General features: G+C 36.9%; 1 protein-coding gene and 1 pseudogene across 1 annotated transcript; both read right to left on the reverse strand.

The window, feature by feature from the left end:
- Positions 1–4,846: 4,846 nt before the first annotated feature.
- On the reverse strand, positions 4,847–34,139 carry LOC124372441 (annotated as a pseudogene).
- Positions 34,140–34,456: 317 nt separating this feature from the next.
- Positions 34,457–34,864, reverse strand: LOC124372442. The gene is made up of 2 exons (XM_046830843.1): positions 34,775–34,864; positions 34,457–34,684 (listed from the first exon to the last, which is right to left on the reverse strand). Exons 1-2 carry the CDS (start codon positions 34,862–34,864, stop codon positions 34,457–34,459), a joined length of 318 nt encoding a protein of 105 aa, XP_046686799.1.
- Positions 34,865–70,073: the final 35,209 nt, after the last annotated feature.

The raw sequence follows: 70,073 nt of genomic DNA on the forward strand, positions 1-70,073 counted from the left end.
CTGACTTGGGCGTGCCACAACGCTTTTGGTATTTGGAATTTGTTTATTTTAAACCCTAGTTTGTAATTATGTTATTAGGTTTAGTTATTTACCTGAAGAAAGAGAATACATATTCCAGATTCTCGAAACGTTAGATTAGTGTGTTCCTGAATTTCTTGTTTTCACGGAACAGATGGGTCAAATGTATCTGGAAAAAATCCTGTGTTTCCCTTCACAATCCTTCCAATCGTCAAAAAATAAAACTTCAAACAAAGAAAGGTATTTTAGTGTTTAAAGAAGTAGTTTTGCCAATTAGTTGTATTGTAATTGTGTAAGAGTTATTACTTAAGCTTGTTGATTTTTAAAGTTTTCGTTTTAGTTTCCTTTGGCCATCTATGACTTTGTTTAATAAATTTCGAGGAAATTAATTGCTTTTTGTAATACATTCTTAGCCGTAATTTCCGTGGTTGTGCTATAAGTACGGGTGGCGTGGCACTCAAGGAAACAATCAACTCGACGGCGCCTGCGAATGTGTAAATGCACACTTTAGTACACAAACTACTGTATTAGTTTTGCCGCTCAGGTTTTGGTTAGGGGGAAATCGTACACCACTGAGGAGCAGTTATTATACAAATTATTCTAGGATTGTAACATCGTTTGTTGCTATAATTTTTCCTTCTAATAATTTTCGACTGTTCCTCACATTGTTTAAAAAGAACGCATAAATAATTAATAGTGAACTTTTAAAATTTTATTATATGTAATTTTAAACTTCTAAAAATACGGGATGCACTTTAAGAAGTTTTCTGTACACCAAGTCAAACTTATATTCTATAGTCTCGTTTGTTAAAACAAGGTACACCACCAACATAGGTTATTAAATGATTATTGTTCATAAAATAAAAAATGTTCGTAAATTTCATTACTTTATATGCTGAAAAACGTTTTAAAAGTCCGATTTGATATACTCTTGGTTTACATTTCAATGATATTGATTGGTCGTTGTGGCTACATCATAAAATAATCATAATTCCTGTTTTGAAATCTTTGATTATGAAGAAAAATACGTTAATTAGCAAAAATTATACAAACCATCTAAGATGTTATATCCAAAATGTACTAGTTTATTATAAAATTAGCATTGTGGTTTTAAAATTTTGTCCTTACAGTAATATTCATAATTCCTCATTTAATTTAGAGGAGAACTAATAATATGGGACCTAATGAGTATTTGTTTTATAACAAAATGTCAAATTATATTAACTGGGAAAACGTTTTTTAAAATAATTTATTTATTCTAGCTTAATTTCAAAATGTTCTGGAGTGGGTGGCTTCAATCATAAATAATCATGATTTTCTGTTTTGGTTTTGACATTTTTGTGTGTTGTGTGAAAATATATGTAAAACATTAAGAGGCATGATCAAAATGTTTATTAGTCTATAAAAAATAAACATTGTTTGTTTACAAATTGTCCCACAAGTAAATCATGTTTATATGTCTAATAAGATAAATATAATATTTTATATGTCCCCTGTGGAAACACTTCTGAAAACAACTATTTAAAAACCTTTTATAGAAACACATGTGCCTGTGTTATGAGCGAAGCCTCTTATGGACTAGGCCCATATTTTTCCCCATCACAATTTTCGTTAGAATACTGAATAAAGTAGGAGGTTTCAACCCCCGTGCAACGAGTCACAGAAACAGGACAACAAATGGAGATTTACTTAAAAACCCAAACTTTCAGTTTGAATTCCTTCAAAGAATACGGCAAGATTCCGACATTCTTACCCAGATTGGGCCAGGATGACAAAGTTTGAGCATGGGAGTTGATACAGTTTGTTGCTAATGCCTGTTGAACCGGCAAAACGAAATACTCAAGGAGTTTTACATTTTACCCAATAACAGTTAGCCAAAACATTTGAGAACTAAGTAAAGCAGTTGCCATTGAAACCCTGCCCAGGATCCAGGGAAGTGAAAAAGTCTGATTTTACTCCGACAAACAAAGAAAATCACTTAAAAACCTCTCTGAGCTTCCAGTATCTATTAAATGCCTCAGCATATTTGCATATTTGGATGACATTACAGTGTGTGGCAAGGATCAGTATGAAACATGATATTGACCTAAATAAGTTCCTTGCTGCTGTCAATAAATTTGGACTTACTATAAATGATAAGTAAAGCAGTTATCTCTCCAGTCAATAAAACTATTAGGCTATGAGATAAATAACAGAAATATTAGACCTGATCAATACAGACTGAAACCACTAGAAAATATGCCATTGCCAACAAACACAGTTTCGTTAAGAAAACCATTGGCTATGCTATCACATTATTCTAAGTGGATACCGCACTATTCAGACAAAGTTCGAAGTTTAATACAAACAAAAACATTTCCAGTTTCATCTCAGGCTGCCTCAGACTTCGAAAACGTGAAACAAGAAACAATGAAATGAGCCATTTCTGCTCTAGATTTTTTGAATTTGAAAAGGATGCGTATGAAAATTCCATTGCTGCTAGCCTCTCACAGAATAGACGTCCAGTAGAATTGTTCTCATGAACCTTGACGTCAAGTGAGCAAAGACACTCTGCAGAAGAAAAAGAAGTTACGCTACCGTTTTAAAGCTTTGAAAAAGTGGCGACACTTCCTGATTGGTCGTCACTTCAGACTCATCAATGAACAGAAATCGGTCTCTTTCGTGTTTCAAAATAGTTTAGTCAAATTAAAAACGAGAAGATACTTAGATGGCGCTTGAACTTTCATGTTATAAATACGACATTGTTTACAGACCTGGTAAACAAAATGAGATAGCCGAGTTCAGAGTTTTGCGGTTCAACAGGTGCTGCAACAAAATATATCAACTCCATGCTCAACTTTGTCATCCTGGCCCACTGGGTAAGAAGTCGGAATCTGCGTATTCTTTGGAGGAAATAAAGATGACTGCTACATGCCGCATCTGAGCAAAGTCTCGATTTCATAAACCCCAAGAAACAGTGCTTTTAAAATCAAATGTCTATTTTGATAGGTTTTGAACATGGATTTTAAGTGTCCATTGCCAACAAACTCCAAAATAAATATTTACTGACAATTTTTGATGAATTCTCGCGTTATCCTTTTGCTTATCCATGCCATGACACAACTATGAGCACAGTAATGGGAAAAGTTAAGTGACCTGTTTTGTTTATTTGGATTACCTTTTATATTCACACTGACAGAGGCTAATTCTTTCATGTCAAAATATTTTAGACTTTCTTTATCCAAAGGCCAAAGCGGCAAGTAGAACTATACCATATAATCCTCAATGAAATGGTCATATTTTTATATCACGTGTTTTGTCAAAAACTTATTATATTATTTTGTATTGTTCAACTGCATTAAATTTGTATGGTTTGTTTTGAGATTATTAAAACCATTTATTCTTTTACTTTACTAACTGGGTTTTATTCTCCATTACACCCAATAACCTTAAACACGTAAGAACTGGTAAAATATGTTTAAACTGGGGAAAGTTTTACAAAAATTCAAATTAAATTTGCATTTTTAATTAAATATTGATTCAACAGTTATTAATTGTTCTAAATATTCCTCTCCTTTAACGCTAGACTTAAATGTAATCCACATTAACTGATTTAAAGTTTTTCCTACACATATACTTTTGTAGCTTCTTTAGATATATCATCTCAAAAATACTACTATTTTTACATGCAAACTCGTAGTCTTTTTATATTGAAACTGTAGCCTACATATTCCACATATTCCTACATGACGGGCGCAATGGAATATCGAAGTATCCAACATAACGTAGTGAAAGTCTTTATCGACATGACAACCTTTTAAGGATTAGTAAAAATTGATGATCGATTGCTAAAACTGTTCTTTTAATCATTCTTATTAATTGTGGAAAGTTTCAGATTGACCCATGAAATAGACACAAGTTATGAGGCAGTGATGGTTGCCTGTCACGGTCTAGGAACCTCTTGAAAAAATTATTCTAACTTTGATTATCTTTAACATTTTGATTCCAAAACCAATAGAGGTTTTTTCCCTGAACCAAGAGTAATCCAAATACCAAAAGCTAAGCCTCTAAAAACATTTCTAACTAGAATTACTGCAAAGCCAAACAGACAAAGACGCGAAGTTAAGGATCAGTGAATCAAATCCGCAAGATATGAGCACAAATCAAAAAAGGGACCGCAAGTTATGAGGCTGGCTGGCAGTGGTGGTTGCATAACGCCATTAAAATAACTTCTGACAAAACTGGTTCTAACTTTTCATGGTCTTTGACCTGTAAATCGAAAAAGTTTCTTCCTTGAAAAAATAATAACTCCAGTGCCAAGTCTTAAATCTGCAGGATCGTTCCTTTAAGAGTTGCCACACAGACGGAGAAACAGACAGACAGACAGACTACGACATGGTTTTAAGAAGGATATGTATTAGCGAGATGTTGACATCATATTTATAGGACCAAAATCAAGATAGTCACATGTTATCGTGGACAATATACTGAGGTATTTTTTTAAATAATTCAATTATATTACGAAAATAACAAACACATTTTATTGTTATAAAAAATATATCACATATCACACAGCATGAACATAGGATGACAACAGATTAATTAGGTAATCTCAGTCACAATTAAACTTATTGTAACGTACTAAACTATTTATCTCATAGAAATAAACAAGTATACTGATAGGCTAGACCAAGCCAAGTTAACTTCAATGCAAGAGGGACTATATTCTGTACAGCCTTACTCGATTTGATTCTATATTTTCATACACTGGAAAGTCAGTAGTTTTTTGTTGACTTCATACTCTCAATTTCACGTTTAATTGAAGCCAATTCATTCATAATCATTCCAAACTTTTTCTCATCTGATCGTCACAGGGAGGAAGCTCATGCGATGACTCATTCTGCTGCTTCGGCACATTCACTGAAGGAGGGACCAGAGGCAAGTCAGACGCAGAAGAGCTGTCGTCTGAGCTATCATCGCAGCTGTCGTCGTCTCCGTTCTTCTTCCTGTTGATGATGTTGTTGATGACCGCTTGCCGCAACTGCTGAGGGAGGATTTGGCGAGTCTTCCTGAGCGGCTTCCGGGCTCGAGGAACGAGGCTGGGCTCCGCAGCTCGGCAACGCTTTCACGGCCTCGGTCACCTTCCGCGGACAGCAGGAGAACAGCGAGCGGTTATAGACGAACATCTCCAGCATGCTGAGGAAGTCTATCTGCTTGGCGAGTCTCTGGGCGCGGCCTTGCTTCTCCAGCGTAGTGATGTCACTGACCGCCAACCCCACCAGCAGGTTCACCAGCACGATCGCCACCAACACCATGAACGACAGGAAGATGGAGCGGGCCCACGATGGAGGTGGCGTTTCACCCCGCTTATGCCCTCGTACAGCGACCCGTAGTCGAACTCCAGCGTCATCACCATCACACCTTCACCAGCGCCTCCCACCAGTTCTCGAACGGTACCTTGGCCTCGAAGTGGATCATGAAGGCGAAGGTGAACCCCAGGATGACGAACGTGAACGTGGCCAAAACCTTGGGAAACAATATTTAACATAAAAATGTTTCAGCATATCAAACGTTACTATTCTATGTAAAATCTTCTCTAGGAATTACTCCGATAAGATCATTATTTGGAATCGAGCCTGAAGTGAATATGTTGATTCCACGAGGGTACTGCAACGATATGGCGAACATTGTTGGTATGTGGAAATGATTTCAAAAGATAAACAACTGTAGTTGTTATATCTTGATATAAGTGTAAAAACAAGTTCATATGATAAGTAAAATTATACCACTTTTACCAATCAATGGTTATAAGCATTATGTTCCACAGTTACAATTGCTTTTATTCTTGCCCTAAAGGTTGGTTAAATTATAATTCACAAATTGGGATTTCTCGTTCATATTTTAGGTTCAATAACAAATGTGTCTTGTCCCAAAACCACTAACCCGAACAAACATTCTTGCGGGCGACGGCGTAAGAACATGAGGAGCTGTAGAAGTCCAATAGTTGAAGGCCACCGATGGACAGCAGGAACAACAACTCGAGGCCAGGACATCAGGACAGCGACCGCCAGACACGTGGACGAGCCAAGGAGCCGAGGGATGACGCCCGATTCACACTCCACCGTGCCCAAGATGGAACGTCACCCACTTGGACCCAGGACTCTAGGTCCTTGATGTAATACCTATGCATTTCTGGCAGCTTGAAGCAAGTCCTGAAATTAATTTCTTACTTGTACAATGTTTTTATTATAGGTTCACTAAATAAATTGTGGAAATTATTTTAATAACTGGTATCTATCCTATTAGGAAACCAATGTGTGTTGTAAATATCTGCTATTTGCTTAATAAATACATTTTAGAACAAGGATGGAAATATTAGTATTCTTCACATTCCTTTTCCGGGCATTCTACAATTTAAAAATTCTTAAGGAGCTGTAAATAAATAGGTCCTAAGATATTAAGGCAAAAAGATTGAAAAATGAAAAAAAATGTATATTAAGTATTAAATTTATGGCTCTTAAAAAGGGTAGGTTATACTTCTACAACCACAGAAACACACTTTAATGAAGACACTTGATGGTAATATGTAACTTCCACACATAACTTTGAGTAACAGATCAACCGAAGAACCCTTCATTCCAATCCTAACGGATATGAAAAAAACGTAGCATAAAGTGAAAGTCCGATAGGAATGATGAGATTGCTTTAGTTATTTGGTGTAGAACCCATAGAGCAAGCCTGATATGTGATATTGGTTATTGTTGAATAGCTTCCATTAGAACCTTCATTAGAAACTCCCACCAAAATATCTTTTTTACACCTAGAATTTGGAAGGTCCCCTATCACTTTCAATAGACTCCAAGTCTTTAAATTATGATTCTGCTTACTGGAAGTACCCATGTTAGGACCTTTCCTGTGGAAGCTTCAAATTTTTGTGGGGCCCATTGGGGCCCCTCTAGGTTCTAGACTTTTCAATAACGAGATCGATAGCTTACTCAAAAAAAGAAAAACATTAGCTAATCCTGAACATAAACTCCACCACAGTATTAAAACTTATTGCTACTATTCTTTGTATTTCGTTCAAACATTACTGCAGAGTGTTAGAGTGAGGAGATATGCTAAATGTATGAAGCGGCCATGCCGTTAGCAGGTGTCATGCCAGAGAAATTTTGTGCTTTGAACGTAGAGAAATGGACTGGTGGTGAGTGAATAGTTAAAAACCGATGACAGAAGCATCATCAGGAACGTAGAAGGATTTCCCCCGAGTTCTTTCTCCTTTGAGGTACAGGAAAGGGTCTCACCAGCGGGTGCAGCAAGAGCTTCTTGGAAGTGACTTCCCAGTTGAGCAGGAGTCGAGATTTGGAGTTTGTTTCCCCGGTGAGGGCCCGAGAGGCTGGAGAATGTCATAGTACTTCCGTGGGGATACATTAGGGTTGATAGGAGGTACTCGTTAAATTTCGATACAAGCGTCAAATATTTCTCCAGAAAGAAGAGGATGAAGGATATGTACACGATGATGTCTAATGCGGATTTCTCTGTATCCACCGGGAGTCGATTGGTTTGCGGCCGCAAGTTGGGCCCCCCTTTCAGGAGCTTAACCGCACGCATCCTTTTTCCCGAACCCTGGCGTACACGTGAGACGGTACCAGGTCGGTTTCTTGAACAAGCGTGTATTTGTGTGCTCCAGGATACTCTTCCCCATACCCAATGTTGCAGACGAGCCAATGTGCAGCCCGCGTGGACCGAAGTAGGGAGTGCATGTTGTACAGAGTAAAATTATGCAGCCGAGCCAGAGCAGGTACAAGTTTCGTGGCCCCGTTGCGGGCGACAGGTGCGCGGTCGTCCGCCTTGCTTTGACTCCGGACTTCGCCTTGCCGCAAAACCTTCCCGCAGATCGGAGATTTTCCCCGCGGACCCCAGCAGCATTCCCAGGATTGTCACATAAACTAGCTGCGGAGGTGCCCGCAGCGTCACGTCCCCAGGAGATTGTTGAGATATCCGTTCCGCGACGAACTGCAGTTCATCAAAGGGTACTGTACGCCAGTACGCACACCCAAAGCGGGGTCTCGTGATGTTGTTGGGGGAATCAATGATTGTAAAGAGGACTTCAAAACAAAATTTTTAACGCTATTTTGCACCCAACAATTTTGGACTCGGTTACCATAACCCTAATTCTGTTACTGAATAATCTTAGAATCGAGGACTAGGATATGTGATTTAATTAATACGAAACGCGATAAAGAAGATAAAGGGAATGATACAATTAAACTCTCTTTCATTGTAAATTAGGTCATTTTACTTATTATGCTATTTTCATTTAAAGTAGTTTTAAAATTATTATGGAAAAATGTATTAAACGGAGTAATACAAGATTAACGTATTTGAATAGAAAGCAACGTGTCTCATATAACCTCAATTCATATAGTTTAGATATTCGTAAAAGGGTTTACCTTTTACAGTTCGGGGTATTGTTGGGAGTTTCCCCCGAGATGGTTGTTGACTCAGATTTTTAGCTGCAAGTGAGAACGGTTGGGATTGTCGTTGGAGGTACTTGACATCTGCCCTCGCTCCAGCAAACAGTGACTCAGCAACACATTTCGTCCGCCAGATAGGTGGTAGGGAGTTTTCGACCGAACCTGTCCCGAGGCGTCCGACTTGTACGGACGTGTTTATTCCAGCGAAAAGCCTGAGATGACTCCAGGAGCCCCGGGTTAAATCGGGTTGTAAAGGAGTGAGGCCTGTGATTGTTCACGTAGTGACAGGTCGTTCTCCAGGGAGAATACTCCGATCAGCTGGGAAGATTGACTTTCATCCGCAGTGTGGCAAGCAAGTCATAGGCTATCGTCATTGATTTCGGATAACCCTTGTTCACCGAACATTCTGGACTTGAATTTGGCCCCATCTTGTGATTAGTTGTTCACCATCTTTTGAGCTAGGTGGGATTCCCTATGGAGCGATGGGGTAAATCAAATAGTTGGGGTTATCGGTACGGACGTATTAGGGAGAGAGATGGAACGAGGAGAAGGATCCGGGAAAGTACAAATCATGTTCATCGGATCAGAGGGGTTTGGTCAAAGACAGGCGTGGGCCGTCCCGGGAACTCCATTATGGCGCATCGGGTTTAAATTGAAGGTTATACGGAATTCTTGATTATGTTTTTATCTTGTAGAGAGGTCGTGGATCAGGGGAAAGGGTTACGGCTATTGGCGTGACTCCAAAATTTCCCCCGGGAATGCATTGCGTGGCAGTTCCACACCAGTCAGAGGAGTGATCTGTGTCTGGCAGCTACCTTGGCACCCGCGAAGCAAATGACATACTCCAAGTGAAGGGTTTTGGGGAGCGCTGTGCGAGCGGAGTGGCTCCTTGTGAGCTTTCTGGTATCTGGGAGAAACAGTTGTTGAAGTTTTAGTATAAAATGCTTTTGTTACCAAAAATGGTTAACGTCGAAAAGATTTATCTACCTATTGAGTAAGGTCATGGTTGTGGCCTCAGGAGTCAAGGATGAGTTTCCCTGTCGAGAATCTTGCGGTATCAGTGTCGTCAGCACGTGGCTATCGACGGGTAGAGTCGAGTCAGGATTAGCTGACGCGAAGCCAGTTGCCTGGGCGGCCAGAAGGTGCACGGCTTGGCGGCCCAGTGCAGTCCGCGTGGACGCGCCCCACGGACACCTGAAGTAGATGCACGATTCCCCGGGAAGGACAAAGGCGACCGCGAGTGACAGTTGCTGTGTGCGATGTTCCGCGAATGTGCGTATCCCTCCGATGATGCTCCAAAACTCGAGTTTCTGAAGATGTAAAAAAGAGGTATCGCTAAAAGTACTCTGTAGAGTCCAGAAAATCCAAGGATAAAGAAGTTCAGTATCAGTCATTCCAATCGTTACTAAGGTTTCAGGGGCGTTTCAATGATCATCCTTATAAATGATGAACCCCTATGGAGGTAACCCAAAGGATCTTGGCGTTTAGGAGATTATGATGCAATTGTACAACTAAATCCATACCCCATTATTCTCAGTATTACAATGCATTACAGGCTTCTTTAATTTTAAATCTAATTCTTTATTACCCTCCGTGATAATAGTTGTATATCCCTCAATAAATAAGACTCCTAGTCATGGCCAAAAATTTAATCATCAAAAACCCTTTGTTATCTATATACTCTTCCCAAGTAACTACATTTCACAGATGTGAAAAGGGTTTTTTTGAACAATTCGATCATGTTGACAGTGTTACTGAATTTTATTTAAATTAACGATTTCTGCGCTATGACTTTTTGGGAAACATTTTACTCGGTAAAAACTGTTTTGTTTTATTTTTCAGAGAAGCAGGTAGTCGATCCTGCACGTAACTAACCCCTTTAAGGGACTTCTCATGACTAGAATAAGTACAAGGGGTTCCATGGTATTGATAAACTGGATACGGTCAAAGACAGTTTGACATTGGGTTTTGTGTCCGTCATAAGTCGACGCCAGAATGTTCGCTCTATATATATTTTAACTCGAAAACTACAGAGTACACCGAGTATGTGAGTTATACAGAGTAGTGTACGTGTTTAGTTCGTACGTGTACGTTGTAGTTGTACGTGTACGTAGTAGTGTACGTGTAGTGTATAGTCGTACGTGAGTCATAGTTTTTTGACTCCAATGCTGGTCAGGGTTTCCCCTTACCGCAAAGTAGGACTGAAGATGTTTGATCTTGTCTTTCAGTGGCCGTAATGAAAGGAGGATCTGTGGAAAGGCTGCAGCACCCCTACTACACAACACTACTACAAAAAAAGCAGGTTTAGTGGGAAAAGGGCCCCGTTTTCCGATAGATTGTGAGTTTTGGGTATCAGTTTACCCCTTTTTCGTCCCTTGAGTTGAGATAATTTTGCTTTGTCATGATGATGGAAAGTCACACAGATTTACTAAAAAGATTTTTATTATTCACAATTGGTAAAAAAATTTTTTTTTATAAAGTTGCTTTGCGGTTTTTAAAGGATGTGAGTTATTTTTACAAAAATAATTGTGATAAAATAGTGTAGAACAAATTGTAAATAAATTTTTTTAAAGGGACCGAATAGCCTTACTAATAACTTATTTAAAAATTTATTTGTTGTAAATAGGATAATTTTTGAATTTAGATTTATTTCTTTTGCTTATAAAAGTCGAAAAATGTCACGAAAAATTTACAGAATGTTAGGGCAAATACATTATCTTTGAACCCGTATATATGCATTTCACATTACTTTTCTTTGAGTCCCAGGAAGATTCAAAATACTTAATGATTCAAAATTTATAGGTGATTTTTTCTCTAGTATGTACCTATATCAATTTTTCTTTTATTAATATTTGTAAATATGATCATCTAGCGTTTCCCACAGGTGATGTTTGTTTCGATATCAGTCTTTTGCGTCACGTTCTGCACTGCATAGATCTATGATGTGCCACGAGAGGAGTGAATGTGTGTTAAATCAACAATTTCCACATTTTTAACCAGTTATACCAGGGTTGTGTTCAATTTTTTATGCCCATGGAGAGATTTAGAAAACTATGTGCGTTACAGCAAAAATTTTAAAAGGACTAAATTTTGTGGTAATCACAAAAACAAATTAGTATGGATTAGATGACTTTTCACTAATTCAAAAATACGTTTACGGTATGTTTTATTTCCCTGTGTTTTTCGTCAAATAGTTATAAAACCACGTTTTATGTGTGATAGAGAATTTTTTATTACATATTGGACAGTTGGGTAGACGATGAGCACAGTGTTGGAGTCAGCTGTTTAGTAAAATAAGACCTGAATCAGCCCAAAGGTCATTCTAAAATGACTATCACTAACATATTTTCTTATATTGATTAGTAAAGTAACAATTTATGGTTTTCAAGTTGGATCATAGTATATAATTTTATAAAAATAAAAAATAATTTGATTATATCAAATAATCTAAATTGAAAACGCTGTATTAAGTTTCCGTTACTTCCGAAATGAGAACGGTGATTACATAACGAGCTCTTTAAATTCAGATACAGCACTGTAGACGGATATCAGATGTGGGGTTGTCTGTGGTAGCTTTAGTCTTATTTACAGGGATCAGTCGTGGCGAGATATTTTGTTTTTTTTAAAAGGTGTTTTCTGTTTGGTTTTTAAGTATAGAAGGACATTTATTACATAATGTGAGTGTCAATATCTAGACCTGTAATAAAATAAAATGGTACATGTTCAATGTGTTCGGTTGATTCATTGTTATTTGTTAGGGAAAAAGGACCGCGAGTCTGTATATTTATGTGCTATTTACCTTTCAAACCCTGTCTGCAAAAATTTCAACAAAATAGGCTACAAAAAGAGTGTTTTACATAGTAAACGATCATACTAATACCATGGTATTGGATGGACAATAATTCAAATTAAATAAAAATCGTAACAACTTGATAATTTGCTAATTTCTTAGAATCAGGACACTGCATAAGAGGAAGATGAAGATGACGGTAACCACAACGTTGAAATTTGACTCTACGCTTTCCCCTGGTTAGGACAGAAGCTAATTTTTCTGTAGTTTTTATGGATACTTCAAATCATTTACCATTTCTTGTCTGTTTGGTTCATTTTTCATTATGATAAGTAATTTATCCAAAAGGGATACGAGGCCCCAATTTTTTAAGTTCTTATTTACATAGAAATTTGTGATATTGCCCTATAACTATACTCTAGATTCGCCATGATGAATCGCGAATTGAAATGATAAAGTAAATTTTCTAACGAGACTGCAAAAACTTAGTTCTTTTAGGTGACTAAAAGGGAAAAATAGCAGAAAAGTTTGGCAACTGCTTTGTTTGTTTGTAGAAGAGGCGGTCAGTTAGGTTTCACTGCCTGGCGCGGTATTTTTGGATTCGCCAAAAAGGCACTAGGTGAAGTAAATTTTGTCCGTGTCGGTGTCTTGATTGATTCTGAGTTATACCACTAGTTATTTTTTTTTGAATTCGTTGAAAATGATTTAACGTGTCTTTCCTATTATTTACTAAGCAGTTTAGTCAACTATTCAGCCTTTTAACTACGATATTTAAAAAAAAAGTACCAAAACCAACAAATTATCAATTGTTTTTAAAAACTATTTAAATGTGATTTATTTGATTTTGAAACTCGAAAATTTCCCCTATAACTTAAAATGAATTTTTCGAGATATTATGTTAGTGCATATTTTTTTTTTTATCGATAGGCTTAAGCGATAGCGTATCGATGTCGGTTTTTGGGTTTTTTTTTTTCCTTTTTTGATATTGTCAACCGAATTGGACCCTGAACATCACTCTAATAGCAACACAGTTGAATATTAAAGATATGATTTTTAAATGTAGGATATATATAAGCGGGGGAGATTGATGGAAATAAACATTTTAATTTTTGCAAAACGTGTACAGTGTTTTGAAAATTGTTATATTATTTAAAATATAATTTAAAAATGAATCTACTATTATGAAAAGATTTATTAAATTATTGATTTTTTTAATGTGGTTTATATTTAATCTAAATATCATTTCCCCTGTGCTATAATTTGTACCTAAGACTAACTATAACAATTAAACCCTTCCTCTTATCGTTTCGTGTGTTTTCCCCTGTCCTTGGTTGTGAAAATGTCGACAAGCCTAACTTTTAATCCTTCATAATTGACTAATGAAATAAAGAACATTTTTCAGTATCAAGGGCTTGTGAATAGAATTTCAAAAGTAATAAACCCGAAAAGATATTGACAATGATTGATCTCGAAGATGGGGGTCAGAAGTTTTTCTCATATTATTGCTCTGCTTGTACGTAACGTGCAACAGTCTAACGCTATCAAGTTGGGGCAGGGCATGAATTCTTCGCTCAGCCTGTTGACAACCTGTATTATGGACAACAACAGATACTCGTGCAATTATCATGCAACGATAAGGGGGGTTTTTTTTGTATCTATCACGCGGTTTAAAGCAAATTAAGAAACCCCCGAATGTTAAATTTTGCGGAAAAAGTCGAGTATGGATTTGCTTGAAATGGAGGAAAAGGTTTTTTAAAGGGCACCACAAATTTTATAATCACAGCGAATTGGATTTATGTACACTAATTCAGCCTACTATATTTAGTGCTGTTAACAGGCAATTAGATTCCCGAAAAGGGCGTTTTGCCTTTGGGGAACACCCACATGGAGGAATTCTTGCAACGGCAATATGATATAGAGGCTAGAGGTTCCGAGTTAAAAATATCCCCAAAAGCGATTGGAGCTTAATTCGAGACGAGGAAATTCCCCAAACAAAGCGGAGTCTCTATGCTTCCCCGGCGCTGAAACTGAGGGAATATTTTTGTTAGCCTTGAGATTTTCCCCTTTGCCTAAACTGTATGGGACAAGGGTGTGGGAGTGGGAATATTCGTTTAGTATCAGCACTCGTACACTATCTATACGTTAGGCGGACAATGAATGATTGATAATTTAAATACATTTTATTCGCTTGCAATCAATAACATATAACAATTTGCGTATTGGTTAACGAAATGTGATTGCCTAAACCCCAAATTTTCGGCTGTCGTTTCTATATATATATATGAAAACCCTAAAAATTTTTTTCTGCTCATTTTTCGTTTTAAACATGTTATTTGAATGTCCGGATTTACATAATAAAATCCTGTTGAAGATTTAATGCAATGTGTATATTATTTTTAAAAATTAAGCGTTTTAATAGCCAAACTTTAATTTTTCGGTTTGGGAAAACTACTTAAGACTATGAAATTTACTATAAAAGGTATTTTTAGATGCTGAGATAGAGTTTAAGATAATAATACCTATTATTTCAAAAAGTATTCGACTAATACAGGAACATGACGCTTTGTTCTCGTAAAAAACCAGATCAAGCTGCCTAAGAAAAGTTTTAAATGTTGCGTTTTTATAAAGTGTAGAACACAGTCATTAGTAGAAGTCAAGTTCATTTCCGCATTAAATTTAAATTTTTCCAGACGTGGCTTTAAGTGGTTTTTTAACTTTAATGGACTGCTGTTAATGCTTCTTTCACTCAGTTCTTGTCAGTATACGTTAAAGTTACATGTGGTATAATTTTACACAATTAGCAACCAATAAAGAAATCACACTACTTCGTTTTCAGGTTTTCAGCAAGCCCAAAGTGTTTGGGTGGTTTCCCAAATGAGAACAAGCAGAAAGAAAAAGATAGGGGAAAAGGTGGCCGCATTATTGCTATTTTCATATCAATCAATACATCAATTAAATTTCTTTAAATGCGGGGTTATTTCGCTAGAGTGATTGAAATATTGACTTGCTCTACTTTTTATGTGTTATTCATAGTGATTTTAATTAGAATGTTATAAAACTCAAAATTTAATTTTTGGCAACCCAAAAACGTTGTGGGTAGGCGTATTTTGTGAACTCTTTTTAAACCCACCTGTCGTGTTAGCAACCTTCCCCCTCGAAAAAAATTTTCCCATCAGCCACTGCGAAGTGTAGGTTTATTTTTAATCGTTTGCATGTTCGATATACTTTTTAGATTCATCCCACAAAATAAAGTAGATAGCAAATTCTTGAAATGTTATAATTACAATGATAGGACTTGGGCCCAATAAAACTTCCACGTATCATTTACTTCGAATAACTTAGTGATCTAGTATCGTCATATTTTCCCAAATTTTGGATTTTTTATTTATTAAATTATAACGTCTACTAGCTATGTAAAATAGATTTTAAATTTACATCTCAGCTAATATATGGTTACCCGGTTGACAAGGTATTACCAATACCCCAAAGGGGTTGATTGTTTCTCCATCTATTGTCCCAGCTATTTTCGGATAATATCTATCTTTCGGGTTTTGGTCGGTATCATTGCTACACTTTAGTAATATAATTTTTGGTCGTTGCAAATTACACTTTTATTGTTCCCAAAATGTTTAAAACGTATATATTAGCTTGTTGTAAACAAAAAAAATTATTGAGAGTAAAATATTTTAAATAATTTATGGACGCTATGGATATATGTTGACTAGCCCATTTGAAGTCACGGTGTGGTTTACAGTTACAATTTATGATCAATGGATTTTCTTACAATTTCTTTATTTTTATATATAATGTTAGTTCTGTACTGATCTGTTACATTTACTATAAAATTTAGAGAGGAAATTAAATTATATTGTATACTACATTAATACTGTAACTACGGTAATAGTTTTTTTATGCCCCTTCATGAGTGGCGGGTTTACCTTATTACTTACTCGTATCCGGACCATTTGTCAAATACTGTTTAAATTACCTAATGATAACTGTAAAGGGGAAATTTTATACTCTTTAGCTTATTTATGTCCTTAACTAACTCAAACGCAAATTTTAAATTTTAAAAATTTAGACTTTTCGCAAGCTCTTCAATTCACCAGTAATAATAGTGAAGGTTATTACACCATCGACGGCACCGAAATACATTCTCGGTTTTTTAACTATGTTTTTGGGGCCGCAAGACACAAACCAATACTGGCCCTTTGGGAAACTCACATGTAGGACATCAGAGGTTTATCAGGGACGGCGATCGCAAACTCCCGGAGTTGAGTTGCCTCCGGGCGGGGTCGTGTGCCCTGGGCGGTGATGCCCGGGGAAGAGTGTTAGTAGCCATGGTGTGCTGGGACGAAGACCCTGCGCTCGAATCATGAGAGGGTCCCGCGTGTATCGTGGATGTTCCGCAAACCTCGGGGCCCGGAAAGACGACTGTTGGGCGGGCGGGGCGAGAGTGTAGGGGGATCCATCTCCCTCCACATTGGTCCAACTTTGCTCTCACAAACCCCAGCTTAAGTCCCAAATTTGCAACCAGTATATGATAAGCGAGGAAGTTCCCCTAATACGATGTGAATCATTCTTCCCCCCAATAGAAGTTTGAGGATTGGTTTTTGTCTCTAGCATGCTACTCCAATTTTGTGCTTTCTCTTTAAATTACCCCGTATTATATTTTACTTAATCCACAATTTATCAGTAATTATTATCTATATTTTTAACGTTGAGAGTATGTAAATACCATATAAACAAAATTTATCGTTGTGGGAAATACTGATAGATTCATAACGAAAATTAGGGAAAATATCCGTTGCGACTAATATACCCAAAAAAGGATAAATCTTCCCAAAAAGGCTTTACAAAAGGAGAAAGGCTGTATGAGACGGATTGGGTAGGCTGTTGGTGATTTGCTTTGTATTAATTTGTAGAAGTTGGGGGAATCGTCAGACTTTTTTTGTTAAAAACCATTTCGACACTAAATAACCATTGCTGCAACTTATTTTGTCCCCATTTGTCATTGGTGGAGTAGCAGAGAGGGAAATCCAGTGGTTGGGACCCCCCCCCCTAAATCTGCAATGATTATTTTTTAAAATTTCAGTGTAATTGATATGTTGCTGAAGGATCATTCTTAAATTGAATCAGGGTAAGAACTGTAAGAATAACAAAAGGGAATAAAACTAAGCGGTTTTGATGCACTTAATCTTTCTTAAAATTATGTTCATAAGGGAAAACATCGTGTTTGACCTTCCTACGACCCCCTTAACATCTTAAGCTTCTTGTTTGTGGTATGTAAAACAATAAATGTCAATTATATTAAATAGCACAAAATTTGCGGGCTTCGCGGTCATTTTACGTAACTTGTGTAATTTTTTAAATTTAACCGACTTTAGTCATCAGGACATATTTTAGATCAAAGTAGAGGAAATTCATTAGGAAGGCTTTCTCAATGTGACCGCCCTAGTGATGATCATACGCAGTGGGTACCATGACAATTTTAAACGAGTTAATGTCAACCCTATTCACGGTAATTTCATGACGTGATTAATCGGACCAGTCAGTAAAATGCGATTAATCAAGATGGTCAGGTTTCCTTGAAAACCCTTTTTTAGTTTTAAATGATTAATTTAAAGAAAAATTGGAGTTTGCTAAATTTTTGCCCAGAAACAATATAGAAATTATGTACGAGGTTGCACTCAAACAGTACGTTTTTGTAACATTATTCTTGGAATGGTAAAGAATTTTATTTTTGATATTTTGTTTTATACTTTTATATATTGAAGAGAGGAAATGAAAGGATTCTATTTTTTGATATTTGTATTATTTTTATATGAATCGTATAATTTTTGGGTTTTTTTTTTTTATTTAATAAAACACTACAGATATAGATATTTGTAAGTTTTTCTAATATTATTTTATTTTGATTTTTCCGTACTGTGCACTATTTAGTTTTCTATTTATATTTATTTTGCCCCCCAAATTAATTTATTTAGTCAAATATTTAATTATTTATATATTTTTTTAAATTATTGTTTTGTATTAAAATTTATAGATTTATGTATTGTTCTTGACAATTTACAAAATCAAATCGACATCAAAAAATACTACACATTTCAAATTTTCCTTAATTTATGAACATATGCACATTTACATTATAGATGGCTGATCGGAAGTATGTGTTTCATTACTCAAATTTTTCGCATTATCTACTATTTTCCCCGGTTTCAGTCAAAGGAAAATTCTTAATAGTATTTACAAACTAATTATTATGTATCCTTTTTTGTATAAAACATGAAATTAGTGTTTGTGTTTTTATAGTCGATGTATAAATCAGACACGTGTGTGTTTCTTCTAAGTATGAATATTAACTAAATGTAATGTATTCAATATTCACGGGCTAATGAGTTTTTTCTAATCTTCCCCCTTTGTTAAAATTCAATTCTCAATTTGATTCTTTAAAAATTTAAAAATATTTAGTAGTAGTCTTACTGCTGAGGTGTGCACTACATTCGGTTGTACTCAAAAAAACATTTAAAGGGTTTTAAACTAATTAACTCTAAAAGTAAATCATAGTAATCCAATGAACAGCTGGTGATTCTCGTTATTCAGTAACATATTGCTCAGGGTTCGGTTGTTGGGGTTAAGCAAATAGTTTTTAAGTTGGCGTTTAACCCCGGATGTTGACGATTTCTTGATGGCTGTGTGTTAGTATATTTCTCTCTCGGTACATTAAGATACAAACATGTTGCAACAGGTATTGCAACAATTGTGACGATGACAATTTGTAGAGGCTCAGTTTTGGAAAACACATTTACCCTTTTATTTTCCCCGTGTATGGTCGGTGCCAGATACAGTCTGATCATTGACTCGTTTCGGTGGGTATTTAGTTTCTAATTGGTGGGAAACTACAGATTTGTTTTTGTCCAATATGGTCGTTTTGGGGGGTTTTAAGGATGGTTCCCAGAAATTACTAACACACCGAGTAAAATGCGTAGTTGCAAAAACCCTCTTCTAAAGAATGACCTGATAAAAAATTTTTAAAAACTACATATGAATCGCGTAAAATGTCATATATAGAGAAATACAGCTTAAGCACTATGCAGTTTAAAGGGATTCTAAAGAACGGGCTTGGTTCTCGATAAATTTTAAAGTACAGTGTTCTTAACCCCTTTTGATTACTGGGTTGTTTTAACGATAATATATTTAGGTTGGTTACTTTTAGTCGGTTTATATCACAACAGAGTTATACCATCGAAGTTCTAAGTCTACAGAATGATTGGAAAAAATCTTTTTAAAGTTGCCTATAAAGTAAGTACTTACAAAAAATTATGGTAACGAGAAACGCGTCTTCAAGTCGGCTTTTTTTATAAATGTGTATTGTGTATGATTATGATTACAAAACGAACAGGTCAATACCCCCATTCGAGAGAATACGTAATCGATTTCAGTGCACCAGAATATAATGTGACTTAGTGTGTTTGCATTTCTCGACCTCTTTTGCTAAGATATAACTAAATAGCTTTAGGTATTATTGTTTGACCACAATAGTCTATTTAAGAAATTTTGAAGGCCTTTTTTTCCCGGGGCGAAATTTTCACAATATCTTATTTTAATAAGGTGTTGCATAAGCTTGGGCCCCTGCCTTTCGGTACTGGCTTTTATTTTGTTATTTCACACATGTAAAATGTCAAAAAAACCCAACAAAGCCACCCAAAAGCATTCGTATACATTAAAAGCTCTAAGTACTAATGAATTTTTTAATACTTTAACTGATAAATCTGTCTATTTAGATGAGGATAATTTTACATAAAGACTATTCAAGTATTCGGCCCGGGATCCACAATCTTAAATTGCGGTACATGTTTTGTGATCTCATAAATATTAGTATCACAAATACAATATTAAAAATCAGTATATCAGGAAATGTAGTCAATCTCATGCTTCTTGTCGTTGTGTGACTGAAACGGGTAAATCAATCTACAATAATCATTATCCTATAACGCATCAATGAACAGCAACGGATAAAATTATTCATTTAATAAAACCATAGTCAAATCGAGCTAGGACATGGTTAATTCACTTTTCTAGGGGGGAGGATGTAAATGTCGAAGAAGCTGTTTGTTTCTGCAGAAATTTCTTGGGAAAAACATGTGTTTACTATTGCAAGCTGTTGTGCCATATTTTGAAGCATAAATACTTATAAAAATCAATTATTATGTCTATGTATAACAGTCTATATGAGTTTTCGTGGGATAGTTTAAACTCAGATCCCGGTATTTTAAATTATAAAAGTCAAATTTGCCCCATTTGTTAAAGTATCAAAAAATTGCAATATAACTGTACTATTGGGCCATTTCGTGAATGGGTTTTTTAAGGGAGCCTAATTTGTTATTGTCCAACAGGGAAAAATTAGATATGAACATTTCCAACCATTAGGGGTTTTTAAAATGGCAATGGTGGCGTGAAGGGGTGGTGGATTTGGAGGGGCGGACCAAATTAAGGTCTTGCTTGATGGGCTCGGATTATCATGGGTGCTTTGCCCCAAATGTTTTCTCAGTCTTTATTTAAATAACGACCATTGTAAGAATTATCTTGAGGAAGAAAGTTTTCCCATAATAAATTGTGTCTTGATTTAATGAGCTCTGTTTGATGCTGACAGCGGCGAGCTATATGCAAAAGACTTTACACGTAACTTTGTTATCAAGGGAGACTGCCTGTTGCCTCAGACAATTACCTTTTGGAGTAGAGACACTTTTCGTCTTATTATGGAAATGGATTCCCAAAATTGTTTTAAGTCAAATTTCCGCCAACCTCAGGCTGAAAGCTTCATATCAGCAACTTGACACAGCAATAATTTTTAAATTTTCTACAGTCCCTTTAGAGAAACTTGGGCAAAAAAATAAATTATTCAAATCCGTTAAACTTAGTGAGTCAGTATTCTCATCCCAAGATTAAATTCATAGTTCGTTTAGTGAAGGAGCTTTGAGATAACTGAATTAGCGAGAAAAGGCACACGCTACTGCAGCAATGACTGCAGCACGAACAAATCTTCTGATTTACACTCCGCTCTTTAAATTACCATTTGATTTTAAATACGGACTAAAATTCACATCTATTTCTTAGTACAAGTGACGAAACTAACCTCAACATGTTTAAAACATACTGTCATAGTCTTATATATATTTTCTTGTAGAGTCGTTAGCTATGCTTAATAATAGAGTTACCAATTGACACAGGTATAATTTAAACAATTTTATAATTTGGTGACAATTATAAGGGGCACTGTCGGTACTGCAATTTAAACTTATTTCTTTTTAGGAAACTTAACAAACTGCTGAAGAGACTTCATGACATTTTAAAACCGATTGTTGCTTTAGTGTGATACAGAACAGATCAGAAATTGCAATGAGAAAAGTAGCATTTATATTTAATATATAACCACAAAATAAAATACTACAAAACACAATCAATCCAAACACAACTATCAAACTACGCTCCCCACTTAAATAACATACATAACAACTCCCCATCAACAACTATAATACCACTGAACTCCTAGTAATTCTCAACATAATATAACCATAATAAATATCATTCATTCCTACATTGTTATCATACCAACACCCACAAACTTTCCCCTTAATAACACAACCTACCAATATATTATATAAATATATATATAATATTAATATTTCATATATATATATATATATATTATATAATAAAGATCCACAAGAAGCTACTGGTCAACAGAACCAAATACAGACCTCTCTTCCAATACATTATAAACCCACTATTCCATACCGTACCAATCCCACACCTTATAATATCAACAAACCCTTACAAAACATGATATTCAAGTATCACGACACACACAAACATTTATTTTACAACGTCTTCCGCCACTAACCAAAATGTTGAGTACCCAAAGTATTGGGATTATGGATTCAGCTGGTTGACTATAATAAAATGCGGTGTAAGGTGCTTGACTTATAGGACCTAGGTACTGAGTGCCGTAGTATTATAACGCTGCCAGGAACAGACATATTATTACCCCGTATATTCATAAGTCAGTAAATGTATTTTCTATAAATCGAATAATAATGAATATGGAAATGTCATGTATTTGGTATCATTTCGTACTCAGATATAATTATCAGAATAATTAATAACCCAAATTACCAAAACAAATTTTTAAGATAAACCCTATTATTTATTACCTCAAGTCCTTTTAAAAATGTGTAAGTATTTACTAAACGTTTGACAGACCTCCAAAACGTATTATTTTGAGTTATAAATGGAATTATGAACATTGGGGAATAGTCACGTTGGTTGCAATATAATTTTACTTCCCGATGAAAGGAAAATATTGTTCAGTAATGTGATCATGAGTTATCTGCACACACTCCAATAATTATGAAATGGGGAACTTGCCACCTGAGTGAGTTAAGGCTGTCACAAAACAGCCTCCATAAGCATAGGAGATCAGGGATCCTCTTCCAGCAAATTAAGATTAAGACCTCACAACATATGCTCTTGCTATGATCCCTCCCCCCCAACCACTCATTCCTATTATAGTTTTTTGTTAGTCTTTAACAATTCCAAGGTGTGGTGCTGGATCCCCCTGACCCTCCCCTTATATATACGCTTCTGATCGGTGTCAGTTTTGGATTCATTCAAAAGGCCATAGTCAGAAGCGTATGTGTTGACAAGACAAAGAACCCTTGAGTGTGACACAGCATTTACATAGGTATCCACAATGCATCTGAATATGAAGGCAGCTGGGAAAATGTGATAGAGATTCGATGGAGTGATTACAGAAGTACGCTAGATGGTTATAAACCAGGTTGACCCAACGAACTATTCACAATAAATCTTGCACAACTGTATCTTTCTATACCTGATTATACTGATTATCCTTACAGCACTTAATAACTTTAGCAAACTTCCATGCTGGTGGGGACAGCAGGAGAACTTTATTTCGTGAAAGAATACATAACGAAGTGAGACGACGCAACCGGATTTATTTTGCTTTATTCGCTGACTAAAATGAATATTTCGTAGCAATCTAGAAAAAATTGGGTACATCAATGCAGTTCATATTACCTATAAAATGAAATATTATTGTTAACAATAGTGAAAAATAGTACATTTTGTGGAGGAAAGGCGAGTTTTATTCTTACGTTCCCTAAGTTTTGTTTAGGTTTGACTTGTATATTCCACTAGTAGGACCCAGGATTTTCATAGTGTAGTTTTTTCTATTAAGTCATTAAAGCTGTTAATAGATTAATATAGCTAGTGGACTTAATATCCAGATTTTCTGGATGAGATATTCACCCTTTTCCATACGACCAATGTCCAATTAATAATATACTTAAAACAAAAATATATATAGTGAAATCGTGATTTGTGTTTATTTAAATTGTACTGAATAGAATACATAATGTTTTTATTTAAGTAACATAAAATTTGGGAATTATACTTTTAAACCCAATATGTTTACTGATCTATTTGACAATAAAATATGACTTTGAAGGGTATTAACGGTACGTCCTCCTTAAGGCATTTAAAATCCCTTGTAAATTCCTCTAATAGATCATTCTTCCAATAAAAGTTGCCTTATGTACCACTACAAACTTATAAGCAATTGTATAAGTAGTGGAAGTTATTCCAGATTTTTTTCGAAATTGTTTAAAGGGTTAGAACAATTGAAGATTTCTTGTAAATCGTTTTTAAGTCGTTTTAAAGATTGGGATGTAATTTGGTTTATTTTTGACGTTATTTTGTTAAATAGTAATACTCTTTAACCTGCGTCCAGTGAATTCGGAATGAGTTGTGGACATCTTCTTGTGGTAAATAATCCATGGAAACTGACAAATCTACCATAGCATAGTTCTCCACTCACTCGCGCACACAAGACGAACTGTCAGATAGTCGGCAGAGACTACTCAACATTTACATTTTTACCTTATCAGTGTTATCTGTCACCATCCCGATAGGTGTCACAACACTGCCTTGTACTTTAGCCTTATCTCTTCTCTATATAAGTATTAGGTGTTGGCTCCTTTACTCATTATCGCGTTTATTGGCGTTTATGATTGAAGGTTCGCCAGCCTATATAACATTTTACAAAAATTCGTAAAAATTAATTTGTGTACAGTCTGTTTCCCAAGTTTTAGTACAATACATACAACAAAGGGGTCATACAGGGGATAAGAGATACAGCAAAGATTAAAGCGGAACGACGCAGTTGTGCGGAATACAAAACATACTTAGTTCTATGTCCAAGTTGATTACTGGTTGAGTCATTAGTGGGTGCGCCCAAAAAGAGTGTTTTGGTCAAACATTATACCATTTGGTCACAGCTCTATTATGTTGAAATCTATTGAAAAACGTTTTTTACTAATGAAATTTTTTCTTAGTTTTCTTTAATTATTATAATGAATAAGAATTTTCAAAACCATCAAGCTAGGACGTGGTCATGTTCGGCACTCCCAAATTTTTTGTATGTAAAATGCAAACCCCAAATTTTATCAAAAATTATCTTTTCCACTGACTTTCCGAAAAACATATACATTACATACGTATTCTCGCTGGTCTTCATCACTAATCAATCAACCCCTGTTTGTGTATAAGGTTATGGGAACGGGAAACCCCATTAGTAAACTATTGGACTAGTTGGTAAAACCTGGGACCTGTATATGTCAGTGCACACAATGGTTGGAAAATCGGTTGTTTAGTTTGACATATAGCAAGTATCAGTTAAGCACATCAGTCTTAAAACATTTATTGTAACTGCCGGTTTTTTTTTCTTTAATTTGCCCCAAAAGTGCTCGGTTCGTTTCCTAATTTTTTCATTATTTATTTATTCTAGTTTTATTGGGTCACGTTCTATTACTCATTGAACCTACTAACGTGTTTAATCTTTGCTGTACTCTCTAAATCGTTTCAAAACTTGCTTCCGTCAGTACTCCATATAGTTTAGATACAATGACATTCAGTATATTACAAATAGTATAGTATATATATATCTTATATATATATATATATAATATTAGTGACCGTTGAAATTTACTTTCCTATAATACAACACATCATTGTAATCAGGCAGCCTAATTAATCTATCCAACCAAAATTAGTTCTACAGAACGGTAATCTTTATATAATTTATATTGAACAATGTTTTACGTCTAGAATAACATGAATGGGAGTGAAAAGAACTAACTTAAAACTCCCTACTGACCCACCTTTGTCTGCTACTCTGTCAGCTATTGTGTTGCGTCTGAGTTGAAACTTACGTTCTTCTTTTTACCATTTTCTCTAAAAAACAGAGGAATATTTTAAAAAAATAGGCGAAAACTAACTTACTTTAGTTGGTTAGTATATTGATTTTCAAAAGAGGTTCAAAAGGTAATGATTATCGTCAGAGCTAGGATCAGGGGGAGGGAATGACATGGTGATAGGAGAGAGCAGCAAGAGGATTTTCTACCTGATCTTTTTAGTTTGTTCCACCAAGTACTTCATAACAACTTTTTCCGATAATAGCAAAATTCTGCTTTGAAATTTCAACTTAGTAATACAATTTTATTTCAATTCTATTTTGTAATGATGTTATCTACATGCATATAATTTCTACTATAAAACAGGGAAATGGCGAAATAGAAGTTCGTGTCCTAGCTTGTATGCCAAGATCGTTATGTAACTTTTAGCAATACTGGAATCCTTCAAATAAGCTAAGGTTGATAGAACCAAACATAATACAGTTAATAAGTTGTTGTCTTTTGAACAAAAATTGACTTGTGCACTACTCAATACGCACCTTCTAATGTCCAAGAGAGAATACTTCTTGAAAAAAAAGGAACACATTCTCTACAAAGCAATTTTTAGATGATATCTCTTCACAACCAGAATGTTGACTACAGATTCAGAAGACCCAGCTCGTTCTGACAGAGTCATACATCCAATGCTGCACTGAGCGGAATTTAGAAACTAAAAATTGACGTTCATAACATCCGGATTGAATCAACCCTTTCCCACCATAGCTACTCAGGTGTAACGTACTGGAACAGGTCGTAATAGAAAACTTTGTATGGCCCTTATTTTTATCTTGGAGTTAATGGGTGATGTTTTAATAATACAGATATTTTAATACGCATCCCAATGTATACGCATCCCAAGGCATATGCATCCCAAGGCATATGCATCCCAAGGCATACTCATCCCAAGGGCATATAATATCCCAAGGAATACGCATCCTAAGGCATATGCATCCCAATAACTTTTTGATATTTTTATTGGATATTCAGAAAGGAACATGTAAATCATGTTTTAACTTTATGGTTACAATATTAAAAAAAATAAATTTGCAAAACATTTAAAAAGCATTGTATGAATATTTTTCATATGTTTAAAATGAGCCATCCTGCCATGATTCTATAATTTAAAAAAGGGCATCCAAAGTTTAATATTGTTTTGCAAGGTAACAATCCAAGGTCTTTTGATTACAAGTTGGCTCTTAAAAGTGTATGTTACATTGCACACAAGAGGTGCCGTGGCACAGAAAAGAGTGGCGTTAGAAGGCCTGAATTCAGTCTATGGCCCAAAATGGTGGGTTCGATGTTTTCGGGGCTTAGATAGTTTTCTGTTTATTGAAGTTGGGTCAAGTGATTACCAGTGGAGTTCATCCCACCAGGGATGGAAAGACAGAAAATTTATTATTGTGCCTTATGTGGATAAGGGATACAAAATACATATAGGTTCAACCACATCTTCCAATTTGTGAGATTAAATTACACTATTTGTGAAGTTGAGGAAAACCATTTTATGTTTTCATGAGTCACGAATGGCTTACCTATATCGGAAAATTATTTCGGGGGGCTAACACACTGAGCTGTTTAGTAGATGTAAGACATTCCTCCAAAAAATAGGGGTTCGGGGATCACTCCCCGGGAAAATGTTCAGCTTTAAGACCTCATAATTGATTTTGCACTATGAAACAAATATTTAAATGTAGTATTTTGTTTGTCTTTCCACACTTTGTGGAGGGGGGGCTGGAGCCTCTTAATTCGTGAAATGTTAGACTAATGTTGCTTTAGGTTTAAAAATAACTTGATTGAAGAGGCGCTCAACACAGCGGGGGGCGAAATATCTCAAGAGTAGGCTACTTGATTATGGGAGTGCTACTGACACGGTGTGGGAAGAGAAATGTGTGGAAGCACCAACATTTGACAGATTTTAAAAGTAAAGTGGATCCACACTGAGCAAATGTTTCAAACTTTGAAGGCTATGATTGTTGTCTGTTGAAACATTATGACGCACAGTTAGAGTAATTATGGGCGGGGGGGGTTATAGACAGACAGAACCCTCTCTCCACCCCAAAAAAATCGGGCTAATAAAACAAAAGTATTTGATAATGGCAGGTCTCATCTTTTTTGCGATAGAGCAATGAATGTTTAATTTCACTATCTAATTTGTTTCACTTGTAATGATCAAAATAATCAACAACCTACAGTATACAATAAATAGATCATAGTGACAGCCTGCCCTCTACTTATCACATCTCTTTTATATGTGGACGAGGCGAGATCCTGAATCAACAACTACAGTATAGTTTACCACAACAAACAGATCCTAGTGACCGACCTGCCCTCTACATGTTACACCTGTATTATAATATGAGAGATGAGATCCTGACCTCAACGGTCTAAATTATAGTGAACTACAATAAAAAGATCAGAGTGACGACAGCCCTCTATTAATAATTCTGTATTGTACGTGAGAAGACGCCGAGATCCTGAAATCAACAAAAGACAGTATAATACAATAAACAGATCAGAGTGACCGGCCAGCCTCTACTTAATACATCTGTATTGTACGTGAGAAGAAGACGAGATAGAAATCAACAAAAGACAGTATACTACAATAAACAGATCAGAGTGACCGGCCAGGCCTCTACTTAATACATCTGTATTCACACTGAGAAGAAGACGAGATCCTGAAATCAACAAAAGACAGTATACTACAATAACTAGATCAGCATGACGGCCCAGCCCACTACTTAATACACCTGTATTATACTTGGATGAAGACGAGATCCTGACCTGAACAAATGGACAGTATAGTGAACTACAATGAACAGATCACTGAGACCGGTACCTTTACATATTACACTTGTATTATAAATGAGAAAAGGACTCGAGATCCTGAAACTCAACAAATTACAGTATAGTGAACTACAATAAACAGATCCTATTGTCGGCCTGCCCTCTACTTTTTACACTCTTTTTTATCGTGAGAAGAGACGAGATCCTGAAATCAACAAATTACAGTATATTGAACTACTCAAAACAGATCATAGTGATCGGTTTCCGTCTACCTTATTACACCTTTTTATGTGTGAGAAGAAGAGACTTCGAAAATAACAACCTACAGTATAGTGAACTAAACCAAAAGTCCCTGCTCACCAAAACCTTCTTCAAGTTTCATACTTGTACGAGTTCGCCATAATTTTAGTTCATTCATGAACCTAAAAAAAATCAAACAGCAAAGAAAATCTAGTACATAAACGATCAAATCAACGCATCTCTCATCGCAGCTGTTCACTCTGAAGATTCAGAGATTACCGATTCTAGCAGAAATACTAAAAGACGACGCACTTAACTACATAATTTTTTGGAATTATAATGTTCGCAGCACTAATGTATATATTTCTCTCGATAATAACTGTCCCAACCTTCTTCCACTGCTATCAGGCTCGGCAGAAATTTACAAAATCAATCATCAGAATCTGTTACTACTACATACAGCTGGAAAACATCGTACTGAATTGTCTGAGTAGTACCGGAAAAACGTTACATATGTTGATGATTCAAGGCGCTGACTCTTAATCTATGTCATCATGAAATCATCAAAGTCCAAAACAGAAGTCAACCGACAGCCAGTCAACGACCAGTGAAGTGTACCAAAAGAAAAGAGAAGAGAGAGAGAGAGAGATTAACGACCTGTTAATTCAGAATAAAACTCATTTTAACTTTGCTTGAACTTTAGAGTAAGCCAAGTCCCAAGTTTCTAATCTCTTTAATCTTTCCTTAAAGAGTCAAAATTAAGACAGTCGATTATATCCATGGGTTGTCCGTTAAAGAGGTTGCCACACACAGACGGACAAATAGACAGACAGACCACGACACCGATTTTAAAAAGGAAAAAGAACTAGATATACAGACATAAGCGAGATGTTGACATCATATGTATACAGACCCAAAATTAAGACGGTCTATTATTTCCAAGGAAAATAGGTTTTACACTGAGGTGTTTTTGAAAATAATTGAATTATATTTACAAAAATAACAAACTTATTTTATTGTTATAAAATACTTTCACATATCACACAGCATGAACATAGCGCATGTCAATATATTAATAGGTAATCTCAGTCGTAATTAAAAGTACGGCACCGTATTTATTTATCTCGTAGAGTAAACAAACGTAATGTTAGGCTAGACTAAGCCTAGTTTCATTAATTGCACAAGCGATTATATTCTGTACAGCCTTTCCTCTTGATTTGATTCAATATTTTCATACACCGGAAAGTCAGTTGTGTTGGTTGATTTCATACTCTTAATTTCACGGTTAATAGACGTCAATTCATTCATGATCATTTCCAATCTTTTTCTTATCTCATCGTCGAAGGGAGGAACCTCTTGAGACGATTCATGCTGCTGCTTCACTGAAGGAGGGACCAGAGGTAAAGTCCCGCAGAAGAGATGCCGTCGGAGCTATCTTCGCAGTCGTCGTCGTCTCCGTTCTTCTTCCTGTTGATGATGCTGTTTGATGACCGCGCCTGCCGCAGCTGCTGTGAGAGGGTATCACGAGTATTCCTGAGCGGCTTTCCGGGCTCGAGGACGAGAGCCTGGGCTCCACAGCTCGGCAACGCTTCACGGCCTCGGTCACCTTCTGCGGACAGCAGGAAAACAGCGAGCGGTTATAGACGAACATCTCCAGCATGCTGAGGAAGTCTATCTGCTTGGCGAGTCTCTGGGCGCGGCCTTGCTTTCTCCAGCGTAGCGATGTCACTGACTGCCAACCCCACCCAGCAGGTTCACCAGCACGATCGCCACCAACACCATGAACGACAGGAAGATGGAGCGGCTCACGATGGAGGTTGGCGTTTTACCCCGCTTATGCCCTCGTACAGCGACCCGTAGTCGAACTCCAGCGTCATCACCATCACCCTTCACCAGCGCCTCCCACCATTTCTCGAAACGGTGCCTTGGCTTCGAAGTGGATCATGAAGGCGAAGGTGAACCCCAGGATGACGAACGTGAACGTGGCCCAAACCTTTTGGGAAAATATTCCAACATAAGAATGTTTCAGCATAATACTTGTTAAACATCTATACCAAATGTAATATCTCTCTAGGAATAATTCGATAAAATCATTATTTGGAATCGCTGAAGAGTAAGTGATTCTCACGGGGGAACTCTAAAAATATGGTGAACTTCATGGTACGTGGGTATGCTTCAATTTTAACAACTACTTGTGTGTTATATCTTGAAAATATATTAACAATAATATTTGTAAAACGACATTATTACAGATCTTTATAGACATTATGTTCCACATGTTTAAATTACTGTAATACTACTGAAGAAATCAGTTAAATTAAAATACCTTGTAACTTGATATTCTTCTGCATTAGTTCTTTGGCAAATGTGTTTTTTATTTAACCCTCACCCGAACAACATTCTTGGCGACGGCGAAGAACATGAGGATGTAGAATCCCATAGCTGAAGGCCACCGCGACATCAGGAACAACAATTCGAGCCAGGACATTCAGGACAGCGACCGCCGTGACACGGTGGACGAGCCAAGGAGCAGGATGACGTCCTATCACCACCAACCGCGTAGCCAAGATGAACGTCACCCACTTGACCCAGGACTCTAGAGTCCTTGATGTAGTACCTCTGCATTCTGGCCGCTTGAAGCAGCTCCTGCAAATTAATTTCTTATGTGTACAATGTGTTGTTATTGTGGGTTACACGTTTGACAATCATTATTAGTTTTGTATTTTTGATAGTCTAGGCGATCTTTAGGTAATCTAAACCCACAATAAAAGATTCAAGTAGGGATAAAATACATACTTTGACATTCTGTAATAAAAGGGTATTCTCTCCAGGTAAGGATTTAAATATTGCCTGGAATAAGGTGGAAAAATCAGTAGGATGTGTTTTGTCAATCTAAACCAAGGTGGAAAAATATTGTAATAAACTGGGAAGAACCACAAAAGCGACCATGGAGTGTTGGAAGTATCTAATATTTTTCTTACTAAAATACAGTTGGACGAGGATTGTAATATCAGTATTTCTTACATTCTACTTCACCATTCATGTGTTTTTAAATTTCAAAAAATTTGTAAAGAAATAGTTAATATATGAAGACAGCAGCTTAAAAATTGGCTATTGGCTATGTTCCACATCACAGAACAGTTATTGTATTAAGACATATGAGGTAATATGTAACTTCCACCACAACACACTAGTAACAGATCACTGAAGGACCTAACAATTCCAACTTAAGGGACTTGAAAAACATCGTAAAACAAAAAATTTGTGTTAGAAAAGAGGTTACTTCAGGTTTGGTGTACAAACACGTAGAACGAGCTTCATATGTGATATAGGTTATTGTTGCGAAGGCTCCATTTAGCCTCTAGGAACCTTCACCATGTTTGGAAACACCTAGCATTTAGAGGCCTCCTGTCACCACCTCTAAACTCCAAATCTTTTAAATGATGATTCTGTCCTCTGGAATTGCCAGGCCTCGGGAGCCTCCTTACTGTAGAAACCTTCAAGATTTTATGCCATCTGGCCAATAGTTTTATCTGGCCTAAGGCTTTTCATGGTTTCTTACTTCGCGCAACATTTCTCAAAAAAGATACAGCCTAATCCCTACAACATAAAACTCCACACCTGTATTACACTTGCTTCTATTTTATTTCGTTCACAACTTACCTGCAGAGTGATTAGAGTGAGAGATATGCAAAGTGTGCAGCGACATGTCGTTACGCAAGTGTCCACTGCCAGAGATTGAACTTTTAAAAACGTAGTAGAACATGGACATGGTGGTGAGTGAAATGGTAAACACGATGTAGAGAAGCATCATCAGAAAGAAGAAGATCCGCAGTTTCTTCCACTTGAGGTACAGGAAGGTCTCTACCAACGGGTGCAGCAGAAGCTTCTCCTGGACAACTGACTTCCCGCAGTTGAGCAGAGAGTCGAGCACTCGGAGTTGTTTCCGGTGAGGGCCCAGAGGCTGGAGAATGTCATAGTTCACCTTGGCGATTACACTTGGGGTTGTTCAGAGGGTACTCGTTAACCTCGATACAAGCGTCAAAGATTCTCTCTAGAAACGAAAGAGGACGAAGAATACTGTACACGATGATGTCTAAAGCGGTATTCTTGTATCCACCGCGGAGTCCGATATGGTAGCGGCCAAGTTGGCACCCTTCAGGAGCATTAACCTCACGCAATCCTTTCTTCCCGAACCTTGCAGCCACGTGCAACGGGTACCAGCCGTCCGCGTTCTTGAAACACAGCGTGTTCTTGTCGTGCTCCAGGATACTCTTCACTACTCCAATGTTGCCCCTGACTGCAGCCAAGTGCAGCGCCGTGGACCCATAGTACGGAGTGACTGTTGTCACAGAGTAGATATCGCAGCCCGCAGCCAGCAGCCTGGCCACACAGTCTTCGTGGCCGTTGAGGGCCGCAAGGTTGCAGCGCCGTCGTCCCGCCCTTGCCCTCCTTGCTCCGGACGTTCCGCAGATCGGAGATCCGCCGGTCCCCCAGCAGCATCCCCAGGATGTTCACCATAACCTAGCTCCGCGGCCAGGTGCAGCAGCGTCACATCCCCAGGGAGACTTGTCGAGATATCCGCTTCCCGCGACAACAGCAGCTTCACACACAAGGCAACTGTCACCTGTCCGCAGATACAGCACACACAGCGGGGTCTCGTGCAAGTTGTTGCGGGAGTCAATGATCTGAACAGTGAATTCAAAACTAAAATCTAATGGCGTTTTAGCACCCAATATAACTTTATGTATAATTCTTAGGTAAATTTATTATAATGGGAGCAATAATGTTCCAGCATTTTACTGCACGAAAAATTGAACTTCGCAAATAAAATAATTCATGTTAGGAAATCATTTTGAAAGATTATTCGTATATAGAACTACAAAAAGATGGAAAAATAATTGTATGACTTTAAAAAAACCCAAAACTCTCTTAATCTATATTCTCGAATATGTCATGAGTTTTTATAGTTCTCTATTCTAATGTAGCCTGTTAATTCATTCTGGAAACAAATTACTGAGTTGTAAGAGATTCGTTTTAAGTATAAAATTAACGTATTGCGATTGAAATTATTATAGGCATTGTAAGACATAATCATACATAAGTTTTGGAATTTTTAGAAGGTTACCTCTAGAGTCTCGGGTATCGTCAGGAGTTCCTCGAGCAGTTGTGACTCGGATTTCTTAGCGGCCAAGTGCAGAACGGTTTTGACTGTCGTTGGAGGTAAACCTTGACATCTGCTCCAGCTTCCAGCAACAAGCTGACTCCAGCAAACCACTCATCCGCCACAGCTAGGTGAAGAGGAGTTCGACCGAACCTATCCCGAGCGTCCACGACTTGTACGGATGGTTTCTTCTCTAGTAAGACCCTAAGAGACTCCAGGAGCCGGTTAACACACCGCCAGATGTAAAGGAGTGAGGCCTGCATTGTTCCACGTCAGCTGACAAGCGCCGTTGTCCAGGAGATACTCGATCAGCTGCAGATCCTGACATTCAACCGCAGTGTGCAAGCAAGTCATAGGCATCGTTACTTGATTCTGGATACCACCCTTGCTTCACGATCACTTTGGACTTCGGCATTTTGGCTCCTCTATTGATTAGTTCATTTACCACTCTTTGCGCTAAGCTTGGAACTTTTCCTATCCGGAGAGCTCGGAGTGATCACTATAGTAGGGTCTTTCGGCCGGAAGTCATTAGGGAGAGTGATGGAAGAAGGAGAAGGATCCGGGAAAGAACATCATCCTGTTGCTCGGCTCAGAGGGTTGGTCCCGGTGCTGGTGTCGGGGCTATCGGGAACTCCGAACCTCATGCGCATCGGCTTAACTGAAGGCATCCTGGAGATTCTCTGCTTCATGTTCTCTATCCTTGTAGAGAGGTCGTGGTCAGGGAGAGTAGGGCATCAGCCGTGCCATCCACGTCCCCGGAATGTGGAGGTGGCAATTCACCCACGACGTCCAGAGGAGTGATCCCTCGCTCGTCTGGCAGATCCACCTTGGCACCACGCCGAATCAACTCCGACACACACTCCAGGTGTAGTCTCTGGGCAGCAATGTGGAGCGGAGTGGCTCCTCTCGTGAGCTCTGGTATCTAGAGAGCACAACAGTTTTGAACAATTTTAGTAAAAATATTTGTTGTTTACCAACTGGTCTAATCGGAATTGCGAAAAATTCTACTCACCATTTGAGCTACAGAGTCATGGTTTGTGGCTCCAGGAGTCAAGATTGTGTCTGTCCGAGGACTCTGCGGTATGAGTATCGTCAGCCACATGGCTATCGACGAGGGTAGAGTCCGAGTCCAGGATGAGCTGCAGTAGAAGCACGTTGCCCTGGGCGGCGGCAAGGTGCACGGCTTGGCGGCCAGCGCGGTCCCGTCGTCGGACAGAGACGCCCCACGACACAGAAGAAGATGCACGATCTCCGGAAGACCACAGGCGACCGCGAGCTGAAGTGCTGTCGTACGTGTTCGCCGACATGTCGCGTTCGATGATGCTCCAAACTCGAGTTTTCTAAAGGAAGAAAGAGCGTATCAGTAAATGGACTGTAGTAAAGAGCCCTGAAAATTTTCAAGGTATAAAAGAAGTCCAATGCATCAGTAATCCAATCGATACCAAAATATATCTGAAGACATTGCAGCAAGCTTATCTAGGGTTTTCAATGGAAAGTGTCTGAGAAATTGATATACACTTAATAGGATATACAACCCGAGGATCTTGTAGTTTAGGAGGATAATGCAATCGTGCTAACCTACAGCCCATAACAATGTTCTAAATATAGCTATGCCTTATTAACAACTAACATCCTTATTACAAAACCCATTATTAAAAAATTTTTATGGATTTGATGATGCCTCTGTAAGATTTCTTTGCATCTTATTTAAGTAGAAGATCTCAAATCACCAAAATTGGGAATGATTCCTCTAACATACTGCACAGGTCTGGTGGAGTTCCACAGGGCAGCTGCCTCGGTCCTATTTTGTTTTCCATCTATACGTCTGATCTTGCCGACACGATAAGGTTTTGTTCCCTGCACTCATATGCTGACGATTGCCAGCTATTGCTTCCTTACCCATACTCAGAAGCAAAAACGGCACTAACAAAAATTAACAATGATTTTTTCAAAGGTGCTAATGTGGTCGGAAAGCAATGGGTTGGAGTTAAACCCAGATAAATGTACAATTTTAAATCTGAGATTTAATAATGCCGGCCAATCTCTTTCCGGTGACGTCATGTTGAACAACTCGCCCCTGTCTCTCAGTGAAACTGTTAAGATTCTGGGTGTGTTAAAATAGACTCACAACTAGAGTTTACAAGTCATGTAAAATATATATATCAGAAGGTCATTTGTAGATTGAGGATTGTTTGCAGGCTGAGGTCGTTCCTGCCGGTGTTCAGCTAAGCTCCAGATTGTCAAGTCATTGATTATTACCTTTAATATATTATGCTCTTCCTGCATTTGGAAATAGTTTGACCAAAGAAAAATTAATTATTAATTTTAACAAAGTTAGAAAACAGAGCCATAAGATTTGTGTATGGTTTTGAGGAAATATGACCATATCAGTTCTTATCGTAAATTGGCTCAAATTCCATCAATACAAGACACTTGCAAAATTCAAACTGTCTCTTGTCCACAAGGTAACTGACAACCAGTAGGCCAACATATCTAAAAAGTAAATTAGTTGCCCGGTCAATAATCAGGGAGCGTAAGACGAGACAGGATGCCCTGCTGGCGGTGCCGCGCGTGCGCCTTGAAAGAGGGAAAAAGGGCTTTTCTCACTTCGGTCCCCAGCGGTACAACGGCCTGCCCGCCTGAAATGAAATATTTAAGTATGAGGGCGTTTAAAGACAAATTTAAAAAAATGTTAGCTTAAGGAATATTGTGAAGTTATTTTTTATTGTTTGGTTGTATATTGTATTGTTTAGTTTATACATGACCTGAGTTATTTTGTAAAACAACATCAATGTTGAAAATCGCTCATGAATAAAGGCCTTTTTATTTATTTATTTATTACTCACTATGCTTTCCTACCCTCATAAAAAAGTATATAGTCATTGTCACTGACCAACTTCAATGCTCAAGCCCTATTAGTACATAGTATTCCCAGCTAGCATTTTACAGAATGTGAAGAAATTTTATTGAACAATTCAGAGAATGTTATAATGTTACTAAATATTTTTAATTACGCATCTTCAGCTCTTTCCGGAAAGTCACTCTGCGAGTCACTAGCATTGACTGCTATGGTGGTGGTCAGGGTTTCAGTCCTTACACAGACCACAACACCAGTCCGTAAGTGAGATGTGGATAAATCAAGCCCTAATAAGCCGTATTCAGGACCTGAGTAGGCTAGTATTTGGCTATGGACCTGAAAACATGAGTGTCTGAGGCTGATATGGAGCAGATGTGGTCTAAATGAGCGCTCCATGACAAGGTTCGATCTAAGTGAATTCCTAGAAATGGTGTAGAGTAAACTTCATCTATTATGGTATCCTCTAACCATTTTTGTTGGGCCACATTTGAAGTCTACCGAGCGCAAAGAAAAATTAAGAACATTGAATTTCAAAGAATTTGCCGATTAAGACTGTGCAAATGTGGAACGCAGTCGTTGGTGCTAGTAAAGACGTTTTCGTTTCAAAACCGAATTGAAATATCGTTGAAGCAAAGAGTCGTATCATCTGCGTATTGTAACCATTGCACCATGCGTCAGCGATGGTTTTAGGTCACTGACATACAGCAGGAAGAGATTGGGACTGAGAATAGATCCTTGAGGGACTCCATAGCTCCTATTCGGGGTTGTTGAAATGTGATTTGAAATTTGGATCACTTGAGTTCTTTCACTAAGAAATGAAGTAAGCCACAAGAGAGGCGCACCTCGAATGCCAAGGGATTCCAATCTGTCAAACAATGTGACGTGGTCAACTCAATCAAAAGCTTAGGATAAGTCAAGAAACAGACCTACGATGCGATTTCAATCTTCCAGCTCTCGTCGATTTTCCCCTTTCTAAATCCAAACTGGGCGTTAGAGAGCTGGTTTGTATTTGTTTAGAAATTATATTTGTACTAAAAATAGTTTTTCAAATATTTTGCTTAAAAACTGGCAAAATGGAAAAAAGGACTGTAGTTATTAATTAGTGTTGGGTCGTCTTTATTAAATCGGAACTACGACATTCGTGTTTTGAGGTCCTTAGCCAAGTACTACTGCCCTACCCAGGTCCTGAAGATGGCTTATTATGGCTTGATTTATCCACACCTCACTACGGACTGGTGTTGTGGGGTGTTTTGCGGCCAACGCACCTGTTCATAAGAGTGTTTTAAATTGCAAAAAAATACGTGCAACTGCAGAGTTTGAAGCTCAGAGAGTCGTGCAGGCTATTTTACAAATGTGTAACTGTTGACTCTGCCAAGCCTATATATAATGGAAACATTATTATATAGTATGTCTAAGTGTGCATTGGCCAATGGCCGAAACATACACTCGTACCAGACTAAAGGCAGCGAGACCTACCGGACTGTGAGACACAGAACGGTGGTTCATGAACAAAGCCCTCGCAGGCTGGAGATCATTTGATCAACAGATTGCCAAATGATTACAAAATGCTCCGACGCTCAAGGCCTCATTTGAAACTCTGTATAGTGTCCTTCGCATTTTATAATGTGGGTGAACTTTTGGCAATAAACTAACAGAATATGTACTAATCCCGGATTGAAGTGGGACTCATTGGCGATGAATGAACGGAAATGAAGAACACGTTTGTCTGTGTGAGAGAATTGTGGTATTGAAGTACAGAGTTTAGTTTAAATTACTGTAATACGACGTTTGCTACACAACTGCTTTGTCGCTGCAATAAACATGACTATGGCTATGCCTACTTTATTTTTAAAAATACCATAAAACCCACTTCCCCTTGTCCAACTATAGAGCTTAACTAAGATAATTCAGCCAGTGTACAGTTGTACTAAATTTACATTATAAACGTGTTAGGAGTAAACTTTCCTTAATATAAAAATGTTGGCATCTCTCATATTATTGAAATCGTTTGTACGCAACGTTACGTGACTGTATATATTTAAGTTTTACCCCAACCCCCCCCCCCCTCCAATATTGTGTGTTTTCTGTGGCTCAGTTTCGATCTTTATCTAACAGAACAGTCATTTCTGTTTGAAGGCTGTTTCTTGTTTTCTTTCTTAAATAGGAAGGAGATTATACATTATTTGAGTGCAGGATCTGGACCCTTTACATAAAAAATGAAATGGTACATATGGCACTCACTGTGGTCTGGGATTCTTTGCTTATATGTTTGGAAGAAGCACACCAGTCTGCATATTTTCGTCAATACATTAGTTTTTTCTCGCAAGGTTAAAAGAAATACATAAAACTAGTGTTGACACAGTCAACAATAATATTTAAATATATGTAAGGTGGCTAAAATAACTAGTTCAAATAACAAAATATAAAACTTGACCCTAATTTCCTGACGCCAACATTACTTTTTTATACCAAAAACTAGTATTAGAGATGAATATTTTTCGTAACTTACTGCTACATCTTTAGAATGATTTTTTTCTCAGAGGTAAATTTATAACATGAGCAAATTGTACTATGCATAGTTAAACTAGTTGTCATCACTATTTTCTCGTACACCTTAAAATAACTTTAGATTTTAAAAATTTCTAATAATAAATACTATAGCATTCAAACATTTCCCCTGTAACATTTTAAAGAACATTTAAAAGTGCAAAGTTGGTTGCAATAGAGTCTTGTCTTTATTTTTATGCAAAATAGTTGGTATTACTATACCATTCTGCAATGTTTTCCATTTTAGGACCACTTTTCAATCTAAAATATTATCTAAGTAGGTACAGGAGTTATTTTTCTAATATACATTGATTTGAATTGGAAACAGGATTTTTGAGATACTTTAACACTGAAATGATTTTCAGTTATGTTAATTACCTGATTTTAACTGCATATTATTTATAGTGTTATAAATTTACCTATGTGAATAAATTTTAAAAATTTATTTTTTTAGTTCAATTGTGGGAAATACTTATCTAGAATAGCTCCTCATTGATTTTCATAAAAGCTGAAATTTGAAGCTAAATGATATTAATATTTAATTATTATATCAACTAAATATTTAAAATAATTACATTTACTTAATTTTAGAGTAATATAACGCGTTTTGGATAGGCATTACATCTGACTCTAGAATATAATTACCAGAAAGTAGTGTCATGGAATACTACAGATCTGTATTTTACAGCAATTTAGCTCATAGAAGTAGTGGTTCTTGAAAGAGTGAGACTGTTGACTAACTTCTGTCTGATATAAATTAAATATACTTGGACTCCTGAATAAAATAATGTTTACTAATTTTAGTTCATAACGATTCCTTTCGTCTCCGGTATCCACAAAATATTTTAAATATATTACAACTATTGATAAGACGTTATCAGTTTCCAGTCTAGTATCAAATTACACTTCTGAGGTAACCAGTTGTCACAGATAGAGAGCGTGACCTTGAAAGTAGCAACAGCTGTGGATAGCGGGGAGTTCAGGCAAAACTGGTTTTTGTAATGTTTCCTGCCCTCTCCGAGTCATGTGGCGCGACTGTACTTTCCTCGTAGATATGGCAGACCATATGGAAATGCAGCAATTTTGGCATTTATTACTTTGGCAATCTTTCCTCTCCAAAACTTACCGACAGTACAGTAGGTTCGTTGAGAGTACAATGAAATTCTTAAATATAAACATAGATCAAGTCATACATTATGTCAATTTCTTAGAAAAACAAACATGCAAAGAATTTAAACGATTCCCAAAAATAGTGCTTGTTTATTGGAAGCTTGCTGCTTAAAAAGGTTACATATTTAGTGAACCCCGGTTTAACTTGTAATTAGTATTATAAATTAATTGTTCTAATCTCATTATTTATATTTAATTTGGCATTAAAAACAGAAAGATGCGTTAAGCCCATAAACTAAACGCCCTGATTGAATTTCTTTCAATATACAATCTTCACAGCAAACTGCAAATTTCGGATTTGTTTTTTAATTTACTAAAATTATTAAAACGTTAGTATCTGGTTACGCTGTTACAGAAATAGGTAAAATTGCACAATACACGAGCTTAGTCCAGGAGAAAGTTTGGCCCTAAGGGCAAAATTGAGCAATCAAGTACATTGCACTACAAAATTTAGATTTTATTACTGCAGATGTATTGTTATTTTGAATTTTGTTACGTTATTATCACAAACACTAATATCTAACAAGTCAAACATTTTCCGTTCAGATCCCAACAGTAATTATGCGCAGATCATGAGCGAACTGGCTCACTGATCCAGTTCACGGAATGATCTGAGATCCATGTGATGAAATGAACCGGGTCATTAGGTGAGTCAGGAATCATCGCGTCGCGACCCGTGAGCTGAGAGTCGCCAGCCAGTTTAAGATTCATTAGTTTCTCGTAGTTTCTTTATGATCTGAGTGATCTACTAGACATAGTAGAAAACTGTTTAAAATCTGAATTTATTATGGACGACAGTTACACCTCGTTGAAAACCATTGTATTTTACTTACTTTGAACCATTACAATTTATTGTACTGTACAGCTGATACTAACGATGTTTTTTTTATCAATTGCATTTCATGGTGCACAGGACGAAAAACAATGAAATTTTTTTTACATTATATTTTCAAAATAAAAGTAAAATTTATTATTGTAACTAATATAATTGATTGAATCAAGATAAAATAATGTACTAAATAAATTGTTTATTTTTAATTAGTTTATTCGATGATCTGATCGAGCAGACGGAGTGAATGACGTCAGTGATCTAAATGATCTGAAGACCCGGTTCATTTTGGTGAACTGACCTTAATGAGCCGAATCATTCCAAAGACCCGATCATTACCCACCAGTATGTTACTTGTTCATCAGCGTGACTACAGAACGTCACCGCTCGGGATCACGTGCACGTGACCTAAGCTCTAGCAATCAGGCCGAGAGCACAAGCTCATCCACAGAATAGTAAATTCAATACATTGTAACACTGCCGACTCTTCTAGTTTGTTACGTATGTTGCAGTTATAGGTCATCGCCTTGACCACACTACACCATATACAGTCTAATGTCGCCATGTTGATATCGTAATGTAGGGTACTAAGCAAGGTTAGAGCAAATGTCACAAATTCCCTGCGTGTTTTGTAACACTTCGGACATAACGTTTTACTTTTATTAAAACATGTAATAAATTTTTGCCCTAATTCTTTTAAACGTCAGCAAGTGATTTAACACTATTCAAACTAACCTAAATTCCAAACTTACGTTTATCTCAAATAGTTTGTGGTAAACAAAAAAAACCACCCATAGTTTTATTGGTCTCTGGATTGTTTAAAACCGAACCTCACGGCAATCCATTGATTTTGGTAAAACGCTGTACTCCAATATTTCCGCTACTGTAATTGTGTCGTAGTGACCTAAATTTTTCTCATAAAGGCCACAACGGACATTTTAATATTTGTCTTCTGTTTATAATTAATATGTCAGATGTATGTCACATATTGTAATGTGCGGCCTGACTTTTCATTCCATTTCAACCATTAACAGGGAATTGTTAGTTTCAAATGTTCATATGGACCATCTTCAGGCGGCCCAACTTAAATTCAAAATTTTGAATAAGTCAAAGTAAACGAACGGTCTATTGAACTTAATATAGTCCACATTGACTTTTTTGTCCTGCAAGCGTTCAACATTACCAAGGGATCTGAAATTTTCTAATAGCTCTGTACAAAACAAATCATAAAAACTAAAACACTCCACGTTCTAAAAATCAAATAACAACAACAGAAAACCGTAACGTTACGTTTGCCTTCAAACAATCCATCCCCTCCTTATGAATATAAATTGGTAATTTTTGCACCCCCAAAGTCAAACTCTAGACACGCCACTGCACCTAATGAAACGTGTATTTTCCACCGAGACTGAAAAAGTTTGTTATGACGAATGAAAAAAATAACTATAAAATATTTTTATCTCAACTCACAATCTTATCGCAGCTTTCACTAATAGCAGAAATTATTTTGGCAACTGCGTTGTTTTGTTTGTGGAAGAGGCAGGTAGTTAACGTTTCACTGAATGGCGCGGCTATTTTTGGACTTCGCCAAACGGAACTTGGCTGAACTAAATAGTGGTTTGGTTGATTCAAGATAAGCATTATTGTTTGACTTCGTAGAAAGTAATATTGAGTGTCTTTCTTATTACTGTACTTACAGTTTGGTCAACTGGCCATCATTATAACTACGCATAAGATACTGGAAAAACTAACCAATGTATTAAAATATTTAAAAGTGTTTTATTTTATTTTCTGCCTTGAAAAGAGATAAATAAATTAATGTAATTTTTACCGATATCTACAATTAGTGCACCTTGTTTTTGGATCAGATGTAAGTCAGCGGGGTAATCGGTGTCGGTTGGGTTTATTTTCCCGTTAAAACCCTTTAAAATAAATTTTTGAGGAAAAGCAAGAAAAACTGTTGTTCATTTGAAGATGAATTGGTACCTTTAACCTTAATAGAAAAACAGTTGAAGATGAGAGTATCTGTTTCTTACAATGCGTATATGGAAAGATAATTGAAGGAAATAACATATTATTTTATATATATAATCGTGTACATTTCTTACGGAAATTTGTATTACAAAAATGTTAAATGCAAGTAAAAATGTAATTGAATGAAACATATTCCGTTAAAAGCATTTTTTATGTTGTATTCAAAATGTTGTATTATATTTAATTAAAAAAGTAATTTACTTAAATAAATATTATTGAACATGTCCTGAAACCATAATTCATACTCATAGGCCTACTGTAAAAGTTTAATATTATCTTCAGTGTGTTTTACTAGTCATTGACTTTGAAAATGTCCCTAAACCCAACTTTAATATCCTATAATATTTCCTCGTGAAGTGATCCAAGCATTTGTCTTTAGATAAACTTTAAAGGGGTGTGTCTCTAAAGTTTAGAAAAATTAACGTAACGAAATCAAATTGCACGATTGATTGCAACATTGTGATATAGGACATGTATTAATAGACACAATAGTTGAAATAAACAATAGAATACAAAGCAATGCAGTAAATTAGGTTAGAATAAACAAAAGAGAATTTTACTAACACTAGCTTTTGTCACGTTCTGTTGAAAGGTTTCAGTTTGTTATTTAAGAAGTATACAACAGGAAACCAACTGTCAGAAAGCTTTTCTCATATCGGACCGTCTCGGCCTTGTAAGTAACGTCCCAGCAAGACAACGATAACGATATCAAGTTGGCAGTGGCATGATTCTTCGCTCAGCTGTTTGACTCACCTGTAATTACCATACAAGTTACTCGTAGCAATTAGCATTAAAACTCATAAGAGGTTTTTATATATTCACGGGTTTAAACCAAGCTCAACATGAAACAAACGTTAATTGAGGAAAGTCGATGTATTGCTTTGCTTGAAAAGGGAGTTTTAAGCACTACAATTTGTCTTATGGATACTAACTTCAAGCTAATCATAGTCATTTCAGAGCTGTAAAAGGCAATGGATTCCCAGGCTGGAAGTTCCATATGCCAGGAACACCCAGTGGTCAGAGGTCTTGCAAAGGTAATGACTTTCTAGAGGCTGGAGGCTTCCAGAGTTCAATAAATCCAGATCTAGAGACCGAGAATTCCCAAAGGCGGAAAGAGTCTAGATACTTTGATCTGCAAGAGGCCGAGAAAATTCTTTGTTGCCTTACAGTTTTTGTAATTGAAATAAACGCTCATGGGACGAAGGGTAGTGGGAATATCCCGTTTGTTCAATACTCTTACATTTCTATAAGTTAAGAGAACAATGATGAGTGGCAGATTAAATACATTTCATTCTTTTGCAAGCATTAAAATATAAAATTGCATATTAATTCTAGGAGTGGGATTGTTCTAAACCGATTTTTGCTGTCTTTGTATAGTAATAGAAATAATAAACTTTAAACCAAATTTTGCCTTATTTTTCGTTTTTAAATATGTTATTTTAAATATACGTTTTCTACGTAACTAAATGCTGTTTAAAATTATAAGCAATTATGTACAATTCTGTATAATTAAACATTTTAATACACATACTTTTATCCTTTTGTTGGAAAACTATTAATAATACTTGAAATTACTAAAAAAAGTTTATTTGCGTATAGGGGATAATTAATTTAATTATCTAGCAAAACTCTACGAATAATAAGAGAACGAAGTTTTATATGATTTAGCATTGTTCTTATGGAGTGAAAATCAAGATGGCTGCCCTTACATTGCTTTCAAGTTCGCGTTTTAAAAATGTGTAGAACCTGTCATTAGATAGAGGTCTTTCCATCTTATACCATTTCAGACATGGTATAGGTGGTATAACTCTTATTATGACTGGTGTTTAATGCCTCTTCATCAGTTCCATCAGTATACTTAACAAGTTAATTTCAGCAAACTTGGCCGCACTATTGCGGCACAGTCAAGTTGAAGTCCGTGACCATTACTAGCCACGTTTTAGGCCCAAAGAAACACGGTTGAGAATAATGATATGACCTTTTCACACTACGTACATAAAAGGTAAGAGAATGAAGTAACATGTTTTTTTTTATGAAAAATTCAATTTTCATAGTAAATGTGTTAAATTATTTTTTTTTTTACTACATTTGTTTTAAAATACAACTTCCTTAAGTCATAAACACATTTTTTAAACGTCATTTTCATTCTTGAAATGCACCTAATTTCTCGTATAATGATTTAAAGAACTTCTTGTTCAACTTTTTATGTCACGGGGGAAGTTTTTTTTACAGAATTATGAATTTTAAACTAATAATAGTTTTGCAACCAACAATATATTCCACGACTATAATAGCCGGCCAACTAGCTACCAAAAGCCACATGAGATAGTTATTTGGTCGGTTAAGTCGACGAACTGTAAAGCACGTCTATGACAGAACTGCTAAATAGACACGCTGTAAAAGATCATACGAGTCATACATAGGCAGTAAGTAAAGCACCGCGTACTTTTTTGGCGATCGCTTGGAGCGAAGTCTGATTTGAACAAAAACACACAGGTAAAAAAGAAAGTGACTCTTTCGGCAAGATTGGCCGTTTGAAACATGTCCGTTATCCATTGTAAATGTTGATGTGCTTTAATGCATCATAGGCCTAATCGATGTGTCATCATAAGGGAGCTAAAGCACCCTCGAAATTTTTGAAAAATTACAATTTTACCGAGTAATTTATGAGTTCTTTCCCCTAACAACGTCCCCGGGGGTAAATTCCCGAGTGCCTATTTTTGTGGGTATTTTGTACCTCTTAAACCGCCCAGTTTGTCAGCCCCCCTCCCCCCCCCCCCCCCACCGAGATAATGTTCTATATACGCCAATGCGACGTGTAGCGTTTACTCCTGTCTGCATGTTTGATCATGTGTTTAAGTCTCGTCACCTGAAGAAAACAAGCAAGGTGCCAGTTATGGAGATGTATACGGTAATGCAGTGATGGAAATTGTCTATAATATTCACGCTATCCATCATTACGAATAGCTAATGAGGCAGTTCTACAACTATTCTAATGTGGATTTAATTCTTTGATTTTAAGTACTAGCCTATGCTAAACTAGATGTATATGATAACCTATCAGCTGATAGTTAAATTACCCAGTCTATGTTCTAGCATGATACATATTTAAGGATAACATCTATCTTTTCGGATGTGATCCGTATTTATGCTACGTATTTCGTAATATATACTAGATATATTTTGGACGCTGTATTATACTTTTTCCGTCCAATGTCTAAAAAGTAAATATGCTTGTTATACTACACATAAAATTAGCAGAGTAATATACGTTAACTAATTTATGACAACATATGAATATGTAGGCCTATAGCTTACTAGCCTACTTGAAGTCACGATGTTGTTTACAAGTTCAATTTACATGTTATCTGGGTTTTGTTCATTATACCCAGTTTAGTTTATTGTTACTTCTGTATTATTTCAACAAATTTAGTGTGCTACCTAAAGTTTACCTATTTATAGTAATAGCTGCTCCATACCTACTTATGTGTGCACATTTCATTCATTACTTATTAGACTATTTTTACAATAATTGTTTGTTAAAAAACTGAATCTTACAAGAAACTCTCATGTTTCGTGTTTTAATGTCCCATAACAAATAAAAGAAAAATAATTTATAATATTCAGAACTTTTAGACAAGATCTGCAACTTTCACCAATTACACTAGTGAAGTGGTACAATCGACTTCACGAAATACGATTTTAGGTTAAACGTTCATTGGACGACGCAAGACAAAACAATAATGGCCTTGAACTCACCTGGTGACCTCCTCTAGGTTCCCCTCCAGGACGGCGCTCAGCAACTCAGAGTTGAGTCTACCGCGGCGGCGGTCCGGCTGTCCCTGGGCAGTGTCTCCGCCCCCGGAATAAGCCTCGGAGGTAGCACTGGAGAGCTGCTGAGGACGAGACCGGCGTCAACTCCATGGTTGGCACCGCACTGTACTTGTGGTTGTTTCGCCAACATCGCGCGCGACGACTGTCTGGCCGGCGGCGGCGAGAGTGTCTGCGGGGATCCACTCTCCCCTCCACCATTGCGCCTACAACACGGAAAACCCAGCTCTAAGTCCAAGTGCAACCAGTCATCCATCTGATAAGCGGTTCACATAACGGACGTGATCTTCCTCCAACTAATGTCTTAGCAAGCTATCCATTATGTACTTACACCTTTACTTCACAAATGTATTTACTTATTAACCACAATTACATAACAACGATACAATTACTGTCTAGTTTTATAGTTTAATTTGGATATACAATTTATATGTTATGAAATACGGACTTACACATATGAATACTGTTATTATTATCAGTTGGGAGCAAGTAGCAACAAACGGATAAATCTGCCAATAATGAGCGTTACGTGGATTTGATTATGGGGGGATGCTAGGTTGTTGGAAGTCAGGGAACCCTGAACATTTATTATGTCATTGTAAATAAAAATCCATGTTGACTTTGGCAAAATTCCAAAAATATTATGGATTATAGAACTGTCTGAGTGTCGCCCTTTGTGCTAGCGTTTAGGTATATAGATCAAAACCCGAATATTTAACCTAACTAAGCCTTTTTTTACACCAAATCCATCATGCTGACGATCTATTATTTGCTGTGTTAGCAACATTTCAAACCAATAGTTGGTAAAGATCGAAGAATGTTGATGAGATTAAGTGAAGAACATCAGTTCTAGCAACATTTCTCCTTTCACTTTCCCGCTTGCATGGACGGTTTTCAGTCTGACTCATTGACTGGTTCGTGGCGTATCTTGACTGGTTAGTTTCAATGGTCGAGGTATAGTTTTGTTTGTTATCCAATATAGATAACCTTTTGAGCAATGACAATTGTTCCGAAAAGAATAAGAACATCTGATTGAACTGTATCGTTTGCAACAAGTGTTGACGTAATGGACAAAATTTGCCTAAGCTGCTAAAAAGGAGAGCTAATCTCTTACCAACAAATTCTGTCAACAAATAAAAACGCACTCAAGTTCGGCTGTGATCTTAAAAATTGTTATTGGATTATTTGCCCTACTGAATTTGCTTCGAATACGCCAATGCAGTAGTTAACGGATTCTAAAACTTTTAATAATAGAATATATAACGGCCCAAAAAAATCTGAATTGGGAAAATTAACAGAAGTCAATTGGAAAAATGGCATATCAGGAAGAGAAAGTTCTTCTACGATTACTCTTTTCACTCTTCATATTCCGCTGCACAAACAACATTTCTAATTATTCATTTTCTTATATCTTAAGTCAGGAAAAATTGTTTACTTAGAGAAAATACAGCAGTGCCACAACGAGTAGTGGAGACTTGCGCAGCGGCGTGTAGCATGTTCTTAGGGGAGAGTATTTCACGATTACCAGCCAGGGATGGACTATCTTTGGCATATTTGCCAAGGTCAACAACACTGACGTAACAATCAGCTGTGATTCACTTACTGGTCAGTATCAATCGTTGAAAATGATAATCAAGTGTAAAGTACTAGTCTTGATTTTAAGAATTCTCTTTATATAAATACATAAATAAATGGTTTAGCTACTTTGTTCATGAAACAATTGCTTTATGATTGAAGGTTTTCTCGGGAAAGTGTCAATAATAGCTTATTATAGGTGTTCATCCCTGTACCATCAATCCTCACAAAGAGGCCTTTATCAGATTCATTGGCCTCTTTCAACATAAGATGAAGTTAAAAAGATCATACTCATTACAAAAAATGAGTCAGATATCATCTTTAGGTCTTATTTTTTTATATCTGATTATTTTCATTATATTGATCTAGAAACAAGACTTCCACTTATCACAAATAAACTGATCAAGACATTATGTCAGTTTCTAATGTTTCATGGTTTGTTGGGCGCCAAATTAAAAAATATTAGTATATTGTACCGAGTGGATGAAACACATGGGGTGGACAGAGGATCTCTGGTGTCATAGTAATAAATAATCGATTTGCAAAGTTTACTTATATGTGTAATTGTGGCAAATAAAACTCACAAGCACCACCTCTAGACGTTAGACTACATTGTCTCTTATATCTGCACTGCTAGCAGTTGCCCTTTGCTTTGCACGCAATATAGTAGGTGTTGCACGTGTATGACCTTGTTGTGTGTTACCACGATCAAGAAAATGTATAGCCTATCACAGACTAGAGAAGCCAACTTCTGTCAAAAGTGAACTAAGATGATTTTTACATCACTCTTTAAATTTATGGTAAAAGTTAAATAGTAACATTGTATTTTAGACCTGATACTTAATATTTGCTAAAGCTTTAAAGCTAAAAGTACATTCAAAATGACCCTAACGCATTTGTTTCTTCATAAACTGAATATTTTTTTAAATATTTTAGTACATTTAAAGCTGGAATTGGTACATCTAGCATATTTCTTGCTGTCTCCTTCAAAGGGAGTCTTTGGAGTCAAATTCTGACTATATCATATTTAGGACATTTTCTAAGGTAGATGAGTTCTTACCTAATTTCTTAAATCTAAAACGGCTTTAAATAATGGTTATTCCTACCACTATTAGAAAATACTCACTATAAATGCACACAAATTGAACATAAAAAACAATGTTTACAACAACTTTAGAGAACAAGACATAATTTTTCGCTACTTTAAAGACCAGTAGCTCTGAGGGATTTTCAAAATATGAATAGCACTATATTCATATAGGCTCAGAAACCACAAGAATGTCCATGTACAATTTCAGTATAGTCACAAATTCACTTTCACATTTTTAATATTATTAGAATTAGGATTGTAGATTGTTTGTCTTTCAAAACTTCAGGGTGGAAGCTGGCCTCCCCTTATTGTAGATTTGTATCACTCAGTTTTGGATCCATCCAAAGTCCAAGTCAAGCAGTGTGTGTTGACAAGACACAGAACTTGAGAGTGACACAGATTTACTGCTGCACTATCAATGCAGCTGCAATATCAAGGCTGCTGTAATCTGAAGCTGATTAGATGGAGAGATTTCAAAAGTACTCCAGTTCATGACAACAGGTTGAACACAGCTATTCTCTTTAATCTTGCACAACAGTCTCTTTCCAAGAAATTATACTGATTACTTTAGTAATCTTCTGATGATGAAAAGCATGAAAATTTTAGTAGGTAAAATAATGAGATTCAGAAGGAAGTATGCAATTGTAATTGTGCAACACAAAAATGTAGCATGAGCGAATTTTGGAATCAATTGCTTCATATTGCCTATAAAATAAAGAACAAAAGTGGATATGAGTGCTACACCTGGTTATGAAAATGTAAAAATTGGAACATTTTTGGAAAATAAGAGAAAAAGTATTATGTGTTTGAAAGGTGGTGATTTACTCTCCATACTGTGATAGGGTGTGACATTCTCCATACAACTATAAGACCCATTGAAATTGAAAATCTAGATAAAGCAGTGGTGTAACTAAGAGGAGGGGGGTTGAGAATGATACAACCCTGCCCCTCCTCCAAAATTAAAAAAAAAGTATAACCAATCTAACTTGTTAAAAGTGCTGTAAATGTTTACTTTAAATGTTTTTTTTTTTTTTAATTAGGCCTATCTGATTTATTCATATTCAGTTCAGATTTGTTCGATACACTATTGTGGTGTGATCTTCAATCATATTAATCCCCCCCCCTTCAAGTTAAGCCCTAGTTACACAGCTAATCTAAAGGACCAATTGCATGGATGATGGAACAGCATAATCATTGGGAACCCAGAGCTGATTAATCAAATTAACCTTAAAATTGTTAACAATACCTGTAGAGTTGCCATTATTGAATGTAGTTCTAGTTTCTAATTTATCTCCATCGTAGATTAAGTACATTGTATTAGGCGTATGAGTTCTGATGATTTCTGCCAGTCTTATAAAACCAGGCCTGAATAGTAAAGCAATGAAAGAAAGAGAATATTTTATTAGCCAAAAAACTGTCTAGTGCAGTAAAAACAACATAGCATGCAAGATAAAAAAAAGAAGTTAATGAACAATATTCAAAAACATTATCAATACATGATACTTGATAATATGTAAACATAGATAGGATGTTTGCATTAGTACCTTTATAAAACATTTATCTTTATTTGGGTTTTGTTTAATTAATTTTGATATGTTTATTTAAAAACCTCCTTCCAGACTTCCTCCGAAACCTGACAGGCGACAGACTGAAGAACTCGCTTACAGAATGTCTGCTTAAGAATCATGTCTACACTATAGAAGAGTTTCTGGAATCTGCAAATGCAAGAACTACCATGACCTTCAACATTTAAAGACCAATTTTTAATTCACAACTATTATAATTACAATTGTATTATAATAACTTTGTATTATAATCTGATAATTTACTGTTCTTAATGATCATGTGTTAAAGATACTTTGACTTTGACTTATATTGAGAGATCAAATAATTAAATTACATCTCTCATCTGGGATGAACTCTTAGAGATCATTGAGAATTTTGGTTTTTTTGTAATTCATTATTTTTCAGCACACTCTTCTTCACAAGATAGAATCAGAATGGATGGGTGGAATTTTTCTTGATTCAGTTCTGATGCACTATGAAGGAGCACGTTTGACCAGCTGTCTTGTTTATTTTTCCATACTGGCATACCGACCTAAATGTGTGACCATACTTCATCTCCTGCTTCCAGAGGAGGCTATTATTTAAGTCCAGCTATATTGTCGTGATAAATTGTGTTCTTTAATTTATTTTTGTGATCTGTAACTTGAAAATTTTGTAACTTTTATGTCAGACTTTCTAACAGAATTTGACTTCCAATTCCAGTGTTCATGTCATGTAAACTAGTAATGTCAAGTTAACATTTGAATTATTACTAAGAATTTCTTTTTCATAAGCCCCGCAGTTTTTCTGCTTCCTCATTGGACATTAGGTAGTGCAGACTACCAGTGACTTCTCTAAAACCAAAATCTAAAGCAAGTTGTTAAAATTCTGTGCTTCCATATGAGGGAAATTCAAGAGATATCTCTTGCAGTACAAAAACAATTTGAATTGCCACTATGACAGTTTTAAATGTTAGTCAATAAACGTGAACTAATCCTAAAAATATTGAATAAATTGTCCTCTATAACCATACCATTTATTTTCTAACTCAAACACATCAGTATTTACTTGGATCCGCAGTTGATTTTGGAGGTTTACTTGGATTAGAGTTTGTTTTCTATATGTTTATTCTCTGTTCTACACAAGTGGTGCAATTTAATATTAACTGTGTATTTCAACTGAGCAACCAAGCCATCAAATTGATTCTGGTAGTCTTCTGCACTTCGCAAAGCCTAAGTAGTTGTCAGAAATTTGAGACAGGAATTCAACCTTCTGTAGTTTTGGAATGAATATTATTTGTTCTTTCCAAATCATTTAAACATCCCACAACATTTTTATCTCACACTGTTTATCTCTATTTTTCTAAAAAAATTGACTGTTTATTGAACCTTTTTCACTTTATTTTTGCAGCTCTCTTCACCACTTTCTAGAGTTTACCTAATTTCATTTAACTTTTCTATCCACACAAGTCTCACTTTCAAGGATAAAGAAATGGGGCATTTTTTCTCCCACACTTCCATGCTTCAAAGTGCTGTAGTGAAAGTTTTGAATGTTTTTTTTCTAGACAATAGCCCCCCAGCTGTAGTTACTGTTTTTCCAAGTAAGAAAGTCAACTGTATAGTATAGGAGCTAGCAACGTTTTCGAGAGAGAATTTCAGGTCAGCTGAAATTTTGATATGCTGTCTTTCTTGCTCATTCGGTTGGAGTCCGGGCTATCTGGCTGGCGGTAGTGGTTGCGTTTATTAATGCGCATCTTACCTGCACAGGTAAAAATCCTGGAGCGCTTCGGCAAATGGACAACATGGTGTCAGTCTAAAGTCACATGTTTGTTTTGTGTTTGTGTTATTTGTGATGTTTATTTATTAATTTCAGTAGTATACTTTGGCCGTTGCTGGGACAGAGCACCCGAGACCGGTTCTGGGACAAACCGTGTGAGACCGAATCTGGGACAGAATTTTTAGAGAGCGACTAAGAGTGTGAGTACGGGTAGTCAGAACCGCGCCGCGCGAATCACCACGCATGTCATCGCTGTCCCGCCACCGCAATTTTTTAGAGAGCGACTAAGAGTGTGAGTACGGGTAGTCAGAACCGCGCCGCGCGAATCACCACGCATGTCATCGCTGTCCCGCCACCGCCACCACGCGTTTTTATTTACCACAATTGTGAGTATGTATGTGTTTGTGATTTACTGATCAGATCTAAATAGACGATGTTGTTTGCATGGTTGTTCTGGAGCAGTTGGTTGTTTTGGTCTACAAGTGTGATTGTGATCTGTTGAATCTTTCGTAAACCGCTCCGAAGAGGTATGTAGTGTTTTTCTTGAGGTGATTGAGATATTTTGTAGCCGTGTGGTACATTAGGGGAAAAGGAGAGTAGAGGATTGCTGTCTCCAAATGTTTGTGAGAGTGAACATCATGATTGACAAGACTGTTGTTGACAATATTGCAGTGTATCTCGATGACATCAACGGCTCTGAGATTCGGTGGATTCGATGCAATTACATTTTCATTTGAGTTGAAGTAAGACGATTCTTTTTGTAAGTTTGTTGCATCAGATTTTTCAAAACCTAAGAGATCACTAACGGTTTTATCCAAGTAGAATTTAATTGGAGAATTAATTGATATTTTGTCACCGTCTTTAAAGATCTTGAAATCATCAGAATTTATACTAAGATTCAACGATTTTATGCAATCTCTGAAACTCTTTTCAAGTTTTTCAATGGTCCAGTAACCGCATTGAAGTATCAGTGGTTTCGGAATGAAATGTATTCCCAAGTCCCAAAAATAGACTTTTGCATGTTGCAACAAGTTGTATATGTTGTTCTCAGAGTAAAATCCAACAAGAGCCATATAATACTCTTCGTTTGGATCCAAGTGGATGGGGTGTTCTAGATGGAGAGTCAGTACAGACTCAGTTCCAGTTAGTTTGAGTAATGGCATGGTTGCAGTTTTTTATATACTTATAATTCTATACAAGTTTTAGATGAAGTTGCTACCATCATGGAAGTCTTCAAAACCTCTTTCCATATATTTTTTATTTCGTTGTTGAATTTTTTCTGCATGATGTATATCTTGCCTTCTAATTCACTCAATTGAACTTTGACAACCACATCATATGGCTCCACTGCTTTGCTCACTTGACCAATTCTCTGGTGGTTTTTCAGTAGGAAGCTGCCCCATATCTTTTCACCATTTACGGTACTAGTGGGGACAATCTCGATCGCATTTATTATTTTTTCCGATTTTACCAAATGCGATTCCAATAATTTCTTGACTTCGAATAAATCTTGTGAGACTTTTGATACATCACTTGCAAGCTCAATTATCTCGTTAGGAGAAGGGTCTGAATTGGGTTGAGTTGGTATTGATCCAATTTCAATTTCGTCTCCAAATCTGTTGAAAATAAAACCACGGTTTCCATGCATTTTTATTGTTTCTTATACTACGAAGAATATGTTCCCAGTCCTCACCAGCTGAATCTCGTCGTAGAACCTCCAGGCACAGATGTCCACAGATAGGAGGATCGTCAAACCCCTGAATACGCTCTGAGTTATAAACCAACCCTTTTGGCCCCAAATACCTGACTACTTCTATTGGAGGATTGACATCACCATATGAATCAAAATAGAATTTCTTTTCACCACGTTTCACATAACACGTCCAGTGAGTACCACCAGATGAAAGGTCACCAAGATTTACTATACCACGTTCGATATTTGTAGGTTTGTCTGGAAGTAACTGTCGCATGAAAACACCTCTAAACTCATTAATGTTTAATATACCTGCTAATTTTTCTATTTCACCAAGAGACAGCGGGAAGATCTCTTTTTTTTATTCACAGACAACAATGCATCAAGCTTCCGACCAATACGATGTTTCAACCCTCTACCCGTAGGGTCTTTTTCAATAATGGTGTCCAACTCCTCATCGACTAAACTCTTTAACCAAGGTATAAATTTTTCTCTCAGTAAAGGAGCCAACTTTCTTCTTATTAATGGAGAGATGAAGCGTTTACCTCCAGGAACTGACGAATCCACCATTTCCATAATTTCCTTCAAAAACCCTCCTTGTTTATTAGATACGAGTTGGTTGTAACTTAGAAGCAATTGTAAACCTTTTTTGTTCTTAACAGCTCTAGAAACGGCTTTGTGTTGCTCTCCAGAAAGAAGTATACGATCACTTCCGTGAGACAGCTGTTCATTAGATAATCTGATTACTGTAGGTTTCCGTCTTTTGTACGCTGTACGAAGCTTACGTTTTTGAGCTTCGGATAGCCGAACTGTATAATTATGCTGACTTTCCATTCTATACGCTTTCTTATATACAAAACACTGACATGAAAACAATAATTGCCGCCTACTAATGAAAAAAAAAAAACATTTTTATTTTACTTTTTTTTGTTTTTTGTTGTTTTTTTATTTGTTTTTACAGGAATTTGATTATGTTTCGAGTAATGTCATATGAGAAATGTGCCTCAGATACAACAACAACATATGCTGTGGTGCCGCTACTCCCCTGTGGAGATGCAATAGCTTTTACAAAATCTAATTCAATCTGAATGTCACTTCGAGATCTGTCTGTTGTTGGTTGATGTAGATGTGTGTCAATTACAACCAAAGGTGAGTTATCAATAAATTCTTTCAGGTTTACTAACACGTTATTGTCTCCGAAGTTTATTTTTCGGAACCCTAGGTACTGATCGTACATGATCCTGTATATACCATTAGTAATATCAAAATTCTGCAATTCCTGAGGGTACCTTTCTCCATTAATTTTCACAGACACATTTTTGATGTTGCAGCTGTCAAATCTACTGGGATCTTTTGCCTGGGTGTTTGTTCTGTTTGTCTGAAGTGCGATTATAACAAATCTAGGATTGTACACATTTCTGTAAACACTTGTAATATCGAAGCTGAATGATGAACCGAACACCCCTCTTTTGTCGATGCATTGCCATTGAAAGAAGTTGTAGACTAAAGCATCCTTGTCACTCAGATGTTTCAAACCATCAATTAACTGAATTTTGGAAGTGCTGGTATAATCGACTATGGGGACTCGTAACACAAACGACTCTATCACAATTTTCCCATCGCCAGGATCCGTTGCTGTGGACCCTGCCCCTTTCCAGTGAAACAACGCATCATTATCTTCATTCCTAGTAAATGTGATTTCAAAACCTCCCTTGTACATCGGGTAACGTAGGTGGTCAAAGAACCCTAATCCTAAATGCCCAAGTGTGCCGAGTGCTTCAAACTTCCCACCTCCTGTAAACGATGATGAGAAACCACTACTTGAGAGTGTTTGTTTTTCAGTGTTACTGTAACTAACAATCCCCTTTATAGTGCTGGTTATGCCGGGGAGTTCTACTGTGTCGATCAATGTATTGTGTTTCCTCAGCTCTATTCTTGAAAACAAGAAGGCCGCGAAGTTGTCTACCAGTTTGACGGTAGAGTTAGTTTGATAATCAGATCCATCAGATTTTTGCACATACTTTCCTTGAATGTGGTACATTATGCGTGAATCATAAAATGCGTCTCCATGATCCAGTTTGAATGTTGTATTGTTGTTGGGTGCATTGAAGTTGAGCTCTGAAACTGGCATTGCAGTTCTATACTCACTTCTTGCTATACCGCTCGAAAATTCAATATACAGTTTCTCCATCACTGGTTTTACCACTGATCACTGTTCTATTATATCCTCTCTTATATATAGGGTAAAAAATATTTGCTTTCATTGCTTTATATATCTGATGGGTAGATACATCCTGAAGTTCCTAACCCCATACCGAGTTTACGTTTCAACCACATTCCTCCTGTTGTTGCTAGACCGACCATACGCTCATTCAAGTCAGCATCATCTGAGGTAACCCTCTCCCAAGCTTTCTTTTGTAATATTTTGTCCGCCTCCCACCTGTCTTCTGTGTTTTTATGATCCCTATACCATATATCATGCTTCTTACAAGCTTCATCGAGGGGATTAATTCCCTTATCTCCCCTAACAAGTCTCTTGTCAAGCTGGGTGCCGGGCCCACAGTAGTTGTACGTATCAAGATTCCAGTTCTTGGGCGCATGTAACTCGAATGGTAACTTGTTAATGATGTCGTTCAAAAGCCCTTTACCTTCTATAACATGTTCAGGCAAAACAGACAAACATCTGACTAGGTACTTCAACCCTTTAGGTGTAGCAATTAGGTCTTCCATTTCATCGTGAAGGAAATCAACTACAGACAGTTTTTCATTATGAAAGTTGTTGTTTCCAGCTTCTTCCTGAGCTTGAATGTAGTGTAACCTGTCAATGAGGTCTTTGAAGTTCTTTATGTACTTATATTCGACCGGACTTTCATTGTAAACCTTTAACCCTGAACCAATTGTTGCCACTTTTCCATTCACCAACTCATCCCAAATAGGTTTTATCATATGTTTCCACTTTAGTCCTTGACTTGATTTGGGACGATTACTTTTGGGATTGTTTCTTTGGAAAAGCGAGTTTGTCCTCACCAATATGTCCTTGTAAGAGTTCCAGTCTTCATCGGTGTACAGATCCTTCTCTACTATATTGTTTTTCGTCAACAATCTCCAAAGACCCTCAGTCCCTTTGTATTTCTTTTGAGAGCTGACTAATATAATGTCATCATAATCAAATGTAATCGGTTCGGAACCGATCATCGGCTGCTCTAGATTTTCATCGTACCAAATACCAAACTGTTTGTCGTTGGATTTTGGAAGGTATCGGGCTCCTAGAGAACCAAGTGTTACTACTTTAGAATCCATCAACTGTTTCATCGATTGCTCTTGAGGTTGTACTTCTGGCTCATCATCGTAATCTACATCCTCAAACGTTCGACGATCTGATGCTTGAGGTTGAAATCTTACCAACTGTTTCATACGGTTTTGACTACGTATATTTTGTGTTTCCAATTCTCTATGTTGTTGTTCCCTAATGGCTCTGGTGATTGGTTCGTACTTTTTCTCATTTTCACGAACATCTTCTAACTCTTTAAAATGAGTCTGAGCAAACTCACTTTGTAATTTCCGGTTTAACTCATCCAACTTTCGAGCTTTAGAAACAGTGAGCGGTCGATCATGTGTTATTGATATGTTACGATTGGTAGACGTCTCATTAGCATTTGATGATATAGTATTTTTGTTTGAGAAGTTTTTTAATTCATCCTGTTCAGCACGTTTGAACTTTGCAGCCAAGACAGTCTGAATTTTTTCAAGTCGCCTTGCTTCTTTTGCATCTAGTTTATTCGCCATGTTGTATACTTATAGTAATAGATACAGCGTTATTCTTCAAATCTTTCAAGTCACGTTTACACTAGAACGTCAAATTACGTTTATGAACGTCAAATTACGTTTATACTTAAACGTCAAATTACGTTTATGAACGTTAAATTACGTTTATACTTAAACGTCAAATTACGTTTATGAACGTTAAATAACGTTTATGAACGTTAAATTACGTTTATACTTAAACGTCAAATTACGTTTATGAACGTTAAATAACGTTTATGAACGTTAAATTACGTTTATACTTAAACGTCAAATTACGTTTATGAACGTTAAATAACGTTTATACTTAAACGTTAAATTACGTTTATGAACGTCAAATTACGTTTATGAACGTTAAATTACGTTTATACTTAAACGTCAAATTACGTTTATGAACGTTAAATAACGTTTATGAACGTTAAATTACGTTTATACTTAAACGTCAAATAACGTTTATGAACGTTAAATTACGTTTATACTTAAACGTCAAATTACGTTTATGAACGTTAAATAACGTTTATACTTAAACGTCAAATTACGTTTATGAACGTTAAATTACGTTTATACTTAAACGTCAAATTACGTTTATACTTGAACGTCAAATTACGTTTATACTTAAACATCAAATTACGTTTATACTGGTACGTTGTACAGCGAAGTATTATTCAACACTTAGTTTCCTTTTTAAATTGCACATGTATTTCCTTTTTTGTGGTTTAGCTGTTGTATTAATAGATATGAACCCATGAGGTGTTTTCCAGCACTCAAAACAGAGAGCCTCAAATTGGTTGAAAGTCATGTCAGAACCTACAAAGTCCTGGAACACTCTCTTTGTATAGTACTTGTTCATTGTAAACAGACACAACAGATTAACATTGTTTCGTATGACCTGCATATCAACTCGACCATAGCTCTGACTCAGGTAGACACAAGAAATCCCTTTATGACGTCCTCTAATGAAATAGTCTTTGATTTTAGTTTGCTCTTCTAGGAGGCAGTCATCAAACACCACAAGTGAGTTTGGTTTGCAGTCATCGATAGAAATGAGATCTTCACAGGACGAATAGAAAAACGCTATTTGTCTTCTAAGGTTTTTTTCTAATCTACTGTATTGTTCACGCAGATCTACATATGCAGGTTGTTCTATTGAACGACTGAACACGTATAGATTCTTGAACGGAACTCCATCTTTGTTGTAAATGAAATTCAATAACAAGTTCGTTTTACCACTCCCAGACGGTCCTACAATAAGACATCGTAACGGTCTAGGTAAAAATTGGTCTTCGAATTTATCTTTGCAATACACTTGAATTTCCATAGTATGTTCTCTTACATACATTTACAATTTAACAGTTTTCGCATATTCTATAATGACCCCATGCTAGGGTTCGGATATTGTCTTCGAGTACGAAACGCTTGTCGTCCTTTGATGAAAGTACCACTTTATGGTGTTCTACGCTGTAGAGATTGTGTGCTTGACTCCGAATTGTATTCATCGTTTTGTAGTGCTCGATGTTACTAAACAAACAGTCTTTATAGTTGCTAAAGGTAATTTCATTTTCAACTACAGCTTTTTTTCACGCCCTTAGACCTCTTTATGAAATGGTTGTCTTCTATATTGCTCGCATACATCTTGGATCGTAGTCCTACAAACTCTCGCATGATTCGACCATTAAGTTCATCTTTCATTTTACCCAGAACTTTTTTGTTTACGTGGGGAAGCCCATATTGGTTGGGGTTGGGGTAGTCACTTGTATCAAATAATCCAATTAAATGTTTCATGTCTTCGTAGAAGTTTTTAGTTTTGATGTCATATATCAGGGAATCGGTATCGGTGTACACCATTTTTATATTAGACCCATACTTCTCTTTCATTACATTGTAGTGGAAATCATACATCAGTGTCTTTGATATGTCTAGAATACTCATACCTACGTAAATAGGTTTATTTAACAAAAGTTTTTTCTTACTAAAATGTACAGCAACTAGGTTTTCTGTGAAGATGGTTCGACTCTTAAAGTTCGGTTTGCTAACCCATCTTTCCACTAATTTGGACTTAGTACCCAAACGAATGTCCACACGATTTCTCATATTTTCCATAGTTTTTCCAAAAACTGAGTTGTTCATAAGTTTGAAAAAGTCTTTCTCAAAATCATTTTTCGCCTTTGTACGCTCCATGGTATTCAGATTAATGTACGGCTGCAACCAATTGCTTTGACTGAAACTAAGAACTCTATGAACATGTTTTAGTTTCATACCCAGACTCAAATAAAGCTTTAAATTTTTGTAGTGTACGACATACTTTTCTTTGCTGTAGAGAGTTGTCAGAAGCTTTGCCATTTTCGATCCTGGTGGGACTCTACGTTCTGGAGCGAGAGGTAGATCAGAGTGTACGTCGTGTAGTTCTTCAGGATATTCCAAATCAACTTCTAATATGTAGCCTGTGGGTGAATCGTCACTAACTTTCATTACATCGATGTCTGTACTGCTCCACTGAAAGTTTGCATATGGTAGTTTTACAGACATTGCCCACCCATACAGGTTGTTTGCATCCAAGTACATGAGGTAATTGTTTGGTTTCGATTTGTCGTAGTCTTTCATGTAGGGATTGTTTGCCTTCGCATATCGATGAGAACACTGTGAAATACCACCACGAATACCCTTTTCAACCATGAGTACCATATCGATGTCAGTCAATAGAGACAGTTCGACTTTTGTAATTTTCAGCATTGCGTTCCAAGCCAACCCAGGTGCTGTGAAATACCATGCAGGATCTAATTTGTATGTATTGAGACATACATCCCTGAAGTTTTCCATAACATCTGCAAGCAGCAAGACATCGGTTTCGTTATATAGCATTGTATATTCTTTCATGTTCTGAATGTTAAAGGCGGTCCATACATCGCACGCATGTTTGTAATCTTCATTTGTTATGTGTTGTTTATTCAGTCTATTGTAAAATTCTTCTTGACTAGGTAGTGATGTTTCACTATATTTTTCTATACTGTCCATGTAGTCGTAAGGGTACACTCCTTTTCGTAGCAATAAATTGAGGTCCTTACCATTGTAATATGTTGAGATGTGTTTGAATTGAGATCTAGTCAGATTCTTTGCCAACCTATCGAGACTTTGTGACATGAACTTGAATGAATCGATGAATCGTAGTTCAATTCCACCTTCCACACTGACCGTAAAGGAAATGTACCGCTCCTCGTTGTTGGGTATCAATGATATGCGATTTTGGAACTTACCAAACTCTTTAATGAATAGGTGAGTGTCGTAACCTGCTAAATTATGAATGAAAACAGGAATGAACCTAGGTTTTTTGAAATTGATGTTACACTTGTTGTGAGCTGCTCCTCTAAACAAACCCGTCAAATGGTTATGGTCTCTAACACGATCATCACCAAGATAATTTCCACAGATATGACATGTAGTAGTAGATTCAAACATTTCCTGTTGCTCTTTTGTCATCAATTGCATGGGGACTATTGCTTCACTCTTGTAAAGTTCATTAATCCTTATCGACTCCTCAATCAATGATTTTACAAATACATGTGCAGCATCGTCTCCAAAGTATTTAATCGGTGGTTTGGAAAAGCCGTTCTCTGACACCCCATACATACAGAATGAAATGGCATTATGTTTCTGATATTTAATAGTGAACGATTGATGATTACCATTACAATCCACTTTACACGGTTGACATGTGGAAATAGGTGCTAGACAGCATTCAAAGTCTGCGTAATACACAAAGGGCACTCTCATTGAGCAATTGAAATCTTTAAATCTAATTACAGTTCCTGGCTCTGGTAGTTCCAATTTCACAGCATCGTGTGTGTTACAGTCTTCTCTATGCTTGATGAGTAAATCCTCTCTCGTAAAGTGTTGCAAACACCTATTGCATATCCACATCTTATGTCCATTTCGTGAGATCTGTGAACTAACCAAACGGGACATATCTTTGATCCAGCAGTAGTGAGTGTTTGTTTTTTTCTCTGATAAACAGTAGATTAACATGTTTTTCCATCTCGTTATCAGTTATTCTCAGCGGGAATATATCGAACTTGTCATCATAAGCATAGACATTAACAGAAATGCCACTAAGTCTTTCAAACTTTGCTATATCATCAAGTTTCATGGGGCATTCGCAAGTTGCTAGTGCATGAAGCAGCTCTCGTTTGAAAGGTTCGTAATTGCTGATTCTTTCTGGATGAACCTTAACTGGATGTAAAGCTGCCAGAATAGACCACATAAAACATTTCTGATCTTCGTTTTTTACATTAATAACAGCCTTTTTGGATTGAATCTGTTTTGGTAGAACCACATAGCTGGATCCGTGAAAAGGAACGTATCGGTTGACTCTGATCTCCAAGTCTTTCACACTTTTTAGTGACCATTGAGAACCGTTTGCCTCAAACTCCTCCATCTCAACCAACATCTTAAGTTTTGCTGAGTTATAATAGTCAGACAGAGACGTTGTCGAGTAAAGAATTTCATTTTTCGTTTTAAAGTTCATGACTTGAGTCACCTCCACATCGTTTATTATTTTCTTGAATTCAGCATGATAAACCATGTTTACCTTAAGATTCTTTTCTTTTACAGCTTCCTGAAGTTTGTCAACAACGAGTGGTTTGCATATCTCAAGAAACATTTTTGGATCTTTGATCCCACGTTTGTTCATAATCACATACGTTTTCAATCTTCCCGTGAATGCTGACTGGACTTCTGATATTTCATCAAGTATTGTCTGTGACTCCTCTGGAGTACGTACCGGAACCAGATGAGGTGTTGAAGGCGATTCTGTTTCAGACAGAAGCTGTCTCTCTTCCATGGTAGGGCTAATCGAATTCTCACTATTAATTGTTACTAGTCGGTGTCTCACTAATAATCTTTTTCACACCTGTAGGAATCTTTTGTGGTCTAGTCGGTTTTCGGATCATCGCTTCAAGAGCTATATCGTTTGTATTGACCTTCGGTACTTGTTTGATTTCCCTTGGTCGTTTTGGGTATTTCTTTACCAACATGTTGATGTCTGGAGTGGGTGCCGGCAGTCTTGGTGTCAGTCTCGTAATGGGTAATATTTCACTCCTGTATCGAGGACCTTCATGAAGTGCTGACAAACGGATATGGCGTTTCGATTGTTTTGTGACGGTTCCAGTTGGATGACTCTATTGGTGTTTCACAAATCCAACACATTTTACTTTTAGGAGCTGGTTTGATTTCCATCTTTTTCAGACGTTCGTTATATGTCATACCATGCTGGTTGCTGGCACATTTCTTAGATTTTTGGTGCCGAGCCATGTTGGAAACCGTTATTTCCTTACTACATTTTGGACATGGTTTCTTCTGGGGTTTTATTTGAGCACGTACATCGGTCGGACTAAGCACGTTGTATGTTGGACTCTCTGGGATATGTAGTGGTGAATGGTATACAGGACTGTATGGTATATGCAGTGAATAGTCTGACGTATCCGGAACTTCAAATGGTGGTGGACCAAGTATTGATATAATTTTCGATGAATCGGGGTGTATCCTTTTTACTGGTGGTTCAAACTTTGGAGCGTCGGCTGTAGATGGACCAATTATAGCTCTAATTTTGGAATAGAAATCTGGAGTGTCTAACATAGACAAATCAAAATCAGCAATCGCGTCTTGTTCTTCAGGTCTGAGATTTGAATAGGACTCTGGCAACATAGACATATCAAAAATCAGCAATCGCGTCTTGTTCTTCAGGTCTGAGATTTGAATAGGACTCTGGCAACATAGACATATCAAAATCAGCAATCACGTTCTGGAATTGATTGTCACTCACAGCATCAGCGTAGTTTTCCAACATAGACATATCAAAATCCGGAGTTTGTCTGTCTAACTTGGACATGCATTTCTTTGTTTTTTTATGGCGGGACATGGAGGAGTTCCTGACTTCAGCACCACACCTTGAACATACTTGTTTCATCGAAGGAGGTTTTTCATTGAATCCGTTGGAAGAAGCATAAGCTGGTGGATTTGACGCTGACATACACTTCTTTGTTTTTTTGGTGGCGGGATAGGTTAGATGCAGTAACCTCAGCTCCACAATTCGGACATTTCTTCATTGATGATCTTCGAAGACCATCCGTAGCATTGAGAAATGCTGTTTGCTTGCTAGCAGGAGAAGACGCCATTATTATAGAGCTGGCTACTCTCTTACTGTATGGGCGATTGACGATGGAAAAGGATGAGGTATGGATGCACTTCTTTGTTTCTTGGTGGCGGGATAGGTTAGATGCAGTAACCTCTTCTCCACAATTCGGACATTTCTTGACTGATGATCTTCGAAGACCATCCGTAGCATTGAGAAATGCTGTTTGCTTGCTAGCAGGAGAAGACGCCATTATTATAGAGCTGGCTACTCTCTTACTGTATGGGCGATTGACGATGGAAAAGGATGAGGTATGGATGCACTTCTTTGTTTCTTGGTGGCGGGATAGGTTAGATGCAGTAACCTCTTCTCCACAATTCGGACATTTCTTGACTGATGATCTTCGAAGACCATCCGTAGCATTGAGAAATGCTGTTTGCTTGCTAGCAGGAGAAAACGCCATTATTATAGAGCTGGCTACTCTCTTACTGTATGGGCGATTGACGATGGAAAAAGGATGAGGTATGGATGGATGAGAATAGGAAGAGGAGTAGGAAGAGGGTGGGTGTGTGGGATGAGTGGAAGGAAGGATGAGAGCATTATTAATACATTTGACTCTGAACTAGAACATAGTTTTTTTGTAACTCTTTTTCATAAAAACGATCCTATTATTTCCTCACCAGACTGGTCTGCGATTTTGTAGGTAACGGGGCAAGTTTTGTTGACAGCCACAATCCGAAAAATTTCTCTTGTCCAATTTCTGCGGTATTTATTTCCAAATACATCTTTCTTTATAGTAATTCTTACGCGGTCTCCAACCGAAAGTCTGGGTCTGAATACTAGACATCGTCCAGTGTTTGCGTACATGTTTCTTAAAGTTTGTTCATTGCTTGAATTCACTTCTGATGGGCTCATCTTTATAGTGCTATGAAATTTACTGTTATATTGACGTAGAAGCTTCTGTAAATGTGACACCCATCTAAAAGAGTTTTGAATTTCAAAGTGCACTTTCATTTTTTCATTGAGAGTTCTATGGAAACGCTCTATAATGGCACTATTTTTTTCCTCATTTTCAGTATGGTATAACTTTATTTGATTTTTGTGTAAAAACTCTCTAAATTCCTTATTAACAAATTCTCGTCCTTTATCCGTGTGAAGAAGGTTCGGGGGTTTGTGACCAACCAATTTCGCTCTTCTTAATATTTTTACTAAACGATTTAGTAACCTCTTGTGAGCTTTTAGTTTTTAATGGTTCTGACCACGCATATTTTGAAAACGTATCAATTACATTAAGTATGTATCTGAATCCATCATTTTCCTTTGAAAACCTAATCATTACAACAAGGTCTGCAGCCCACAAATCATCAATACCCAAAGTTACAATTTTTCTCTTAGGGAATCGCTTAACCACAGGTTTATGAACCTCTAATGCTCGAAGCAGGATTTCTTTCCGACTTTTCTGCTTCATTAATTCCTGATACTAACTACAATTCACTTACAGTATACCAAACTAGTAATTTATAAGGTGCGATGTCTCGCGCGGCGCGGCGGTGACTGGACAGTGACGAGGCGCGTAACGATTGTTTGTATACTTATAGAAACAAGACGCGGTGTCTCACACGGCGCGGTGGTGGTGACGGTTCAGCAGTCTCGCGGCGCGGTGATGACGAGGCGCGTGCCGATTGCTTGGCGGTGACGGTTTCAGCAGTCGCGCGGTGCGGTGCTGACGAGGCGCGTGCCGATTGCTTGTACACTTACAGTAACAACGCGTGGTGGCGGTGGCGGGACAGCGATGACATGCGTGGTGATTCGCGCGGCGCGGTTCTGACTACCCGTACTCACACTCTTAGTCGCTCTCTAAAAAATTGCGGTGGCGGGACAGCGATGACATGCGTGGTGATTCGCGCGGCGCGGTTCTGACCACCCGTACTCACACTCTTAGTCGCTCTCTAAAAATTCTGTCCCAGATTCGGTCTCACACGGTTTGTCCCAGAACCGGTCTCGGGTGCTCTGTCCCAGCAACGGCCAAAGTATACTACTAATTTCGCTACAATCACCAGTGGTAAAATGAAATGTGTTTCTGTAAAGGACATAAAGATAAAATCATTCTTTTTCGTGGTTGATAAACTGAAGAAGTGCCAGGAAGTTTTGAACATACGTTTAAAATATAAATTAAATTACCGTGACATTGAACTGCCTACTGAAATAAATGAGACAGGTGATTGGAGAGAGACAGTTTTGAAGTGTTTTTTTTTTAATTACAGAAACACATTTCATTTTACCACTGGTCATTGTAGCGGAATTAATAAATAAACATCACAAATAACACAAACACAAAACAAACATGTGACTTTAGACTGACGCCATGTTGTCCATTTGCCGAAGCGCTCCAGGATTTTTACCTGTGCAGGTAAGATGCGCATTAATAAACGCAACCACTACCGCCAGCCAGATAGCCCGGACTCCAACCGAAAGAGCAAGAAAGACAGCATATTAAAATTTCAGCTGACCTGAAATTCTTGTTTTAGAAACGTTGCTAGCTCCCGTACTAGTAGTTGAATAATTGCAGTCTAAGGAGAAATCTTTGCAACTTTGGTGACAGATCTGAAATAGGCATAGCTCTTAAGAGAAATAATATTGGTGTTGTCTTCTGTGCATGTTGCAAATTCAGTTCCATGTAAAAAGTGAGAGGCAACACAAACCATAAATATTTTTTTATCCAAGAATAAAAGGACCTCATAAACTGTTAAAGCTTGTTTGAGGTATAGTACGGTGTAATTAGACCTAAACCTCAACATCCAAAGTAAAAGTTTTCCTCCAACACCAAATTGCTCTACATAGTCCCCTTATTCTATGGTAAAAAGTTACACCATTTTTGAGCGTCGGGTTTGGGGTGTGAGGGGGGGGGGAATTTGAAAAATCACTAGTTTTTTTAGTTTTTCGTAAATATTTCAAAAACTAAGCGGTTTATCCTAAACATTGTTTATATACAAAAATGTTTCTACGTTAAATTTTAAATAAGAAATGGTCCTTTTCATAAACACACTCTAAATTGTACGGTTCAAAGAGTTACAGACGGCGTAAATGTTAACTTTTTTTTTCGTAATTTTGATAATTTTTTTAAAAAATAAGCTTCCGTAAATGTTGCTATTTCAGTGGCCGGTGGTATGTTAGTGATAAGCCCTTGAAGGAACGACAAACCTCACCACCTTATCAAGGGGCACTCTTTTTTAAGGGAATAGAGGCTTCCACAGGCCTAGGCCATATAAACCTGTGGTACGGAGAAACCCACCCTGAACTTTCTACGAACATTGCAACATAAATTCACTTCTTAAGCATAAATATCTTTCAAATTTGGAATGTTCAATGTCTTTATTAACTTCACTCATCCTCCAGCACATTATCCTCCTCCTCTAGCTCGTCGTCTAAGATGTTTATTATTGTCCATGTTTATCACATGCTGGGCCTGAGCAATTGCTGCATATGCTAGTGCAGTTTAGACCACTCCTTCTGCATTCACAATTACGAACGCATTCATCTTTGCAAGTACACATTATAAGGGACAGTAATTCCTGGGGGGCTGTAGGACGTGCTGTTGTAATTGGTGTCAGGTGGTCGCCAATCTTCTTCCAACCCCACTCGAGTGGATCCTTATCTTCATTCAGCCACTGTTGTACCTGGTGGTAGGTCCTAAATGAATGCTGTCTGGACGCTCCTGAAGGTGGAGGGTAGTGGCATCCAACTTCAGTAATGCATGTATAGGCTGCTTTGCAATTCGCTTTCAAGTAGGACTGGTAGCGGAGACAATCTAGATCTTCAGTGTTCTTGGCTCCAAACATTGCAAGTAGGAAGTAATTTCCTGCATCAGCCACTGCAAATGGGGTCGGCTTTGGGGTTGTTGAAGACCAGAAGTTTTTCAACGATGAACGTTGTTGGCTTGAACTTTCCTATAAGGTGCAATTTTTCCCTTCTTATAGACAGCAGACACAGTGGTCACATCCTGTGAAGGCGTATGTAACCAGAAGTACATCTTTCATATCCCCAATGCCTTGCTGAATGTCAGAAATAATGTACACTTTTTCCTGGTGATTTCCTTTTTTAGGTACGACCATTTTCAGTTTATTCCCTGAAGGTGCGTGGACAGTCAACAGTACTAATAAGTCCGTGTCATCATCAATAACACACGTTTGAACATCTTTCTTCGCTTCATCAATAGCTGTTAAGACTACTAATAGGTCAGCAATCACCCGATGCTTGAAGAACTGTGCAACCACCATTGTTGCAAGTGCGATGAAAGGAGGGTTATTAGACCCATCTTGTTTTTAGCACTAGCTAAAAATTCATTTTGATTTATGTTGACATGGATTGAGTCTTCTACTTTGACCACAATGTTGGAACGTGATCTTCGTAGGTGTTCTTGATCCTTTGTGGTTACTTCGTTCGTAACCATCAAAAACAACAGTCGCTTTTCCATAATGAGTACATACGTAATCACTATATTGCTCGCAAATCTGTTTAAATGTAGCAGGCTGTTGCCAGACAACACGATGTAGGAGGTGGCCTCCGTCAGTTATATAGGACACTTTCACTGGGTCATCGATGTTTGATGATTCTTTTGAATCTGAAACCAAAACCGTCACCATTGATGATTTTTCCCCTTCCTCATCAAGCCAGATTCGTCAAACAGTGATGAAGGATATGCACAGAGTTCAAACTGAAAAAATTTCCTCTAATCCCTCATCACTCCTTACTGTACACACCATCCGATGTAAGAGAGTGTTAGGATTTACACATACCATGTCGTTGTTAATTTTCACCGACTTCGTTATAGAGGGCTAGGAGACTTGACAGCAAACTTTCTTTTCATGTGTATATCTTTAAATGTTTTGTTTTCAATAGCTTTGATGGATATGGCTCCTATTTCAAATGCTTTATCGGTGCAGAAGACAGAACCGCCATTGGTTGCGGCCCGCGGTCCAAGGTCACTATGATGGCGGCCACGCCTGCTTGTACTACCACGTTTCTCCTAACAGTTATTTTTAATTTTTCAACCTTCTATGGTGCCTCTTAGCCTCTTTTTGACTATAATACTGTAGTATATTATTACTCTTTAATTAAAATCATTTACTTATTTCTATATAGTTTTATTTGGAAAAAAAAACCTTAAAAAATTATATCATTTTTATTTTTACACCGTCTGCAACTCATGAACCGTAAATTTTACAGGGAATATGCATAGGACATTTTTTGTTTAAAATTTCATTTAGAATATTTTTGTATATAACACTCTTTGTGCTAAACAGCTTAGTTTTTCAACCAATTTCCAAAAAACTAAAAAAACTACTAAATTTCCTACTTTTTCTCCCCCTCACCCCCCAAAACCCGACGCTCAAAATGGTGTAACTTTTTACCAAACAATAAGAGGGTTATATAGAACAA

Source organism: Homalodisca vitripennis, unplaced genomic scaffold, assembly GCF_021130785.1.
Source record: "Homalodisca vitripennis isolate AUS2020 unplaced genomic scaffold, UT_GWSS_2.1 ScUCBcl_3233;HRSCAF=8630, whole genome shotgun sequence".
Taxonomy (NCBI): domain Eukaryota; kingdom Metazoa; phylum Arthropoda; class Insecta; order Hemiptera; family Cicadellidae; genus Homalodisca; species Homalodisca vitripennis.

What these genes read in the sequence shown, in the direction of transcription:
- LOC124372442 (XM_046830843.1), bottom strand. Translation starts at nt 34,864, where the DNA reads ATGTGGCTGACGATACTCATACCGCAGAGTCCTCGGACAGACACAATC. An exon ending in ATGACTCTGTAGCTCAAATG is followed by an intron (nt 34,685 to 34,774) that starts GTGAGTAGAATT and finishes TGTGCTCTCTAG; the next exon opens with ATACCAGAGCTCACGAGAGG.